Raw genomic sequence first — 69,505 nt, 5'->3', positions numbered from 1 at the left:
CAACATGTCATTCATTCTTTTTTTCTTAAGAAAAAAAACATGTGACTTATCGCCTTTTAGGGCAAACGATGCATCGCCTAGCTACTACTGCTCAGCTCATAATTAAGTCACCATTATGGTGGTCAAAAAATCATAGAGAAAGGATTTTTGGGTTGAAATTCATTTTTCAATCTATTTTCATCCAAATGTACTTAATAAACACAATAAAAGCCTTTTTGAACCATCTACTAATCTTTAAATACTCTAAAATCATCAAAGAACACCAAAATCAACTGAACCTAAAATCATCCAATAAAATTTATCGTGAATTTGAGGTGAGCCATGTACTTTACATTCTAGTCCTTTATCTTTTAATTTTGTATATCTACTATAATTTAAAATCTAATTTCATATAAATAGACTATAAAAGGGTTCATTTGAAAAATGAAAAGTCTAGAAATTTTTTAAAAAATTGGTAAGAGTTTCACTATTCTTATGAGCAATGGACGCCTCCTAGTTTTTTTAGTTTTTGTTATTATTGCCATCTTTCTTATACCTGCCCGAGGCCTAATTTGATCATTACATTAGATCATCAAATCATTAGCGAGATGATTAATTGATTCAATAATATTAATAATAAATACATCAATGGTCAAATTATATTGAAATTGTATCTATAATAAATTATCGTCAATGTAGGTGGAAAGGGAAAATGAAATGAGTTCGAATTCTACAAATTACCTAGTACGTACTTTAGTATAAAAATCAAATATGCTATCATAAATTTTGGTGCAACGTGTTGGCTAAGACTTTTGAGTTGATGAATGAACACTAAAACTTGAATCCTAATATAAGAAGAAAAAATTGTTAAAATTAAATTGAATCTAGTAGATTAATTTGATCGAGTTAATTCTTTAAATATTCCAGCATGACTCTATTGTTGGATGGATTTAATTAAGGATTAAAACGGATATTTTACTTTGAAAGCATGGAAAAATTTGTTTTTTTTTTTAAGAATTAACCAACTCGTTGAGCATAAAACCTCTAGCAAACAAGAGAAAGGTAAATATTATTGTTTAAATTAATTAACTCAATTAACCAACTCATTGAGCATAAAATCTGTAGTGAACAAGAGAAATTAAGGTATATCGCATGAATTAAAAATTATCACATTAGTTAGTGAATATATTTGACTAAACGAGACTTACACACACATAAATGGTTTATTACAGAGAGAACCCTTCAGTTCAATTATCGATTACATGCGATATGGTTGTTTATTGAGGGACAGTTTAGTGATTGGAAGCAAATTTAGGTTTTCCAAGAAATACATATATTTCAGCCACAGAGATATATACGGATGGAAGGCAAGACTTTTACGCCAGTGAGTGATCGCTGAATTCCTTCTGAGAGAAGATCGATCAAATGCGATCTTTGTTTCTACTGCTTCTCTTGTATCCTCTTTAACTTTTCCCTGTCGGGACCCCACCCCCCATGATCCGTAGCTTGACAGACTAGCCAGCTAATAGAGCACATTTATAGGCCTGAATGAATTTTAAGTACTTTGCAGCACACACTCTGCATGGTCCCCTTCCTCCTCCTCTTCCTTCTCCTCTCTTGCCCAGCTCTGCCTTCTACTCTCTCTTCCCATTCTGTGAATGATATTAGAAGTAGACCCAAAGAACCATGAATTCAGTGTCCACTGTATATCAGTAGCCCTCTCTCTATCTCTCTGCAAGCAAATACTATAAATTAAGCTTCTTGCAATATCGCAGGAAAACCCTAGCTAGAACCCCATTAAAAGAGAGAAACCCTAGTGCATGGATGTTGCCTTTCGTTTTAACCTTTAACCTGACACAAGGTAGCAATTATATCGACCAAGATTCGGACAGTTAAAAAGTTAGATACAGAGAGGGCTGATAAAAGGCATCGTGCAGTTGTGTAAGTGTAAAGCAATATTGTAAAATGAAATGCGTGTATGTGTGGGGGCCGGTGGGTTTTGAGGTATAGTCGTGATCAAGTGCATTGGGCTCAGATTCCTAAGAGTTACCCCCAAAAACCAGTAATCATTGCCCTTTTTTCCTTTTTTTTTCTTATCCTCATCTGCATGCATGGAAACCCTGTCTCTTTTCCCTCGCCTCGCTTAACAATCACTGTTAATATAGTGACACTTCTTCTAAACAGTACTGTAAATGACAAACTTTGTGTATCTATGGCTTTTTTTTTCCTTGATGAATGTATAAATGGATCTTGTGTTTTTACAGGAAAGTGTATACAGATTTAATACGGTAGGTTTCCTGATTAACTATCATAAAAAAAATGTTCAAACGGATCATGGATTCTGTCTGCAAAAGTTCTCGAATTATATCACAATTATCTGTCATTTTATGCGACTCTCTTTACAATTTTGCTTTTAAGATAACAAAAAGGATAGGACAACTCGATCATAAGTCCTACTCTTTCGAATTGGAATATATATATATATAATTGGAAACTCTACTTTTAATCATTGCCGAAATTAAGGTCACATGCATACTTCATAATCTAAAATTGATTGTAGATTTGTGAAAATAAATAAAGAGAGATGCAACGAATAAAGATTTAGTTGTGTAGCCCTTCTTATTATTATTTTTGGGTCCAAATAATACTCAAGATTTTAGAGGGAATTAGAAGATCTAAGCAAGGTGTGCTTTGCGGTTAAACCCACATGTATGTAGCCTGACTTAGGTTTTAATTGAGTTATAAAAGATTATTTTATTTTAATTTTTGAGCTTGGATTGGTCAATAAAGAATCTTATTTTCCATATCATGGGTTAATTAGTTTGATTAACTTCTTTAATTTTCTCCAAAACTGGCTTCTCGTAACCTGGACAGCTTTTACAGCTTCTTAAAACCAAAACTAGCAGGTGTAAATCTAGTTTATGGAGGATAATCAAAAGGATATTCTATCGGTTTAGTTCCTAATTACGATTATCTATATAAAGAGGGCTAACAAATAGTATTTCTAACTGGTTTTTTCTGCACTATTTTGGACAGAATATTTATAAGGATAAAATAACTAATTATTTGATGACCTGCAGGCATGCATCTCAAGAAATATGGTAAGATGGACACTCATTGGAGGACAGAGAGATCCTAATCAATGCTAACAAATATGAACATCAAAATAAGATACTAAACTTGCAAGCAGAGTACATAGACATCCAATTCTAACACATGTTAATCATGCCATGTCCGAGGGTCCGAGGGGTGCCCATGGTGGTCGGCAAGGGAATACTAACTGTCATGCAAAATTTACAGCTACTTTAACTTAACAGTAATGATGTAAATATATTTACAAACAGAATTCTCATTTGAAAGATCGGAGTAATTTAAGAGAAATTATTACCGAATTGATTAAAAAAATAAAGAAAAATAAAGGGAAAAAAAACAGATAATTATCCAGTAATAAATTGGGTTAATCTTGTTATTTTTATTTTATTTTTTTATATTCAGTTATTTTATTCACATTTTCAGTTCTGCTTGGTTTTTGTATTGAAAATATTTGATAACTAGGTTCTGATGGACTCAATTATGCCATGCCAGTTAACTTCGGCCCTTAAAGGATGGGCTGAACCAGCCCCTTTTGCAGTACGACTAAGTTTAGACTTTTGACTTCTGACAGGCCCAACTCAGCAACAGCCCTGTATTTGGTATTGAGTTTGTTTCGGAGTTAACTACGCCTTTGACTCGACTTCTTACACTCGAACATCACTTTGACGGGGATAACATTTTTTTCAAAACAAAATATTACTGCTACAATGATTACGTTTATTATTTGTATTTCCATCACAATTATTTTATTTTATTTTATTTTCATTTTCATTTTCATTTTGGTTACTCCATTCTCATTCCAAACCTTTCACCCATGATAATTAAATGACACCTTAAAGCTCACATGTATCTAGTTTTTTCTTTAATTGGATTCTTTTTTTATTTGAAATTTTACATTTGGATTTAATATACATAATTGAAAAAAGGATAGAGGACCTAAGTTAGCAACTGATACAAAATCATACCTGAAAGACTAAATAATTCATTTTGAGTAATTAAAGTCACTAATTTACAATTAACTCCAAGAAATAGTCCTAATTACATGCAATCAACCCATTTTGTTTTCTTATGGAAGTCTTGGCCTAATTACTAATATGATTTAATTTATACAAGGAACAATCACACAGTTCTGTCTTTCTCACGGATTAATGTTTAATGATTTTCTGCTTCTCTAGGAAATGTGTTGGTTTATTACAAAAACATAATCCTCCTTAGGAAATTATTGTGGTTTCCTTCTTTTTTTTGTCCTTTGATATTTTACATTTCCATCCTTCAATTTTCTTTTTCTTTAATTTGACCTTTTAGCATTGTAGTAATATGAGGTTGGGTTTTGCATGTTGTTTTATATGTTTACGTATGGGACCTCAAGTTCTCAAGAAAATATTTTGTTGTTTGGTTGGTGCTTGATTTTGTAAAATAAAATTTTATTTTATTAGTTTATAACAATAAAAGTTTTTGGAACTCAATTTAAGACTTTGACAAATATTAGATCTTTTTACTTTTTTTTTCCATACGGTTGCACGGTCAAGACAAATGTTTTCATAAATATTTTTTGTTTAAGTTTATATATATAAAATCTAATCATTCCATGTTTTTTATATTTTTGGAATTGATTTAATGATTTATTTTGGTTGTCTAGATATAAGTGTAATAAAATGTTGGGGAAAGATTTCTTGCTAGATTGATGCTTGTTTGTTGAAATATGTTTAAATTATGTTGACTTTTAACAATTAAGGCTATAGGGATCAAATCAATCTAGTTAACCGTCATAGTAAGGTTGGTTGGCGCGTGGTATGTACATGTCAGGAAGTGAAGGGAACCACATCAATCTTGGTGCATATGCGGCCTTATAATATAGCCAAATCTAGTCATTCACGGTGGCTATAGATGCGGCATGACATTATCTTCTACATGGGGCGCTGCATGTGGTCTTTTTCATGGTGGTATGTCAGCGAAGATGTTTTTTTTTTTACCTCTTTACCTCTCTCCTTTCATTGAAATACACATTGATCTATCAAAAACTTTGAATTGTCCTCTTATTTTATTGTTATTTTATAATTAGTTTTTATTTTTTTAATTGTTGTTTTTTATCCTTTTATTTAATTGATTTTTTTTTTTCAATTTCAACGTTGAATCAACAAATATAAGTTGTAATCTCATTTGTTTTTATTTCAAATTTGATCCTTATTCTTTTTGTTGTTATTTTTTGTTTTGGGTCCTTCAGTAAAATTGATTTTTTTTTTTTTTTGCTTTCATCCTATGGCTTGATGTTGGTTAGAAATCTGTTTATGTTTTTTGTCCTCGATGGGGTGATTTTGGTATTATAACCCAAGTCACGGGTTTGAAAACTTAACCAAGGTTAACATCAACTTTTTTTTTAGGGTTTGTTTTTTTACACTAACTTTGTTTTTCAATTTTATCCTTCCACGTTAGGATTTTTAAAATTAGGTTTTATGATTTTTTTTATTTTTTTATATTCAATTATCCTGATTTCGTCACCTTGATCGTGGGGTTAAAAGGTTAGTCTAGGTTGAGTTGGGTTTTTTAAGTTATTTTTTTAAAATTGAATACTTTTTTTGTTTTCTTCCCTTATTATTGAGTTATTTTATAATTGAGCTTCTTAATTCTTTCTCGTTTGTCTTCTATTAGATTATCTCATTCGCTTGATCCGGGTCACGAGATTTTGTTGGTTTGTCCTATTTGCTTGTGTTTTTTCTTGGATTTGTTTGTTAATTGATTTTTTTTGTTCTGATCTCATCATTCTACCTTAGATGTTTTTTGAAATTAAAATATTCTAATATTATCACTCAAGTTGTAGATTTAGCATATTTGCTTAAGTTGATTTGAATTTTTTTCTTTCAATTTTCTTCTTTTGCACTGGGTAAACATGGATTTGAGCTTCAACAACCTTTTCCTTTTCTTTGGCATTCTTTTTTCTTAGATTCTCATGGAAACATTTTTTTGGTGTAATTGTATCTATTTACTTTTCTTCTCAATTATTTTATTATCTAATTAAATTATACATGCTTATTTGGTTGAGTTGGGGCAATATCATAAGCTGTGATTTTTTTTACTTTTTTTAAACATGTTTATATTATCTGAACATTTTTTTTTAAAAAAAAAATTCATTGCATAGCGTAAGTACAGAAATCTAGTGCCAACTAAAAAAAGCTAGAAAAATACTTTTCTTTGTTAGAGTGTGTTTGTTTTTTAGATAGTTTTTGTGGTTGGGGTTTGATAAAAGTAAGTTTAAAAAAAGTACGGTTAGTTGGATTTAGATAAATATTTGGTAAAAAATATGATTAAATTTATGTGTAACAAAAAACATACATTAAATGTTTGGTTGCGGTTACTTTTCAAAGTACTTTTTACTTGAAAATGCATCAAAATAATATTTTTTTTATTTTTTAAAAAATATTTTTGATATTAGTGCATCAAATAATTTAAAAACACTAAAAAAATATTAATTTGAAGTAAAGAAAAAAATAAAAAAAAATCAATTTTTTTCAAGAGCGTTTTTGAAATGCAAAAACAAACAGGTTCAAAATTTTTACAAAACTCGATCAAAAAAGCATGTAAAAATTGCTATATAAAAACTATATTTCAAACTTAATTTTTAATGAATCCCATAGTATAAAACACAATTTTGTTTGTTATCAAATATATTACTGTGTTTGTTTCATTACTAACATAAAAACCAGCGGAAAACTAACGCAGGCATCTCTGGTAGTCTATTCTAGAATAAAATTCTTGCAAAAGAAAAGACTATGATAAGATGATTGAAAACTTGAGAGGGAAGTCGGGAATAAGATTCTTGCAAGCCTTAAAAAGGTCTTCCTTGGAGCAGTTACGATGAAGAACAACCTTTGCCATGCAAATCAATTACCTGTTTCGTAGAACTTCATAGGCTAAATATGAGAATTGCCCTTTAATTTAATTTTTCACTCGTATATTTTTAGACTTTGGTTTTGGTTGCTTTTGTTCCTATTCGGTTATATTCTATTTGGATTACTTTGGATTTTCTTTTTTCGAGTAGATGACCCAATATATTTTTTTAGATGCGTATTTGGATTTTTTTTCCCGAGAAGTTTAATTTGGTCCCTCCTGATTCATTATTTTTCATATTCGATCCTTCTTCTTTGGGCTTTTTACATTTCATTTCATAAGTTTATTTGTTTTACATTTTGGTCCTTCATTAGATGTCTAGAGGAGAGATAAAATTTTTGAAAAATAAAAAAAATGAAAGAGTTCTCGGATGGCCAAACTCCTATCACCCATAATTATGATTTTAGTATCTTTAAATTTTTGTAAAAAATAATAATCAGTGGAGGTGATTTTTACCTTTAATAATGCCTAACATGGTAAATTGGGGTTCGAAATTTCTTTTTTAATTTTGTGGTTAATAATATGGTTTTAGAGGTTATTGTTTTTCATGTTTCAGGGTAAAAAATATATATTAAAATTTAGGTTTTTAAAGTCTAAAAACTTCGACTCTAATTACAAGCGGGCTTATACGTTATAGTTTGAGGCTAGGCACACTGGCCAATCTCTTCAGCCCAGTTGCTCCTATTTTTTTTTTCTTAAATGATCTTATATTTTTTTTAACATTATATAGTAGGATTTACCTTCAATAAATGTATTCAAGTGATATTTAAATACTTATCCGATTATAACATTGTTTTTAAATAACATTCTAGCTTTTATGATAATATTAACAATTATTTTATAAAATAATTATATATGAATCTAATATGCTTAATTTAAAAAAAAAACTCTTCATGAAGATTTAATGTAGATAAAATATCTATTTAATTATTTTTATTGTTAATTGTTTTTTATATTTTTATATTTCATATAGAAATGATTTTTTTAATTTTTTATTCAAACTTTGTTTTAATATTATGATAAATTTTATTTTAAAAAACAATACTTCTTAAAAAAGACATGTCTTCTTAAAAAAAAAAACATATGAACAAGAAAAGAATATATATATCTATACACACACTCTCTGAATTTCCAATCAATAATTTTTTTTTCTAATTTCTATTTTCATTGCCTTTATCTTTTATACAATATGTCATACCGCTAACAAAAATAAATGTCTTTAAATAAAAACATTAATAGAAAAATAAAATTTTAATTAACTGTCGCTTGATATTGGATTTGATGCATTTAAAAAAATAAAAAATATTTTTGGATGTATGACTCCAAAACAATCGTACATACAAAAAGTATATATATCTAACTGTCGCTTGATATTGGATTTTTTATATAAAATATTTATATGATAGTTTGCATGTTAGATTTCTAATTTATATATAATATTTATTATATGACTAGAATGCATGTTAAGTTTTTGTGTAAGAGATTACAAGTTTTACTTATTTAGATACTTTTGCATGAAATTTATAATCTAAACAATTGTGATTCTTTTTGTTTAATCTATAAGTGAAAACAAAGATTTTACCAAATTTTTTTCAAGAATCATTGTTTAAAAAATGTATGTATTATATTTCATAAGATTTCAAGAATATTCTGATAGGTTTATGATTATATAAACCTTTATCTTATTAAAAAAATAAGATGTTTTCTAATTAGAAATCATACAAATTTATCAAAGATTTGTTATTAAATTATAATCCAAAGCCTCACTTCTTTGAAAAAGTTTTGAAAAAAATAATAATCAAGATTTACTCTTTTGTTTTTTTAAGGTACGGTTCCAAGGCAACAGTGTCAATTAGCATAAATTCCAAGCAAAGGAGATCCGTTTCGCAGCTTTATAGAGACTATATATACAGAGAGAGTTACAGCATTTTGTCAACATACTCTCTCTCTCAGTCTCTCACCGAGACACCACAAGCTAATGGCCGATATTGAACAAATCCTAGGAGACCTGAACAAGGACTCCTTTGTTTCCCTCTTGAAAAACATCATTGGGGAGTCCAAATATGTCCAGAACAACCCACCAGAGCTGATCCCTGAAGAAGACAGGGTTGTCACTCATGTATTGAATTCTCTTCTCCCCTACAGCACCACCACTAGAGGAGGTCCCTTGATTGTGAATCATGTCTCTTATTTCCCTAAAAGAGGCAATCTTATTGTGGAGTACCCTGGTACTGAACCAGGAAAGATCTTGTCTTTTGTTGGCATGCACATGGATGTTGTTACTGCTAATCCCAATGATTGGGTTTGTTCCTTCCTTTCTTTTTTCTTTTCTTGTTTATTGAAGTGGGGTTTGTTTGATTTTGAATTGGTTATGAGAGTTTCACTATTTCCTCATGAAGTTGTTGCTGAATTTTATTTGGGTTCTCATGTTTATGTGGTGTGGCTAAGGTTTCAGTTGCATTCAAACTCACATTTTTCAGTTTAAAGTTTACACCTTTTGAGTTATTAATTACAAAATTTGAACCGGGTTTGTTTTGGTTTGAAATATTGTAATTTTATCTCAGGAGAAGATTTCGATATTTTTGCTCAGTCATTCTTTAACACTGAATGCAAAATGATGGTGATTGTTATACATAGGAGTTTGATCCATTTTCGTTGAGCATTGATGGGGAAAAACTTCGTGGCCGTGGAACCACGGATTGTTTGGGACATGTTGCTCTTGTGACTGAACTGATGAAGAAGTTGGGGGAGACGAAGCTGAAATTGAAGTCAACAGTAGTTGCAGTCTTTATAGCCAATGAGGAGAATTCTTCCATAACAGGGGTCGGTGTGGATGCACTTGTGAAAGATGGTCTGCTCAATAAGCTGAAGGGAGGCCCTCTGTAAGGAACCTACAATTTTGCAGGAAAGAAAGGAACATGTTATTAAATAAATCATCTTTATGGTCTTGTAGATGTCTGTCTGAAGCTTCAGCGAAAATTTAGTTTAATATTCTTCGTTTTTTTCCAAGGTATAAATTTGATCTAATCGATGTGATTTCGTGTTTGTAGATTCTGGATTGACACAGCAGATAAACAACCTTGCATTGGTACTGGCGGTATGATTCCTTGGAAACTTCACTTCACCGGGAAACTTTTTCATAGTGGTTTACCACATAAGGTATACTATGGCAATCTCTATTGTCTTATTAATTCAACTTGGAACTTTTTTCATGCATTTATTTACACTGGGGAAACTATTGCCACCTTTCTGATATAAATATATGAAACCAAAAAAATTTATGAATGGTTTGCTGGTTCTGCTTTTCAAAGAGGACTATTATAATGTGATACGTAAACCAATGTGTGTAATTTGGATAGAAATCAAAAACTAATGAACAATACTAATGCATAAACTGATGGCTTTTTCTAGTGGAATAATAATAACAGAATTCACTGACTTTTGACCGATTTGCACAATGAAGACAATAAAATGCAACATGCAGAAATTTATATTGTATAAATGGATTGTGTGATTAGAAACTAGAAATAGTAAGTGATGGAGTGAAGACGATAATATGCAACATGCAGAAATTTATATTGTAAAAGTGGTTTGCTGACTATTTCTAGTAGAATAATAAGAACAGAGTTTTGCTGACTTTTGACTTTTGATTGGCTTGCACAATGAAGATGATAAAATGCAACATGCAGAAATTTGTATTGTAAAAGTGGTTTGTGTGATTGGAAACTAGGAGCAAGTGATGGAGTGAAGATGATAAATGCAACATGCAGAAATTTGTATTGTAAAAGTGGTTTGTGTGATTACAAATTTTAAAAGAGCAAGTGGATGGAGTAATTTTCTTTTCATTTCCCTTTTTTGCTTACGCAAATAATGATAATTTAATAAAAATTGAATTGACATAAAACTCGGTTCCATTCACCATACCTATCCTGGTTCGGTGGGGTCAACTTGTATGTTTCTAGTTTGCGCATTCTTTTGGGACGAAATCATCTGAGTTGCTGTGATTTTAAATCACTTTGTATCTGTGTGGCCATATGCCTATCGTGGAAAAACCAAGATGTTATAATGACCACAGTTTGGATTATTGGAACTGAAATAATTACATATTTGAAAGGAACTTACATGACATGAGTTATTACCTTTTCGGAAGCAAGTACTGTTTTTCCTTTTCCTTTTATAGCATGACCAATTTTAGAGTATGTTGCGTGCACATGCATGTCTATGCAAGCTGGTATTAATTTGTATAATACTGACATGCATGTGGAAAAATACCTTTTCCCCACTTTCAGCTTAGCTGTAGATGCTGCATGCATTGGTATAGATTATAGAAGTAGAAAGGAAGGTATCCAGTTTAAAGCATTTTGGATGATGAAGAGCGGATTTGAAAACAATTTCTGGAAATACATATAACCTCTTGACTGCTAATCCATTAATTTTAGAACCAGAAAATTAAGAATTTATTACTAAACTAGTTTCAATTTACAATTGACCCATTACATGTTAGTTTCCCAGTTTTGAGAGTTTGCTAAAAAGACACGATTTTATGGCCCTTTGATGAGTATCTTTAAAGCAGTAGATTGTGCAGACATATCTAGATTTGTTTTATATAGATGATGATTTGCTCACAAAATTAAGTCAAATAAGGGACTTTCTAGTTTCATATGTGATATAAATTGCTCGCTACTTATGTCATTATAACTTTCTGAAACAATTGTTATGTAGAATATAAGATGGAGTGACATTTCCAATTTCTGCTTATTTTCTAATTTCAAGGAGTGTATTATTTGCAGGCTATAAATCCTTTGGAGCTGGGGATGGAGGCACTTAAAGAGATACAGTCTCGATTTTACAAGGACTTCCCACCCCATAAGGAAGAGCAAGTATATGGATTTGCAACACCATCAACAATGAAGCCAACTCAATGGAGTTGTAAGTTTTGTATCAGTATGCAATGATTTATTGTGGAAAGAAAATGCTTTAATTTCTGAAATCCATCTTTATTGTCGCAGATCCAGGAGGTGGGATCAATCAAATTCCTGCTGAGTGTACAATTTCAGGAGATGTCAGGTTGATAACTTTTTACAGAGATTTTTATACAAGCAACTGATATGAAAATGAAGTCTCACCATCTGTTCCTTTTCTTCTGTTTCAGGTTAACACCCTTCTATAGGTAAGTTGCATGCCTTGTGTTACTCCCAGAGTCTTAGCACTTATAGAGCATGTCCTTGTAATTCTGATCTGGGTCTACTTTGTTCTGGATAGCTCCAACATTTCTTTTTCCCAATAATATATCAGGTTTCTGATTTCCAATATTCTGATTATTTACAGTGTCAAAGTTGTGATGGACAAACTACAAGAATATGTGGATGAAATAAATGAGAACATTGAGAAGCTTGACACAAGGGGCCCGGTTTCAAAATATGTCCTCCCAGAAGAAAACCTGAGGGGAAGGTGTGTCTTCTTTCTTGTTCTGTCACCTTGGATCTCCCCTGTTTCTGGGATGTAATTATTTTTGTTCTTAAGAATTATTTTTTTGTGTGCTATTCTCATTCATCATTTCAACCTCTTCCGGGAAGTTGTTATATATGTTTTTTTTTCCAACAGCCTTACCGTGACCTTCAATGAAGCGTCATCTGGAGTTGCCTGTGATCTTAAATCCCGTGGCTTTGAAGTGTTGTGTAAAGCAACTGAAAAAGTAGTTGGGCATGTAAAGCCTTACTCAATCACAGGGACTTTGCCACTAATTCGAGAGCTGAAAGTAAGACATATCTCCTTTTTTCCATTTTTCATGGTAACTTGCCTTTAAGTTTTCATCCGTTAGTTAATGTTTTTGGATTTTGTAGGATGAAGGTTTTGATGTTCAAACTACAGGCTACGGTATGATGCAATTGCTTCTTTTCATCCTTTATTTTTAATCTCACTGTATAAACTCAAGCCTTATTGATGCTAGGGTGTAATTAAGATTGTCGTTATCTGTCGAAGGAATTTGTGGGGCTAATTTACCCATATATACTTATTTCAGAATACATTAGAAACTTTGAATTAATCCACACTTTCCAGTCCGTAGTTTCATTTCATATCCTTCTTTCTTTGTTTTGTCCTTCTTGCCTTCAATCTCTTTAGAGCTCATTGGAAAAGCTTGAAAATTCACCATGAAAATGGTTAAGCATGTGGTGAATTCAGAAAGAACAAAAAAAAAGCAGTAGGATGGATGTACATTGACAAATTTTTGTGGCTGGTGTAATCATTAGGCAAATATGCAGGTGTAAATTTGGTTATCCATTAGGCAAGTACACATTATTCTGCATTATTAGTCTTGTAGTTGAAAGTCTAAAAGGTGCATTTTGGTATCATCTCAACTTTGACAGCTTTGATTTGATTTTTTTTATTTTGTTTTTCATGTTTGAAGCTGAAAGTAGCTTATTCTGAGAGTTTACTTGGTGCTTCCCTGAAGTTGTACTCTATGTTACAGGACAAACAAGATGCAAAATACAATAACAACTCACTATATAGGCTAGGGATTGAGCAACAAAGGAAACCTAGACCTACTGCATTCATTTTTTTGTCTAACTCGCACTCTTTTGGCTAATGATTTAGCCTTCACATGAGCATTTATTGAAATCTAGAGAAAGCTAGTCACCATTCCTTGAGAAAGGTCAGGTATCCAACATGAGGTGAAAATATCCCCTGGGAGATGGTGTTTCTAGAATCCATTGTGTAATATAAGAAGGCTACTTGCCAGGTTTCTATCCGAGTCTTTGAGTGGATGCTCAAAAAATTTATCTCTGAGCTTTTACCAGAAAGATGGTGTTGAAAGAGCTTTCTTGCACATGGACCTTAAAAACCCAACCAACCTATGGTATAATTCCATAAATATTACCTATGGAGACTCAGAAGTACTTGTAGTTGCCATTTTCTGAAACCTCTATTTAATTGTGGAGTTAAGGTTTTAAGTTCTTTTTTTTTCAATGATTATTCTACTATTTATCAGTTTGTCCTCAGCATCATGGTTAAGTGAATAGAAACTCGTTGAGTGGATGATCATTCATTCTACACCGAAACTCTTGCATCCCTGTGCAGGTTTAATGGCCACATATCATGCCAAGAATGAGTACTGCCTGCTTTCTGATATGTGCCAAGGCTACCAGATTTTTTCCAGCATCATCAGTCAATTAGAAGCTTGATTTGCAACGAAGTGGATGTCATAACAATACCACCAGATTCTAGATGAGAAGCGTGCTGTGTTAAAGAAATAAATGACTATCATGTAAACTCTGTTAATTTCTAGTTTTGAAGGGCTTCCAATATGCTTCTTTTTTCTCTTTTTTTTTTTTTTTTTGAGTTGCCCCAGCTTCCTGGAAATTGGAACGTGATGTTTCCAATATATATCTGGATTTTGTTCCATTTATAGTTTGTCCTTGGCTTGTAGTAGATTTGGCACTTGGACATTAAGCGATGATTCTCAAATCCAGCATTCCTCGCATTGAGCTCCCCTGGCAGGACTAGCTGCGTTGATGTGTTCGCTCACTAATTTGGGTGCATCTCGAAATGGGTAATCCTAAACTAGTTCATTTTTCGTTCTCTCTTTCTTCAGGTTCTGGACGAGGAAGCTCATTGCTTCTCTTGATTTTATCGTTATGTAATTTTCTAGGATTTTGTATACATATAAGCTCAAGTCACGACTAAATACTAAAATGTACATATCGCTAAATTATGTCATGATATTAGACAAGTAATTTTTAAAGTTTTTTAAATATATTGATTTTTTTAACGAGGCACCTGTATGTATATAAAATGCCATGCTCAAGAATTTCTATGATTCTTTAGCTTTGTCAAATAAGGCTGAAAATTAGCAATAGCGTGGAGTTCAAGATTCGAAAGATTAATCATAAGTTATTTATCTTTAGTTGCTTCATAGGTTCATCATAAATTACAAATTCTTTCCCCCCTACATTGTATTGTCTATAAGTTACAAAAAACACTCCATGCAAGCTCGGATACTTATCTAGCGTGTTAGTGAATCTTAAAAACTTTTCAATCTCGAAACAAAAAAACAGTAATTCGGCCCTTGAATTATTTATTACTACTTTATATTAATATATCCTTCCAACACGGTTGTTGAATTTTGTTTAAATGTGCGTGCTTTTTTATTAGATATAGAGACAAAAGCACAACTAGAGTGTGCTGAAATCATGGCTAAAATGGAGCTGGAAATCATGGTTATATTTCTACCATTGTTGATAGAAATCTTGGTTGAAAGTGAAATGTTTGTCCCCCGTTTTTAGTCATAATTAGAGGTAAGAAGAATCATAATAAATACAGCCAATTGAAACAGCGAGTGAGAGAGAGCTTCCATAGTAGAGGGTGAGAGAGATATGAGATAATTACAAAATGAGTGGGAGTTAAGTTGAGTAGAGTTCCTCCTCCTTTATTATTATAGATTTGTATTTTCTTTCCATATATTGATATTGGCTGCTCCGTGGATATAGATGAATTGTTGAATCATGTTAAAACTTTGTGTTTTGGGTCTAGATAATAATCAATCGATCCTAACAATTAGTATGAAAACATTGGATAAAGAAAATAGTAGATGTTTGATTTTTACCCAGTAATAAAATGATCCAAAATATGTTTTGAACATACCATTATAAAGAAAAGATTGGGATAAACACAACATAAAAGTTGCATGCATAATAGAATCCTAAAGAGACTATAAATGCCTTCATATATTGAGGAAAGGGTTAACCGCGTGCCTTTTTTACCTGGACAAAATATGAATACCAATTGACCCAACCTGGATACTAGAAGATGATGTCATTTATTATGTCATCCTGACATCAATATAGGTTTAGTCGGCATGCATGTTAGTGAGAGCGTTCTACCGACCATGTTATTGAGCCATAAGCCAGGCCGAAATGAGTTGAGGCAAGTCATGGGTGAGTTGAGCCGATCCATGAGATTATGGTAGAGATTGAGTACAATCAATCCTATATGCAACTAGATTTGTTATTTAATTTAGGCTATCCATTAAGCTAGATTCTTGTTGATCAAATCTAAGCTGTCTAAAATGCGATTTAGACGAGTTCTCAGCTAATTTAAGTCTAGATGCAATGATGCTGTCCAATTGTTGAGAATTGGACTAGAAATGGTGGCAAACTAAATTATGATGGATTGCCTTTATAAAAGTCATCTAAAGGTCATCTTAGTGGGCAATAATGTTGAAGAAGAAAAATCGCACATGTTAACCCAATACGTATGTTGAATTACTAAGTTGAGGAATTTATTAGAGATTTTAGCCTTGTTAAAGAGAATTTGGCATGCTTGATACCGTGAAGAAATGTGGAATTAGGTATTCTGGACACCTTAACATATGGAATGTGGAAAGGTCATGATGCATAGAGAAAAAGATGAAAAACCAATATTGACAAGTCTCTAGCATTAGTAGTCTCGCTAGGTGTAGAGAAATAAGATAAGTTGATTACTTAAGATGTTTAAATAATTTGCGATGGGATTAGAAAGGAAAAGTTTATGACCAAATATATGATGGAATAGCTGTTAAAGATAGGTAAAACACAACTAATAAGTTAAAATTATTTATATGATGCTATTCACATATACAAGATTGCTTAAATATACAAAAGTCAGTACGATGGATCGATATAGTTTAAAAAGTTCTATCTAATATGGAATTGCCAAAAAAAACTTTTACCAAATAGGATTGTTGATCATTGAATTAAATCTCATTCCTAACACCACATTTTATCTATAAAGAGAAAGGCAAGTGAAAGCCTTAGGATACGAAGTAGAACATCTATCTTTATAAAGTTAAACTTGTAGTTGGAGTTTTATGTTAGAGACAAGCGTGAACACTCTTCAGAAATGATGTGGCTAGCCATCTAATTGAGTGATCCTTTAGTGTGAATAGAAATGTGATTTGTTATCTCTAATGATAGAACTAATTTAATACTCAGATAGAGATACATAGATATACAAGTATTGGCATAGATAATGATAAAGTATTGACTAGAATGAATATGGAGATGATATTACCCCTGTGATAAAGTGCAGAGCTAAGTAGGTCTCTTGACAATGAGCAAAATACTCGTGAAGTAGTAAGACAAGCTCCTAGTTAGGAGCGAACCACATTTATAGAGTTTTATAAAAGTAGTGAGCTTTTAATGACATTATAATACTCGGAATATAAAAACAAGTGCAAATCAATTTTATAGATTGCCTCTTTAAGAAAAATGGAGAGCTAGTTAAACTATTGGATAAAGAGTAGATGACTTATAAAGTGGTAAGATATGATTCCTAGGTTGGAATAGAGTAAGGAAAAAAACTCATGATAAACAATATTTTGAAAGGATGGGGAGCTTTTAATAGCATTATAATATATAAATGATGTTTGTCGCTTTCTAGACTTGAGTTATTATTAGATTTATAGGTGAGGAAGAGATTCTACCATATTGTAAAGAAAGTTGTAGCCTAGATGAAGTGCAAGGATGCACAATAACATAGGCGAGATGGACTATTTTAATCAAGTGAAAGTTCATTAAGTGATGCTTATTCATATCAAATGGGAGTTTACCATATGAATATGATCGAGGGTAGAAGAAAATTTGATTCCTTTTATCTAAGTAGGAGATTGTTAGATATAAAGATAAAAGCATAGCTAAAGTGTGCTAAAATTATGATTGAAGTTGAGTTGAAAATCATTGATGTATGTCTACTAGGTGAAGCAGCCAGTGAGTGAGAGTTGAGTTAAGTAGAGTTATTCCTTCTTCTCCTTCATTATTGTATATATGTATTTTCTTTCTATATATTGATAGTGGATGCTCTGTAGACATAAATAAATTACCAAACCTTGTTTTATGTGTACGGGCAACAATCATCGAATTATAAACTTTTCAACGGAATGGGTGTGAAATTATTAATTGAAAATGCCAATGAAATAGACCTGTTCATCGGCAATTCCATTGGTGTTTCCACTTACAGAAACCTTACTTAGACATCATCCTTTTCAGTTAGCTTTTGTTTTCATTCTTCTGTACCAGTTAAGACTTCATTTCATTAAGATCTAGCATGTCCATCTTTCACTCTTAGCCTTTCTTCTTCTTCTTTGTATCTCGCGTTTAATATCTATTGTATTGGTTTTGATTCATTTTCATTTGTTATGGCTCCATCCTATGTTCATTTAATGTTCTTTGCTCTTGATATCTCTTCTTGATTTTCATCTTTGCTCTATTTCAGCCCCACACACACACACACGCGCACAAAACTCTATTTTTTCCTTTTTCTCGTTTCCGTTTCCATAATGTTCACTCATCGTTTACTTTTTTTCCCCTTTTGTATACACTTTTTCCTTTTCATTTCAATTATTGTTGTTGTTTTTATTCAGTTTTTGTTTCCTATCTTGGTTTTATTTCTGCCTGCCTTCATCAAGTTGCTACTCAAATATTTGGGATGAACCTCTTTCTTTGTTACTTCTTGTTGTTTTCTAAATACAGTCATGAGTTTGCCCTAAATAAAAACTACGCATCATATATATAAAAAAGGATTTTTCAGTAAAAAAATCATAACATGGGATAAAATATATATATATATATATATATATATATATATATATATATATATATATATAATTACGCTGTAATATATTAGAGTTAATTGAAAGTGAAAAAAAAACGTTTATATAAATATTAAATTTTATTATTGATCATACATGGTTAACTAAATATATATAAATAATTGAGAAATAGATTACAAAGAAACTTATTTTAAAAAACCAATTGTTTCAAAAAATATAAAAAGATATATGAAAGTAAGTATTTATATATAATTGGTTTCCTCGTAAGATAGGATATAAAAATTAAGATATACTCAAACACTACTCCTAGTATATTGCATGCATCTTGTGAGATCATTAATAGCCATTGTTGAGCATGAGAGCATCGGCTATAGGACTCAAATACAGATCAATTTGGGGTAAAACCTTTCGATATACGCTTGAATTTTAGAAGAGATTCTGCACAGTATGATTTCTGTTAAAAGGTCCTGGTTGCTGGCTACTGTTTCTACTGACCATCAAATTTACAATCTCTGTTTGGTGTTCCTCATTTCTACATTTTTCCTTTTTACTCTTCAATACACAAACAAACTCGTTCTATAATCTTAGTGATAAAACGTCACCTTAAATATATTAAATTTTAAATTCATAATTAAAATTTTCTTGCTATTAAAACCATGTTGACAACAATTACATATTTTTTACCAGTTGTAAAAAGAATTTCTCCGAACCCATGACATAGTGCGTCAATTAGCTAGTACATTTACAAATTTGATGTGTAAGTTTCGGTTTTGTATTATAATAGCGGTTGCTTTTTAAAATATTTTTTGTTTAAAAATGCATCAAAATATTTTTTTTATTTTTAAAATTTATTTTTAATATCAGCACAGCAAAACAATTTTAAAATATCAAAAAATTTATTTTAAAGCAATGAAAAAAATAATAAATAATAATTTTTTTCAAAAATACTTTTTAAACACAAAAATAAATATCACGTTAGTTAATAATTAAAGCGTGCCTCACTTACAACCAAATCGCAAGATAGTTAACCAATATACCTTTAATTTAGTGGTTGTGGACTCATGGTAATTAATTTAGTGGTTTTGGACTAATGGTAATTATCAAGAAGTCATGGTTTTAATTAATCTTAGCATTTGTTTAAAATTGAACTTATTTGCATTCCATATTTAGGGTTTGGATCGATATAAGAACCATTCAAAAAATAATTTATTATGAATACAATAGTTCAAATGAGGATGTTCTACTCAAGACTTGAAAAAAAAAATTGATGCACGAAGGTTATTTCTTAGATTAAAAAAAAAATAAAAAGATTTGAAAATCTGACAAACCAAACTATATATCTGAAATCTAATTATCTTTTCTTTTTATTTTCTTAACAAAAAATAGTCAAATGTACTCCACACTTTTTTTCTCGTCAACACCATTGTTTTTGTTTTTTAATGTTATTCAATTCATGGGGTTTTTTTGGCCCAATATCAACCCATAAAAATTAAAATAATATTTAAAATTTTAATATCATATGTAAAAAAGTTAGTAAACAATTTATATATATAGCAAATAATAAATTTTAAAATAATTTTTTAAAATAATTTTTTGTTCTACATTAAAAAAATATTATCTTCTTATTTTAAACTAAAATATTTAAATCAAAATATTTTTTTTTATTGTAAAAACACCGCTATCTTCAATTAAAAATTACTATTTTAATTGAAATACTTTTAGTTAAAAGTGTGTATTTGATATTGTGATATGATGTATTTTTTAATAGTGTTTTTAAATTTAAAATATTTTTTTTACATATCATAATATTAAAAACATTTTAAAAAATATTAATTTAATTTTTTTAGATAAAAAACAATTTTGAAAGCAATTTGAAAAGTGGGTTGAAACTAGGACTCCATTTGTTTTTATGGTTGGAAAGCTCTAGTGCAAAAAAAATTGAATTTTTTATTTTTAAATTAATTTTTTAATGTTTTTAGATCGTTTTGATGTGTTGACGTTAAAAATAATTTTTTTTAAAAAATTATCTCCATGCATTTCCAAGCGAAAAATAAACTTTAAAAAATAAATATTATCATAATAACAAACGGGTTTTAAATAACAATAATTCATGGGGTGTTTAATATTGTGGTGGTGATTGCTTTTGAACGTGTTTTTCATTCAGAAATACATCAAAATAATATATATTTTTTTAAAAAAAAATTATTTTATGGTATTAGCATATTAAAATAATAATAAAAAATAAAAAAAAAACTGAAATCTTAACCATCCTGCGCAATCCCAATAATTCATGCGATCACCTCTTAAGTCTTAACGACCTAATTTCAAGGGAAAGATACCTTCGTTCCCCCCAGCGTCGATCAATGAAAGGGAAACCTGCTTCCTTCTTTGCTTTAACCATCTTTTCTTTCTTTGCATTTTACGTGCTTGTCGCTGTCCCGTCCACCTGTCATTTTGAAATCTAGCTATTTGACGGGTCACGGAGCGAGTTATATAGTAAGTCCCTGACCTCGTCCAGCTGTGACCTCCCTACCCGCTCGTTTTGCATCACTGCCAATCAGTTGCATGTCCTTCGTTGTCACGCCGATACCAGGCAACGTTGTGTGACTTGCACCGTGTTTTTCATTTCCATCCAAATAAATACTGTTTATCAAAAAAAAAAATTTATTTTTTTATATTTTTTAATTGTTTGAATGTGATGATATAAAAATAATAATAAAATATTATTTTAATATATTAAAAAAACACAATTTTAAAACATAATCACAATTATAACATCAAATAAACCGTGATATGAGTCGAGTATTAAATTTAAAAATGAAAGCTCAAAATTATTCAGCGTATTTATTTTATTTTCAGTTTTAAAATTAATAATATTCCTATTATAGGGAAATATAAAGACAAATAATAATTTTTTTTCCCCTTCTGATCTCTGTTAATGGGCTAAGTCCTGATAGTTATTCTTAGATGTTAAGAAATTTAATTCTCCAAATTTATATTGGATTTCTACCATTTTTTCTCTCCAATACATGCAATCTGACTCTGTAGGTGTGGACCGTGTGGTTTTGCATTTATTCATGTATATGATTGAACTTGGATAAAAAAATAAATAAAAAAGTAGATTTATAAATCTTAGGTGATTGCTTTAGATAACTTAGAACCCGTTTAGTATTGTAATAACATTTATTTTTTAAAATATTTTTTATTTAAAAATACATTAAAAAAATATTTTTTATTTTTAAAATTTTATTTTTAATATTAGCACATTAAAACGATCTAAAAACACTGAAAAAATTAATTTTAAACAAATATTTTTTTAAAAAAAATATATACTTTTAAAACGCATAAATAAATGGTTTTTTAATGCTCTCAATCCATAATTTTAGAAAAAACCACTGGTATAACCCCTTGTTTATAAAAGTATGTTTTTAAAAACAAAATCCCGAATAAAAACATAAATAATAAATGAATTGACTTATTAATTCTAGATTCTTTTCCTTTTGTTACTATAAGATATATAACAATGCCAAACAATGATGTTTGATTTATTGAAGGAGAAAACCCTAAGTTCCCCTGTGGCCCTGTGTTATGATTAATGATACAATTCCCTCCTAGTAATGTAAAAACTTTGGTCAATTTTACTTTAAATTGTCAAGTTTTATTCAATTTTCTCTGATTATTTTTAAATAACTTTTATAGGCTATTACTGTCAAATGTGATGGCATAAACTCTTAAAATTCATATTTGGAAAATCAAGTAAGACATGTGAAGATAACACAAGGTAATTATGATTTTTGCCATTTATTTATTGAATGAATACTACAGAAAACAATATCTATAGAAAATAAATAAATAAAATGTACTAAGATTTTATTATTGGTAGTGCTTAGGATTTTTATTATTATTATTAATATAGATGTTCGAGTCAGCTTGTATGTATCTTAATTAATTTTATAAATTTTAAAATTAATAATAATATAAATTTTCAGTGAATATTATATTACGGTCAGCGCGGTTTATTAAGATTTCTAAATTTATTGCTCTTAACGTGTATTGTTTAATAAAGGGTTCAATTTAACTAAGAAAAGCAACCTCCATAAAAGGGATTTCATTTCTTCCGTGTTTATCCACCCATGAATATGATGGTTAAGAATTCAAAAACCGTTGGCACGTTTGACACGTGCAAGCATCCCAAGCAACAGCCCAACTTCTCTTCCATAATAACCGTCCACGTCTCTCAAATCATAACCATCCAGAAACTCTACTGGTCCCAATCCACAATCAGGCGGCTCAAAACCCCAAACATACATTTACGCCATCGTATGAGCTTGCAACACACCGACATTTCTCTCTATAATAATAAAAAAAAATAGAGATAATTGCCACCTCATACAAAAGAAAATCTCCCTAGTCCCCTTCTGTGAAAAGCAACCTAATAAATTAAAAAAACAAAATCTATAGAGAGAGAAAGAGAGTAAGATATATAAGGAAAGAAGAAAGCAGAGTAAGTTTGGTGTCATGTTTTGGATTATCTCGTTGTGTCTTGCTGGTTTCCTTCTTGAGTTTTAAGGTAAGTTGTATAAAGGGTTAGATTTGTTGTTGTTGTTGTTGTTGTTTTTGTTGTTGTTGTTTGTGTGTTTGGTTCTTGAGAGATGAGGAAAGTCAGGTTTAAGAGTATGAAGGAGGTTTATGAGAATAGTAGTGAGGTTATTGAGTACAAGGTAGAATTGTTGTTCACGGGTTTCTTTTCTTATTTTGAAGCCCCCCTTTTCTTTTTTCTTTGGTTGGGGTGCTAATGGTTCATTTTTTTTTAGAGAAGGTTTGAGCTTGTGGGTTGATTCAATTTCGAAAGATCATAATCTAAGTTCTTTTCATTTCATTTCATTTTTTTTCAGTTTGCTAATAAAACTGGTTTTCTTTTATATTGGTTTCTTTGTTTTTAAGGGATTAGAGGTGGTGTTGTTGACTATGTTCTTTTGACCTGTTTTTGGTCTTTTCTTTTGTGTGAAGGAAGCTGAGTTTGTCCATTTTGTTTGCTTAATGTACTGGGTTTCGTTTCTTTATGATAAAGCTCAAATCTTTTTTATTATATAAAATTATAACTGCGGATTAATTCATTTAGCCTGTGCACTGGTAGGAGAAGACATGATATATCATATATGTGATCATTAACCTCAACTTTTATTATTGTTTTGGTTGTTCTTGTACCCTCAGTTTTATTTTATTACTGTGACCACTGCCGTACTGCAATGGAAATGTGTGATATAAGCAACTATTGTTTTGTAAGTGTTTACGCAGTTTCTGAGTAATTAAACAGCAGGAATACGAAATAAGCCTTTCATTTTATCACTGTGATCTGAATTAATCATGCAAACCTGTTCATTTTGAGAACATAGTTTAGAAAGAGAAAAACGTTTGTGTTTTGTTTTGAGCTGTGAGAATTTTATTGGTAAGGTGATTTACAGTGGACATTAATTAGCTGAATGGTTTGTTATTGTTTTATAGATCGCGCCGACATTTAAAGTCGGTTATCCGGTAGAAGGGCCTTCAGATGGAAAGAACCACACTGTTGGGTTGAATATGGTAAGAGTGATCTAACCATAGTTGATTTTGTTTGATGCTTTTGATATGTTGATTGTTTCGTTGCTTATTTGATCATCAATGAATCTTGTTGCCACGATAGTAAAGCAACGTGCCGATCAGTCGTTTTATCCAGTAGTTTCCAATAATTACTTAATTTATGACAAGTTTTGTTGGGGAGCTTCGTTTCAAATGAGCCCAATTATATTCAGCATCACCAGGACATATATCACAGTCTGTGATGGACTTTAGATTCTTAGTTATATGTTCCAAAATTAAATAGGAAAATCTGGATTTGATTCATTGCACAATCAATTCCAAATGGAGAAAGTTTCATTTTTCTACATGTATTGAACACTAATGCTTTTATGGCTTCATTTATGATACCAAACTAATTTTCTTGCCATGTAGCATTAGTTATATTGCACTTTATTCTTTTAATTTTCTAAAATAGAATTTTAGTGAATAAATTAACTACCTACTCATTCAGTATTGTTTGCTATAATCTGTCAGTTTTGCCAACAATGGGTTTAACTATCCATGCTACCACTTTATTTTTGTGCATTCAAGTTTGTGAATCTTGGAATTTCATTATTGAGTTATATTGTTTCCTTATTACTGCATTTCCATCTTAGGTGTAATTATTAAAGTTTGCAATTGTAGGGATCCTCTGTCACAGAAAATATGTTCGGTAGCAAACAGTATTCAAGTGATAAACTTCACATCAAAGAAGAATCTGGGACGTGTAATGAGTGCACAAGCTCATGCTCATGTTGTATGGCGGCGTCACTGCTGAGAATGAAGGCCGATGTTGGGTTTTCATATGAAACCTCCAAGGGAAAAGTAGACGCTCAATACTCTCGCAGTGGTGCTGATATGCTATCCCCTGTAGATAGTTCATGCAATAGTAGAAATCGTTCCACCAGCGAGATTAGCAACCTTCTAAGTGCATGCTCAAGTCATGATTCATTCTCTGAAAATGAAGAAAGTAAAGACACTTTGAGAGCATCTGGTAATTCTGAACACTCTGAGATGCTAGTAGAAGAAAATGATCAGCAGACTGCTCGGAAAAATCCTGGTTTATCCAGAACAATACTATTTCATGATAGTAATATTTTGTTTAAAAATCATCAGAAGCCAAAAGAATTGGAATGCATTGGTGATGATGCCTCTTGCATTAGTGGTTCAGAGTACACAGACAAGATTGCTGGTGATCATCATTGCTATACTGATAGGAAGAATGTATCGTCTAGTTCAACCTCAATTGACAGTTTTCCTGCAATTGAGAATGCTGCTAATGTTCGACCTACTCTCTGTTCTTTAGCTAAAGGTCAATTTGATACAATAGACAATAATCAGCCTAGAACCTTAATTAAGTTTACCAAAGAATCTTCACCGACAATTGCAGTTTTTTCAAATAAATCTAACCAAATAGATATTTCTTCAGCTAGAGATTTCTATATTGGGGCCAACTCATCAAAGGTGAGTGATTGACATTCTCCCCTAAGCAGATAAATACACCTTTTGCAATTTAATTTTCCTAGATACGTATTATATTCCTCTCTTTCAGGGAAAACCATCGGAGTGCTCCGAAGAGCAAATAGAATCACCACTGATGAGAGCAGCAACCTTTTGGGTTGATGCTCAGATACATGAAGAAGAGAACCACACAGAACCTGTGAAATCTGAGATTGGAAGGAAAGATGGAGAAGCTGCGGTTGCAAAATGTTCAGATCAGAAGGAAAATGAACCTGCTAAATGGCAACCCCCTCCAAAGGCTCAGCCCATGGACCATGATGGTGAACTGGACCACATACAAGATGAGGTATGTATTGTTTTCTTATGTATTTTGGCATATTTTGAGCTTTATATACTGCGCTTATAATGTTTATTAATATGAAACTAGTAAAGCTGGCAAAATAGTAATTTCAACTTCCGAAAGCTCTGAACAATAATATTTTTTTTGTAAGAAATATTTAAAAAATTCTAAACTTAATATATATATATATATATATATATATATATATATATATATATTCTAGGTTCTATTGAAATCCTGCTTACCAACACAAACTTAAACTAGAAACTTTTCTGGCAAAGGCCAGTCCTCTGAGGTGTTGTGATAGATAAGCTATGCTGAAGAAAATATATGAACTAAGGAAGTGGTCTTATGGTGTGTGCTATAATTTAGAAGATGTAATCTAAAAGTAAAGATGTGCCCGTGGTGAAGATTGATGGTGGAGGAAAATGCCAAAGTGAACATGCATGACCATAAGAATAAGCTCAAGGATTGAAATGGAAGTGCTGTTAATGGAAGAAATAAAATTGATAGGTAATCTATGTTTAGTGCAGATTACTAGAGGGGGAAAGAAGCTAATATTTATTAAATACATTGCGGAAACTGGGTGCTAATAGCATGTCTAAGTTTTAGAAGAAACTTGAGAATAAGGAATGAATACAACACGACAAGTTAGATGCAGAGTACCGAAGAAATTGAGAGAGGTTGTCTAAGATGGACTGCTCATATGCAGTATAAATGAAAAAACTCAAGGTAAAGATGACCGAGAGAATGTTAATTAGTGTGGCAGGCTTGGAGATAATTGTTTATAAAATGACATGGAAAGGAAGTTGCTTGCTTGGCCTCAAACAATTGTGTCACAGGTTTATTGAGTTGAAAGGAGTGAACCCATGATTCTTGGTCTCCATTGTAATCAACAATATGGAGTCCTGATTTTTTTTTATTGTGGTACTAGAATGATATAAAGTATTGCTAGTTAACATACCACATCCATCCTTAAGTACTCCACGGTTGAACAAGTTCTTATTCTTGTTTTACAAGACTCATTAAAGAGATTTCATTTGATGTGGAAAATGATAACTTTTTAATTAGACTTCTCATTTTGATTGCATGATGCAACCATTATGACCTATGCCTATTTACCGTTCAACCTAGCTTGTGCAGTTGACCTACCTTGATTCACTAAAGTGATGTGTGAATCCAGCAAAATGAGTTCTGCTGAAAAAGTTTGTTTTCCCTTCATTTCTATCTAAGCTTTTGTTCTCCATCCTATGGTTAGAGATCCTTGCGCATTCCTCTCTCTTTTGCTGTTTGAGAGAGAGAACCATATATTCTTGGTAATTTACTACATTAATTTTATTGCCAAATTCTTTCCTGAATTTGGCTCATTGTATATTATTTGAGATGTTTTTTCTAGTGTTTGTACCTTGTTAGTTATTGGATAATTATGTAACGGATACATCATATCAAACTTTTCAAGTCTTATTGTTTATTAGTTTAAGGGTTCTTGTCTTAACAATTTGCCATTAGAAACATGAACTTCGCTTCACCATGTTGCATTTAATGAATGTTTCTATTTCTGTAGAGTCTCCTGATATACACCTTGTTCTAATTTCATTTCCTAAACGTCTTTACATTTTCTGCTATCATTTTGCTTAAACTTTAAAATACTTTCAGGATTGACATGGGCTGGTTATTTTCTGATGTCATTGCAAAGCAGGTAAAAGTCTGTGATATCTGTGGGGATGTGGGTCAGGAGGAGAAGCTTGCTACATGTAGCAAGTGCAGTGATGGAGCAGAACACATGTAAGTACATAACTAATCTTCTGGATCCTTATCTTTTCATTTAATCATTCTGTTGAAAATATGTGCTACTCATGTGGGTGCCATTTAAGCTATTCCCATTGACTTCTGTCAACCAGATATTGCATGCGTGAAAAGCTGGAGAAAGTTCCTGAAGGAAATTGGATGTGTGAAGAGTGCATGCTTGGGGATGAAAATAAAAGACAAAAGAAAAATAACTTCGAAAAAGAAGAGGCAGCTCAATTAGAGAAATCATCCCTGAATGAGATAATAAAGAACTCCAAAAATTCAGGTGCTTTCAGCTGTAAGATTAGTTTGGAATCAAATACTAAAGGGATGGGTGATGATAAGAACAGAAGAAATGATAGTGCTTCCTGTCACTTCCCTGCTAAGAGACCAGCGGATGATTCAGAAACCTTCACTGCAAAAAGAATGGCCCTTGAAGAAGATCACAACTCATCTATGCTATCCAAAGAATCCTATCCTTGCTGCAAAGTGGAAATTTGCCAGGGTTCTTCCCTCAAGAACATTGATACGAGGAAAATGAAACCAGCCTATGAAGGTATTTCTTCTGGAAATAATTCTTATTTTTCTCTGGAATTCTTAGTAGCCACAGTTAAGCTAATAAATCACTTCATGTTAAGCTTTTACTGTAACTTGAGGAAGAAGTTGTGTTAAGTCTCATTTGATTTCTTCTTTTAATTGTTTGGTTAAATTTTAACCCTTGGTTACAGGTTCTCTTTCAAAATCAAAATCACCTCTTGATATAAGTTCAAAAGCTGAACTCCAACAGTCAGAGGGTGGTGTCAACAAGCAAAATTTGGGGAGAGTAACTGCTACCTGTGGCAATAAGGAGGGGGTTGGCAGGATACCATGCAAATCTACATCATTCAAGAAAGCTAGCTCTGACCATGTAAATGCTGCTGACTCCAAGGTTAAAAAGATCTCTTCTAATTTGGCCCATGTAGAAGAAATGAAAAGACTAAGACATGTAAAAGGGCAAAATTTGGCTGTATCAGAAACTACATTCCATAAATCATTGAAGAAATCACCAGTTGCCGATAATCATGCCTCTGCATCAATGAGGGATAAAAGAACCCCGCAAGGAGGGGAAGCTAGCGTACTGCCTTTGTCTACGCCCGGACATCATGATATGACAGCTGTCCAAGGTGATGGAAAATCAAGTAGCTCATTAACATCCATCAGGGATGTTGCTCTTAGAAACTTTCCAAATGAAGAACAAAAAAGGCTTCTCAATGATGCATCAAATGATGAAGCATTTTCCGCCAGATCAAATCAAAATAATTTGATCACCATCCACCATTCTAATGAACCATCTTATCTGAAAGGATTGACCTGGTTACCTTCTGCAGTGGATATTCCTTCTTGGGTTTCTGTTGCCCCACAGCTTGAGTGCATATGGCAGTATGTCATTTTTCTCTTTTTACTGTTACATTTTGTATTTTGTTGAAGACATATGTTGTAAATTGGCACTGCTCTTCCTGGAATAGTCTCATCTATGGATTTTGGTCTGTTGTGCAGAGGTGGATTTGGAATTCAGAGAAGTGGAGTGTTTATTAGTTCTTGCGATGGCATTCAAGCACATGCATCAAGTTGTGCTTCACCTAAAGTTCATGAAATAGTGCGTAAATTTCCCCAGAAAATTCTAGCAGAGCAAGCATCCTGCTTGGTTATGTGGCCAACTCAGCCCCCAGAAAGCGAGGCCAAAGAAGAAAACATTGCACTCTACTTTTTTGCCAAGGATTTGGAGAGGTTTAAAGTTTTACTTTATGGAGATTATAATGCTTACTTGCATGGTGGCTTACTTTTTTGTACACTTCTCATGCAGCTATGAAAGTAACTACAAGATCCTGATGGAATACATGACTAAGAACAACTTGGGTCTAAAAGCAAACATTGATGGACTTGATCTGCTAATATTCTCATCTAAGCTGCTTCCAAAAAGATCCCAGCGTAAGCAATGACTTTTGAAAGCTGGCTTTACTTGTCCAGATGAAATGAGGATTTGTTTATTGTACTTCAGTTAAATTTTTAACTTGTTCCAGGTTGGAATCAAATGCTGTTTTTATGGGGTGTATTTAGAGGGAGGAAGATAAATTACTCACAGGAAACTCCAAATCCTCAAAGGACTTGTTTTTCCGGGTTGAATGTGGCACATTCTGGTTTGCAGAACCTGCATTCCTCTGCTCATGCGAGTGGAATTATGTCTCCCTCAAATATTTTTAACAATATTCAACAAACATCAGACTCTGTTACCTCATTCGAAGTGCCTACTCTTGCTAGAACGGGCGAGAGCTGCGAAAACAAGGTTTCTTCTCCACTGCAGAAGCTTTTAGGTTTTCAAACTTTTGACAAATGGCTGAGTTCTGATGGCACTTCAATGAAGAGTGAATGGTTGTCTAGGAATGTGAAAAACAATGACCCTTCTCAGGTAATGTGGTCTATCCCTAGTTGCTAGTCTGGTTATTTTTATCTTTCATTTTGTACATGAAATGCATCATGTTAAGTAAATGAGTTGCTGAACAAAGGAAACACACACAACCTCACCTTAGTTTGCTTACCCGGAAAAAGCAAAAGAATGAAAAAGCACTAACAGAGCATAAATTCTGCTTGCTGTTTCCATCTTGGAAGCTTTGCTATTCATAAATCAGACTGCAAGTTTTTCTTTCTTTGGTCTGATGGGTTAGACTGATGTTCTTTTAGATTATTTTAGTACTCGGTCAGCATGTTTTTATTTATACTGTTCCTCATAGTTTATTTCCAAAAGATGCTGTTTATAAGGCGTACCTTTTTCAGGGTACCTTTTTCAGGATAACTTGATGCAGAACTGATTATAACTCAACTTGAATTTCCTTTTTTCTTTTTCAGTTTTCCTAAAAGAATAGATTCTTTATGACTTTCCTTCGTTGATGCAACTCTAACAGAAATGCAATCCTCTCACGAGACCACAATAATTTTCAAGCTTTCTCTTCATGTTTCTAAAGGGTTTTCCAGTTATTAATCTCATTGAACTTGAGATATGCCTACATAATGCTTTTTTGAGATATGCTCACAAGTTTAAATCTTAATGTTACTATCTTCGCCTAGTTATGACCCCTTTGCTGTAGTTTTACGGAGTTCACCATCTTAATCATACGAAACTGACAAAAGAACATGAATTCAAATATTTGCTGTTTATTGTACAGGGGCAAGAAAAGGAAAAGGAGAAAGGAAAACAAATTGATCCAAATAGAGAGAGTGATATAGAAATGGTAACAGTCGATGAAGAATGCGAGGGCAAAAGGATAAAAAATTTCAATGGAATGTTGGAACATAGTACTTCTGGTGACTTCCAGTTTTTGGGTGATAGATTGCCATCTGGGGTAATTGATCTTAGTCCTGTTTATATTAAGTCCGGGCAGTGTCAAGAAGGTCCCATGAATGGTGAGAATCCTTTGGAATCTGGAAATCTAAACCTTGAACTTTCCTTGGGATTTGGGAAATCACGCGATCATGGGGCTGTTTCCCTGCTTCCAAATGTCGGGCATAATAGAAGCAAAGACACTAGGGATTCCAATGAACTAACGAGCAACAAAAATAACGAATGCTCGACGTCTCTCACTCTTTCTCTGGCCTCGGCTACCTCCATTGAAGAGAAGGAAGCGAAGCAGGTTATGGAACCAAAGCTGTTGTTTCCTACCATGGATGCTTCACTGTTTCTTTCACTGTAAATAATGTTTAGGTTTTCATAATGGATCGACAGAATCAGTTCATGCTCCAGCAGTATACTTTTTTGCACATTTAGTGATGCTCTGCATGCAAGTCTCCCTTGCAAATGTAGAAGGAAAGATTAGGGGAATTAGTGTAGGATGTGTCCTTGTGGTTGCGAACGACATCTTTGTACTTGCAGCCAAAATGTCTTCTCTATATGAAAGCGTACTCTTTACAGCTCTTGCCATTAAAGTTTTTATTTTTATTCAAACTAAAGGGTTTGACATATGATTTGCACGACTTGTAGAATTTTTATTTTTATTTTCAAAAATGTCCTTTTACCTATTGATATTCTATCGAGCAAAATAATTATTATTTAGACTAAAAAATAAATTAATTACCTTAAAATATTTATAAAAAGCTAAGTTAATCTTTTTTAGGTCATTTGATTATTCCACGAGTTTTTAGTTTGCTTTTTATATATAAAAAAATTATATTTGAGAGATAATCTAGAATTGTAGAAATAATAGCTAGAGTTAAGATTATTAATATCAAATTTAACATCTAACTTTAAAATTCAAATTTCTTCCACGAGATAGGCATAAAAAACACTCTAAAACAATTATCCAAATTCAACTAACATAATATCCATGAGTACTTGTTTAGCTTATAGGAACACCCAATATTTATAAACCCATATCTAGTTAAAAATTTACGAGCATGGATAAGTATTGCATATTGATCGTTAATACCATTTCAAAGGTCCTTCTAGATTTATTTATTTATTTATTTATTTTAAGGATACAAAATGTCAAACATTATGTTATGGGTTTACCAATAGCTTACATATTGTGTATATGTAGATCAACTCTGTATTTATAATGAGAAGGCTCGTCGTATTAATATCTACTAAACAAATAAACCTATCCAATTTAAGTGTCGCGTCCCACTATTGACTTTCTCCATTTTGAGACTCTCATTGCTCTCGTCAAATCATTATACATTTACTATCATATACTAAAATTAATAAGACAAGTGATGGAGTTTGGGCCAGAAAAAAAGAAGGCCAGGCCCGAGTGTGTGTTGGACCTAACAAGGTCCACAGTTGTGTAAATAACTGATTACCTTAAGCATGCAAGGTAATGGAGCAAAGCAATTTTAGTCATCCATCTTTGAAGCAAGGAAGAAATGAAGAAGATGAGTGGTTACCATGTGGTTACTCCTAAAATTGTTACAAATTTGGGATTAAAAGTCTAGATTTGTAAGGACAATCCAGATTTTACATCTAGAATTTAGACACGGGATTATAATATTTTTCATTTACATCAAACTTAGCACTCGATATTCAAATTTAAAGTCCTCTTAGTTAAGGCAAACATAAAAAAACTTTAAAGCATATACCATAATTTATCTAATAAAAAAAATAGATATCCATACTTTATTATTTAGATTTTGGTATCTAAAAATATTTATTGGATAATTATTATTTATTATTAACATAAGATAAAGTAAAAATAATAAATAATCAAGATACATACACGTATATTATATTAAATGATGAAATTACAAATATTATACAAATATATAATATTAATGTTGGAGTATGTAACTATGTATATATTATATTAAATTTAAAAAATATAAATGTAGAACATTTATATTTTTATGTACACAGTACTAACATGAATTTTGGATAGGGTTAAAATTGAGTTCAAATTAAATTTACCAATATTTTCAAACTTAATTAATTATATATTTAGATCAATTTAGATTAACATCCACTAACTTCGGATTAGCATCCATTAACTTGAGGTTAAATTTTCATCCCAAACATGATGAACAATAACCGTAAGCATCTCACTCTCAAATAAAATCCACCTACGGATTTAAAGAATCAGCATTCCATTTTCTTCTGCCACCTCAAGGCGTACGTACCCATAAGCAGCAAATCACCACGCCAGACTTCAATTTAAAGTTTTCCCATCACCTTTTTATCAAGCAGAAACAGCAACAATAACATTTCACTTCATCCAGGGAGGAGGAAGAAGAAGAAGAAGAAGAATATCACTCTTATCACACTGGCATTAAAACCTCAAACCGAGCATGTAACGTTGACATTATTCCCGCCGATATTGTGCGCGCCGATGCGCACGTGTAAGCCAGCAGAAAGAGCATAGGCGGTAGAATCCCACTCAATCCATTTAAAGACATCTGTTATATTCATAACTTTTACAACTGAAGTAATACAGTAAAGTAACATAACTAGACAGCACGCTCAACTAAGACGTTCCTAAGGCAGCCATGGCTTGTTTAGATCAGATGACCGGGAAGGAATTAATTAAAACTAGTGAAGAAAAAAAATCTGAACTACACTAGAGAGGAGTTCATTCGTGCTTTGGATTCAATCACGGTGTTAAGATTAGTGTCGACTTCAATATACTATGGAAGGAGTGCCATGTCAATGGTCCAAAGCGCGGTAGTGTTGAGTGGGAAGCATTTTCACCGTGGATTTTGGTCAGCCCATAGTTGTTGGTACATCTGCATATTATGAATGGATTGATTGGGGTTGCCATAAATTCCAGGATTCCGATTAACAGGACTGCCACCATTCTCGTCAGAAGAATCGCTTGAGCCCCCTTGAGAGGGGGGGCTTGCTGTGGTTAATGGTGCGCTAAAATTCAACATCTGGGGTGGGGGTGTTGAGGAAGGTCCAGATTTTGAAGCACTTGAATTCGATTTCTTTCCATCTGCAATGAAGCTGCCCACGATTACCTAGCAAGAAACAAGGAATACATGTGAATTATAGATCAAACAAACGATATTTCTGTCAGGCTTTTGCATATCAAAGATCCCCTGATGCTCCAATACCATCATAGTATTATAGCAACAAATAAAAGACAAGTGACGGCAGCATGAATAAAGACAGCTTTTTGCAGCATGAATACCTGTACAGGAGAAGCTGCTGTTAGCATCCCAGCAACTCCCCCACCCAAAACTCGACCATCTGACCCTGCCAGCGATACACTCAAACCACCAGATCTGCTCCGACTGCCATTACTTTCAGAGAGCAAGAAGGAACCTGATAGAGAAATGATTTCGAATCGACCCTGAAAAGAAAATGGTGTAAAGGAACAGAAAAGCCAGCATTACCACATGAGGGAAACATTAAATCCTGAAAAGTAAGTAGAGGGGATGGACCTGCTGGTTAAAAGTTTAACACCCACCACCACCACCACCACCATCACATTCAGACAAAAATAAATCTTGAAAGAAGATGATTTTACTGAAGATAACAGGAAAAAGACCAATAGTGAGGAAGGTACTAAGCAGTCAATTAAATGTAAGACCTAAAAACTCTAAACCTGTTGACTTGGTAATAGCTTTAATTTTGACACGGCATATGGCGTGGATAAAGCTAGGGTTCTCAGATCTTAAGATTACAGACTTGAACTGCAAAGAAATTTAGGAAAAACTCTCTAGTGTTTTATTGAAAGTCTTAATAATAGTCTTTTTTCTCAAAATAAACCAGACATCCCTATTTATATTAGTTCTAAAACCTTTTATAGGAAATAATTTCTAATTAAAACTTATTTAATAGAATCCATCTAGCATTAAAATTTCTAAATAATAAAATATTAATTAAATTAAAGTCCTAAGCTAAATAGAAAAAAGAACTCAAATACAACAAGGTAAATCAAAACAATATAGCACAGTAACTTTTAAGCATTATTTGAAGGTCTTCTTGATCTCCGATCATCATGAAATTTAAACCCAATAGAAAACATGGCCTTTAGAGTCTTCTGTCAAAATTTCAACTTGATCCAATGGTTGAATTAAAATTTATGTTTGATTTACAAAACTGCATCTTAAACTCTTCTTAAAATCCTCAAAACCTACAAATCTTAACCATTAATGAAATAATGCAATAAACATTATTGTGCCAAGAATATGGAAGAAATCCCCCCCAGTTAAACCCCTCTACTTCCAAAAATATCATCATCGAGTTATCTATCAAGAATTGAACTTTTCCACTCCAAATGAACAAATATTTCAAATATAGTGTAGCCAACATATTCATGAAGTAGCATGTCCTTGACCAATGAACTTTAAAATTTAATTTATAAAGTGTGAATGCTAAAAAAAACTTCATAGTTAATATTATATTTTTTGTTCCTATGAAGTCCACCTGTAGTTCCTTCACACATTCTTTTTCTTCAAGTGTGACCTCATCATCATCTATGACTTCAAATACTTCAACCTTTGGATATAAAAAAACTTCAAGATAATCTTTGAAAAACTTTTAGGAGACTTTTCAGAACTTCCCATGTCCTTCATGTCCTTGTTTGCAATATCTTCATCCATGATTGAAAGATTATTGTTTACCATTGGCTTCTCCAACTTAAGGTCAAAAGACTGAAACTGCTTGTCAGCACCCTCTTTGATCACATTATCTTCAACATGATTAGATAACTTTGAAATTTTGCTTTCATCAAACTCCACATTTTTCTCTTTGCCTTTTGAGATGGTTGAATACAAGACAAATAATAATAATCTATTTGTTTATCTACCCAAAATAAAATCTCTTCATAATTATCTTATATAAGCTCCAAAATTAATGGTTGTCTCAAATCTTGCCACGATGAAATTAAAAGCATACCGATACGAGTTTTAAAGTGTAGAAATTCAAACCACTATTTTCTAGCATTATAATAAACTTTGTGTACAATAAGTCCTACTTTTTTATGAAAATAAGCCTTGTTGAAATAAAAGTAAGCTTCCAACTTTACCAACCACATAATAAATCTTTTCTTCGAAAATCTCCCATCATAGAATAGAATCTCATCAAATTCAAGAATAGATCTAGGGTTTGGCTTGCCTCGACATAAATCTTCAGGCAAGTTCCTCTTCTCTTCACAATCCTTGTTTGCGTTACCCATTAATAGAGCTAGATCTTCTATGATTTGCTTCAAACGATCAAACATTTGTTCCCGAGAGTATGGAAGTATTTTCCTCATTGTCAAATTTCTACCTAATTTCCATGAAGAATGCAATTATGTGGTTTAAATTCAATAGATATTGAAAGAAGCTCATCAATATTTTGTATATCAATTAGCAACTAAGCAAAGTTCATCTAACCTAAGAAATGACATTCCACATACACAACCACCAATACCAGGGATGTAACTTACTCAATGATTTGGATCAACATCATCTTTCTGCTTCTTGATTTCAAATGACAGCAAGCAGAATTCTAACTATCAGCTTAACAGCACTAAAGGTGCAAATAAGTACATATACATGTTGTAACTGCCTCAGCTTCCCTAGGCTAAATTTTGATTTATTTTGAGGTTGACTTTATCTGCTGTGAGCCACACTCTCCAAGCATTCCAAGAGGAGAATGATAAATCACCATCGAGTAAATGATATGCAATTCAATGTAGCATAAAAAGTGCACAATTAGTGCACTTCTAGAAAGTGCAGCATTAGCCTAATGCACATTTTTGGTATATATCCCTATCACAATCAACAGTAAGCTTAATACCAGTAGCATTTTGTGAGAAAAACTCAATTTAAGAGTCAAGTTACAGATTTTCCTAGTTCTCATTCTACTCCTTTATGCTAGTAAATGAGAAAATACTTTGTTCAACCAATATGTGGTAGGAATGGGACATATGCTCTCGAATCTACAGAAGCAATGTCAATCTTTGAAAATTTCTCGGGGAAGCTCAAGTTCAATAATATGGTCATCATCCACTACTGCTCTTGGCAAAAATGAACCTCAGGAGGGTGACCTAGGAAAGGCAATAACCTTGACATATTTCACAAAATGACCCATGCCAAAGCAGAACATTTACACAAGTTCCTTGCATACACTATTTTTTGTGCGGAAAGAATTTGTGTTACCCATAAAACAAGAAGCCCACCATTCATAGCCCAAGTGCAACAATCCCATTCTTGGAAGATTTCTTGGGGAAGCTCAATTTCAATAAAATGTCATCCACTACTGCTCTTGGCAAAAGTGGACCCAGAAAAGGCGACCTAGAAATGGCCATAACCTTGACATATTTCACAAAATGACCATGCCAAGATATGAAGCAGAACATTTACACAAGTTCAATACACACACTGTTTTGCAAGAGAGTTTTGTTTATATATTTCCAATAAATCAAGAACACTACTATTTATAGTCCAAGTTCAACTTCACTAAGACCATACTTATTAAATATTTTGCAAATAAATTAGCAAATGAGGAGCCCCGGAAAACTTCAACCAATAGACTGACCAGACCTTGGTTTCCAGCTTCACAGCATGCTATATATTTAGGAAAAACACCCCCAATAGCCACACACAATGCATCTTATTTGCTCTTACCAAGCTAAAATGCAGGTCCAGAATGAATGATGTGTGTTGATGTGCAAGGCTGACAAGGGCATCTAAAATATAAATTCACAGAACATCACACATCTGGTTCTAATAAGGAATGAAGATCCTACGGGCATTTGAGATTAAATTATAGCAATGGAAAAGGGTACTTGAAGGCCATTGTACCTGAATTATCTATAATGCAAGAAACAAAAGCTTCCCAAGATTAATGGTGATTTATAGACATCACAAGTACCTCATATGTCACGGAACCACCAGACATTGCTGGTTGGCGAAGTGTAACATTGCAGATGGCACCATTTGCAGAGAGAATACAAACTGTCCGTGGCCCTTGCTGTGAAAAAGCCATAATCTTTGATGCTATGTCCTGTAAAATGAAGGGTATATTGTTAGAAGACTTCACATGCTTTCATAGTTCCTATTTAAAGAGAGATAACAGAACTTCATAGCCACCTCTCCACCACCATATCCTCACCTTTAATTTCAGAAAATTGAAAGGTAGAGAAAACAACTATTCATTGAGATCTATGGAGCATATCTACAATTGGGAAAAAAAAAATAATGTGGTGCTAATTTAAACAATATTTCGTTAAGCATCAGGAAGTGTGAATGCAAATCATCAAATTGCACTAAGATGCACTTATTTTCAGAAAATGACTCAGAAGGACAGTGCTAATTTGAGGAATGGAAATAATGAAATTTGAGCGACTCCCATGTGGAATAAATCAATGTCAGTGCTTTATCCGGCTTGCAAGTAATTTGGAGTATGCTGTCAGAAGCTCTCCCTTCAGCAGAAGCAATTAAGTGCAAATACTTTGAGTGTGATGTGATGTGATGCTTTTAGAGAAAGAGCAATAAAACAACCTTATCTTCTGATTAATAATTTCAAACAAAAGTCTTGAACCCTTCCCCAAACTAAAATGTTTTGTTCATGACCCATAAAATAAAATACTTTATCTTCCCCTTTTTTCAAAAAAAAAACAGGAATCAACTAAAATTCTTTCTTTGATACAGCAAGAGAGAAGAAATCCTTGCAAAACATCATATCAGAGAATAAATGCTTTTGACTTTTGTAAATCCAGTAAAAACTCCAGATCTGAAGCATGGCATCACTGCTCCAATATTTTTCCTTTTCTGCCTCCATCCCATTCTATATAAACCTTCACACATTAAAAGACAGAAACTTTATTTTGCATGACATATATTTTAATGGTAAAGCAAATAATTCCCCTCCTCCAGTAAATTACAAGAGACTTAACCAGTAGAAGACTCTTTGGCACAATTACATCTGAGTTCCAAACTGCTTGGAGCAGGCTGCATGTTCTACCTCCTTGATCATTTGTTATGGGCTACGTGGTTTGCAAGCTATCACTCGACAGATTGTCACTTAAGCCAAATAAATGTTTCGTTTCTCTCTGCTCCCCATCTCTTCCAATACTTCAGTTTGAATTTGAACACTAAACATTAGATATAACAAAACAAGCTTAATGACATTAACTTTTCATCGAAAATTGTCAGCTCCACATTACAATGGTTGTAGTCATTTCTTACTCGGTCCTTTCTGGTATATATACAATCTATGCTAAAAACTGCTTCTAATTTGCGCTCATGATACGAGCATGCTACTTCTTCCTCATCCAACACATTGCCACAAAGCATGGCCAGTTTAATAGCAATTGTACAAAACTTATGATCATCGTTATTTATCAAACATTAAGCTTTGCCAACAATCTCTCAAAATCATTACAAAAAAGCATTGAAAGTTACCACATAATTTGATCACACACAGATATTCCAAATTGTTGAATTTGCAAACTTGCTGAAATGCAGCACAACCACGTATGTTACATGCAAGTACCAACCCAAGAGTCTAGGCTACCCCTAATTTGTTTTGGCAACATGAACTTGTTTCATTAAAAAAATGCAACCTTAGATTTATTATTGAAATGGACATACCTTGAAAAACAGGGTAAAGTTCAAAGGCTTAGGCATCCAAGTAATAAATAATTAAGAAAATGTATCAACTTCAAAATGAGCTAAAATCAAATATTGAAAAATAAGTCTCTCGTCACACTATAAACATATACGAATAACCAACAACCATCCCAAGGAAAGACCTCTCACTTTCCCAAGAACTTCAACTATTTGGGTCTTTTGGGTATTGCCTTGTGCATCTAAAAGATTGGTGAAAGAAACACTGCTGAAATCAAAATGAAAACTTCATTTGCAAAAAATTAAATATTAATATTCTACTATCTCCGATATATCATCTAACTAATCAACAAAAATACTCAAAAAGACTATATTATTCGCACTTCCAGCATTTTTAATCTAACAAACAAAATAAAAATGCATTACATACAAAGCACAAACTTCAAAAACTGCACAAATACATACCTCTCCAGCTTTCACCGTGATCACATGTGGTGTAAACCCTACGCCTCCAACCCCACCTGTCCAGAAAAATGCATTCATCAAAACACAAGAATACATTTCAAGAAAAAATTTAACAAATTTGCAAACAATTACCCAAGGCATCAAGCTGCTTCTTCCCAGAACCTGGCGGCCTTCCTCTGTTCTTTTTAGAAGGATGTTCAGATGCCGCATCATGCGTGACACCGCCGCCACCCGAATCCGCATGCCCAGCCGAAATTCCTGAAGGGACGGGGGTGGGTGACAAACCCAAGGCAATGTTACCGTCGGGTGTGTACTTCCTGGGCCTCCCCCGTTTCTTCTTGGCGGGCTCTATACTAAACCTCATCCCTGAAGAAGAAGTGGGCGACGATCCATCAAAAGCACCTTCAGGCTTGGATTGCAGCCGATTTCCTGACATCGTATTGAAGGGGAAACCACCGCCAAGAGCAGCATTTTGAGGAGAGATATTGGGGTTGTTGATCAGGTGAGAAGTGGTTGAGGGGTAGGAGGAGGTGGGGACCAGAATCATGCTTGGCTGTGATTGTAATTGCGGTGGCGGTGCATGCGGTGACTGTAGCTGCTGTGGTTGTGGTGATGGCTGTGGCGGTTCTCTCGAGTCCATCTGTTTTCGTTTCCCTTAAAAAAAAAGAAAAAAAAAAAGGTAATCTCTTTCTTTTAGGGGAGTGGGAAAATGTGAAGAGAAAATTGGGAAAAGGGAGAAAGAGAGGTGTGGTGTGGTGTAGTTGGAGAATGGAACCTAACACTTCGTTCACATTTAGGGGAAGTTCGAAGTGTACAGATGGAAACGAAAAACTTAAGCGACGCTGAAAAGTAGGGTTTTGGATTTTAGGGCTTTAAAAGGTGCTCTCTCTCTCTCTCCTCCCACTTTATGCCCCAATGTTTTCCAATTTTTAATTGCAAATAAAATAAGTACATACCAAGGATAGTGAGGGCTTAAATTAACGCCCAAATACTTTTATAAGTGGCTTTTCAAAACGTTTTAAAGGTTTGATTTTTATTTTATTTTATTTTCTTGGTGTATTTGTATAGTTTTATATGACTATGTCAATTTAATTCTTAGAATACACTAATTTTGATTTGAATGACTTGTTTAAAATTTAATTGTGAAATTTAATCTTAATAAATAAAAATTAATCCAAATATGCACTTATATTACTATATAGAAGTAAAAGACATTTATGACAATTGGTAACATCAAACCATGACCATTATTACTTGGATATAAATCTTGTAGGTGTATGATTATGAATATCCAACTTTTACCTCCAACTAGGTTACAAATTGCATAATTTCATGTTTTTATTTTTCTAATCATAGCAAGAAAAATGAATTATTTATAATATTTATGCATGATATTCATGACACCCTATATAACTAAAATTCTTAAAACAAATTGATCTAAAATGTCATTTAAATATGGTTTCAGAAAGCAAAATTTAACTAGAATAATATGAAAATTGATAGCATATAAATTTTCATTGTATAAGAAAATCACATTTACCATATTCGGGCTCAACCTAAATGACGTGGTGGCCACCTCATACCATGCATGGTCACCCGTTTATGGCCATCAATCATGCAACTCCATTTGAGCAAAGGCCTAATTAGCCAAAGTTTCTTCTTTTTATTTTTATGTTATTCTCTCACACATTCTTTATTGTACATCTTTTGTTTCTCTCTTTTTTTTCGCTATATAGATTGTCCATTACACACAAATGAATATTTTTCTAGTCTCTAAGGAGTCAGAACATAGCATCGTTCATCGTCTATACACACAATATTTTTTTTATTCCCTGACATATTCTCTACAAGTATACACTTTTATATAAGGTTGACATCAACTTTTATAGCCAATAATTAACAGTACAAGTATGCATCACGTTCCATGAAAATCAAGAACCTTCTTTCTTGACCAATTATTATTTCTAATCAATATGTCACTAACATTCACCAACCACTTCACTAATGATGTGCCAAATATTATATTCATTGGTGGGCACCAATATTTTCACTAATTAATTTTCATGCAATTCTTGAGATGAACTGATGTGACTAAGGTTTATAAATGTGATATCCCACATCGGAAGCGAACGTCCAGAGCTAGAGCCTTATTAGTGATGCTGGTTACTAACATGATGTACGTGTTTTGGGGCGTCAAGCTTAGAAGTGGGCTCGCGTCACCATGAACAAAACCGTGAGGGCGGTAAGGCCCAAAGCGGACAATATACAACATGTTGGGGCGGGCTGTTACAATAAATATTTTTAGACACCAAATAAACACAAAAGTCATAATTTTCTCGCACTCAACAATTTCATTATTCGATGATTCCTGCTAACATTTTCTCTCAATTCTCTCATATACCTACTCACTTAAGCATTAAAAACCCTTCATTCTATGAGAAATTTGTTTTTTTAAGTAAATTTTCAAGTCAAGTCCAACAACTAGTAAGCTTAACCACAAGGCTCATTTTATGCTTGCATGTCTTGGCTTAGGATCACAACCCATGGATTTTCACATTGCTTTATATTTTTTTCTTTTTCATTCTTTTTTCTTTGGTTATTGATTTTTTAAAAATTTTATCCTTTTAATGTTATGTTGATTAGGATTTAAGGTTAATAATTTATTTTGATTTACTTTTTATATATTTAGCGAGATCTTGAAAAATTAACTTGACTTTCAGTTGGTGCACAGTTTCACTAGAACAAACTTAATTTTATAGCTTGTAAGAGATTGAAAATGAGAGAATCAATTTTTTTATATATAAAAAATGTTGAACCTTTTGTTTATAGAAATAAAGTGGTGTCAACTTTTGTTATCTTTCTCTCTTTTTTTCCCCCTTCAAATAATCAAATTCTTTTTTCTTTTCAAATTGATTTTTCATTGTTGTATTTATTGGGATTTGAGGTAGATGATTTGTTTTAATCTAATTTTATGGAGTTATCTCAATCTAAATAAAAAAATTGCATTATTAGTTTGGTACTCAATATCATGAAAAAATAATAATATTATTTTGTTATTTGAGGAAAAATAAAAATAAAAAGAACAAAATTGAAACAGAAAAAGAATGGGAAGTCTTTTAAAAGAATTGTGTTAATGCCTTTGTGCCTTGGGTTTTTATTAAATTTTCTTTCTGGTCCTTTTAGTTTTGAAATTAAAAGATTTAGTCCAAAACTTTATTTTGATTTATGGAGTTCATGACTCAAATCACGGATTTAGTAGGTTAATTTTGGTTAATTATAAATTGAGTTTCATAATTTATTTTGTTTTACTTTCTATGAGATTATTATGGTCTCAAACAAACATATCGATATTGAATTAATACTAAATTTTACGAGCATCTATTTTTTATCATATAATTAAATAAAATTAGTTTTTTAAAAAATTATTAAATTCAGAGGAGTCCATATCTTGAGTTGTTGGTTTGATGTATTACCTTAAATTAATTCAGAATTAAATTTTTTAATTTGTTTCGATTTTTTTTTATAAAGTTATTACAATCTTAAATAAACTTTCTAATTTTGAGTTGATATTTGATTTTACAAGCAATTATTTTTATTATCATATAATTAAATAAAAAATAATTATATTTTTAAACTTCTTCCTAAAAATCCTCCTCGTGCCGCTCAACAAATTTGACGAACATTCAGTTTGGTATTGTCTCATTTCTTAATCCTATCTCCAGTAACGAACCATAGATTATTATACTTGTCTGCCAATACTCCTGCAAAACTATGTTCTAAATAATTAAAAAATATATTTGTGGTCCAACTACTACTTTCTTAAATACATAATCCATTCCTCTTTCCATAGTTCAAATACTTCCGCGTCACTTTTGTCTCATTCGTTAATTGGTTGGAATGGAACTTTTCCAAGTTCTAACCAAATGCATGGCTATCACCACAACTTCAAGAATAATAATTCTTTTTTTCCTTGGAAACTGTACTTCTTCTTCTATATTCATAATCTCTTGCATCTATAAAATCTCTACCTAGATGATGGTTCTGTGCAATCTTCAGTTTTTTGGGCCTTTGAAAAATTCTACCAGTTGAGCTTTGTTTTTCAAGCTCCTCCCCACTTCAATGATTCTCTCTCTTCTTCAAACACTTGCTCTATTATCTTTAGATAGATCATTTTGCAAACTTGTATCATACCCAGTAGATATTTAACGTCCGTTATGTAGTCCCATTGCTATGAACGGGATCTAAACCAGCTTAACGCCGAGGTTCCGTTCTTGTAATTTCCATGGGGCTGTAGGCAAGGCAAATCCATCTTCCAAAACCACTAGATTCTCAAGAGCAAAAGGAGCTTATCCTTAAGATGGCATGGGCATTGGCAGACAATCGTGCCACCCTATCTGAACGACGTAGCTCGTTTCACAGAGGCACCGCAGGTAAGGTGGAAGCTATAAACCATGTGTTCTTGCACTCGCTTTGATGGAAGAACTCGGAACAAAATAGCCAACACCACTCGATAGAGAACTTGAAATTACCACAATCTGGGGTCACTAATGATTACATCAAATTACAAACAGAAACTTTGGCAATAGTGCAACAAACAGTTGAGCGTGATTGGAAAAACTGTCTTTCAGTTCTGCCAAAAGGACGAGCCTTTACAGTACAACCACTAAGCACTCCAAATAATAATATATTGACAACAAAAAAATGAATCAAGAGGCCGAGAAACCCAGTAGCTGCATTTCGGAAGGAAAGGGAGGCTCTAATCATTGTTGCCAACAAGGTTAATGAAGAAGCAATGGTTTCATTTCAACCTGGCTAGAATAACTAGCAAATGATTCAATCTCCCCGCAATGTCCTCTGCATACAAGTCTCAGAACAGCATTCAATCGCTTCTAGCACCTAATCTCATACGAGCCTGCTTTGGTAATATAACGAACCCATTCAACTGTGTTGTACCCACTTTTCTCCCATACCTGCATAAAATCATTCATGGTCATAGCTGCTTCTTTACACAAAAAAGGTAAAAAGGTATCCGTAACTTTTAACTTCAGATCTATACCTTCAGAAAACGAACGCGTAAACCAGATGCTGTAAACATCGGAACCTGGAACTCCATCTGAATCGGAGGCCTCGTCCAAGACTTCTTTTCTGCCATGGTAGAAATCAGCTCGACTTCTGCGCTCATGGTTGGCTCGGTTTGTCCAGGAAATTTTCTTATCCTAAACAGATCAAAAAACATGCCATTGAGCAATAGCATTTGGAGTGCAATATAAAGATAACAAGACATTTACAATATGACATAATTATACAATAAAGCCAACAAGCACAAATTAGTAAATGCAATAGAGTCTGAGTTGATCAATCAAGACATGCCCAAAGTAGCATGACATCATAGAATGATTTTCCTTTTCAGGCAAAAAGCATGACAGCAGGACATCTTGTAAACCATCTATACCATGGGAAATCAAATCTGGGCTCAATAACAATATCCACCAAAACGTTATATTAATTACAAAAAATAATTGACGAAGCCATTAATTAAAGTTTTTCCATCTTTTGGAATACACATCAAAACTTCCAAGTTAGTATTGACAAAACCTTTATGAAGTAGAAAAAATGGCAGTGTCACTGGATAGCAAATGCTTCCTTGCTGCAATTCAGATCTGATTACTTTGCAATAAAATCTTCTTTTTAACCAACAAAAAAAGGAGATTCCAAATAATTTATCACATTAGTTATAGATGGCAGTTAAAACCCCAAATATAAGCCAACTTTTAGAATTTGGAAAACAAAAAATTTAACAGAAATTTTAACTGCTTGTAAGTTATGTAGTATTTATAGTTGAATAATAGTTTTGCTCAATTTCTCACATACAGTGACTAGTTAAGATTACATGTGTTCACACTTGTGCCATCTTTCCAAATGATAATTATAGAACCTCAACAGGCTTTCCATGCAAGCATTGCTGGTTATAGTCCTGATGTGCGGTGTAAGAGACATTGACTAAATGTTGAATGTTCATTAAAAAATAATTAATGAAGGCTGCGATCAGTATCTATTTTCATTTTCAAGTAAATGTAAACCTTCATGTTAATTAACACTGCAGGCATTACAGGCACACAGACTGTCATTTCAGTATAATCCTCAGAAAGGCATCGGACGAATCTATCTGTACTGCCTGAGCTCAATAGCCTTGAACAAATTAAACAATCTGAATCTTCCAATGATTTGTATCCAAGTCAGATTTCACTAGAAGTTAATTTGTATACAAATATTCATAAAAGGTCATCCAACCTCAAGAATGGCCTCTGCCAGTTGGCATTATTTTCTGTGTAATTGAACTTCAGAGGCTATGAAAGAATCGGTGGTATTATAATTATTGAACTTGAAGAAATAAACTAAACCAGTATGAAGGATCATTATTGGATCAGAAAGTCACCATAAACTAAGGCCATTTCCATGCACCTTCACATTTGAAATAAATATAAGACTAACACGTGATATTGAAAGGGATGCATACAACAATGCAGTTCTTATATTTAGAAAATCTATCTACGGAACCCAAAAAACAAATAAAATTTACACATTTAACAAGCTAAACAAACTTACTTCCAAACTATGCAATCAATTGCAGCATTGTACTTTGCTCGACCAGATGTAACTTGGAAACTGGTTTTAGCAGTTTGTTTTGGAACAGGAATTTTGATGACAACCCCAAGTGCAAACATTTTTGCACCAAAGACACTCTTAACCTGAAGATTAGTCTACATAAGATAACTGGACAACTGCAAACATCCACATAGAGCATGATAACTGAACCAAAAAACAAACCTTGACATTCACTTCCATGCGTGTTCGACCAAGTTCCTTGATTGTTGGCAATACCCGAAATGGAAGATTAACCCCTTCAGTGATACGATACCTGTGAAAAATAAAACACTGAGCAAATAAATACATCAAACCTTAAAAGATCATCAAACAATGACACAATTAAATCAGCACCAGCCACTTTAATTTTTGAAGAAATTAATTGCACTTCTTATGGTATAAAAAAAATGCTGACAGGCCTTCAGTAGCAAGCCTCAAATAATTGAAGAATTTATCCAAAGTGCATGATCGTTAATGAGGGGAAGAGAAGTTCAAGCTAGTCTAGATTTGATGGATTAAAATAGAACAGTCTATGGAAATAAAGGGTCCAGATAGGCTGTCGAGAAGCAAAAAATCAAAACACAATCAACTGTCAAGCATACAAGGTAGTAAACTCACCATGGTTAATGCAATTAAAATCCTTTGAAAAGTATGCGATACACCAGACTATTATCAGACCAAAAGTGAACAAAATAATATCTAATTTTTATTTTTATCCTTTTTATGGACAAACTACCAATTCATTTGGAAGACTCTGACGGGCACCCCGGCAGGTATATATTTTTATCGTCAAATTCCAAAATTCACATGGAAAACTTGAGAATTCAAACATAAACTTCAGGCATATAACAAATCACGAGAGAGATTTCTTCAACTTACTTCATCAATTCAAATTCACCATCTGGAGGGACAAAACTTACAGTCTTCTCTGAGTTAAACCTCGTCAAATTTACACATTGATGGAAAGTAACATCATCAAGCTCAATTGTTTTGCCACTGCATAACAGCATATTCAAAGACCAAGTTATTGAAACAAACATAAAGATAGCAACTTGCAGCCTAAAACCAACAAGGCACAATTTATTTGTGTGTTTAAATAGAATTGATTTCTAAGAAACGCTAAATGAATAGATCAATTTTTAGACAAAAGTTGATGTAAAAAACAAAAAGAAATCACAAAACCAAGCAGCAAAAATAGCTGAGGCTATTCCATCCCAGCAATGAATTATAAGCAGAAGAGGAAATGAAATACTGTTGCAATTCATAATTGATTAGTTTCAAGACCCAGCAAGCAAAAACCTTTCCAATACTGTGATGACGATGATGAAAGAGAGAGAGAGAGAGATCAGCATAAAGATGATTTCACAAAGAAAACTGCTTAGTATTTATTCATCCCAGGTTAGATATATGCATATGTTATGACTGCATTAGGGTGAGTAAACCAGCAGAGGCAAAGCCTTCTATTATGGGTTTTTTTTCAAATGGATTGCAGAATCAAGCTGAGGCCAAAGTTCAGTTAGAGAAGAAAAATCACATCCGAGGAAAGCACTTCTCAGCCTAACCAGTCAGAAAAGATGGAAAAAAGGAAAATGAAAAAGAAAATAGAATGATGCATTATGCTTAAAAAAAAAGGAAGGTCATAATGAAATACAAGAATAACAAAAGGAAAAGGATGAAATTGTCAAGCAAAATACTTTTTTGACAGTAGGGAGGGAAGGGATGATATTTATGTTCCATTAAAAAACTACCTTTTAGCAGGACGAGATTTCAGTTGTGACTCTTTCTCAAGACCAATTTTATCATTTAAACCCAACTTCAAATCAGGCATTCCAGAGAGGAAGCACTTCATAAGAACCTTCCCAGTTACATCACAGCGCAGGACATTACCTATAATCACCAAGTTGTTTATGATCAACCGAGTCAGTGATTCTATTATATCCAAAAGAACAGATATAGAAAAGTTACAAGAGAAATTTTTTATAAAAAAAAATTCATAACCCACCTTTTGAAGACATAAGAAGGTTAACACTCTCCACAATATCCAAAAAAACCTGTACGCAAATAATGTGAAAATCCAGCACAATGGCCAAATTCCAGTGAAGTGAGAAGCAGGAAAAATTGAATCACCTCATTCTTTTTATAAACAAGGCCTTCTCTGCGCCAACCGACAGCACCCGTAACTTGTAAAGTTGCATTGGGGACAGGTTTATCTGTAGGCTATTTTTATTTTTCCCATTGGTGAAAACACAAGAAGAGAAAAGGTCAATGGCTATTTAACACAACATTTCTATTGAAGAGCCAATCCTGGCAAATAAAAAAGCTATAGCAAATCAAGGTTCCATGTCATAGTTCTTCTGAACAGCATCTATTAAAACAAACAACTAACCTTGGACGAAAACGGTGAGCGGACTCCTTCTTGTGTGATGTAAAGCTTTAAAATCTCAGGAGAAAGATTTTGTGGGTAACCAAAGTCCATGATCTCTGCAATTTCAATGTAAATACCAATCAATTACTAATCTGCATAATATTACAGTTCTGAAATGCAAATTTGATCTAATTTTTCATTTTCTGGATAATGACAAGCAAAATCACCCCACAACACAAACAGTAGTAAAGTGGATTTCATAAAATTTCCAAAAAAAAGGTGTGTGTGTGTGTGTGGGGGGGGGGGGGGGGGGGTGGTTAAAAGCAAGCAATCCTAAGAGTCTAGTAGCTTTCAATTGCTTACCATCTAGCAGCTCATAAATCAGAACAAAATTATTTCTGATGGCATCTTCATCAAAAGCCCCACCAAAGTATGATTTGAACAATGCAACAGCCTGCATACAGCACGGAAAATAGCAGTATCAGCTGCAGAAGAAAAAATTTACTTTCGGTTTCCTACAAATAAAATATCCAACAGATATGCTTTTTGATCATTGGGTTTGTGATGGCTAAGGACTTCATTTGGCACTGAAAGTACAATAAAATTTGGTGTGTGTACTAGCAAGAATCATAACAGAACAATGCAATCATGCTAGTAAAAGAATCATACTACAAACAGAAAAATAATTAGATAATGATGGATGCTCATCGTTTCGTAGGCAGCACCCTTTTGTTTTTTTCAAATCCATTAACGCCAGAAGGCAATTTCCAGGTGCCTTCTGTAAGACCATCTAGGCCAATCCTTATACGTATTTAAAGCTAAACCTGAAAAAAAAAGTAAAAAGAAGTTGACTACCTCAACAACAAACTTGAATGCACAAGCTACATTAGCATTGCTGCTGACAACAATCACAATGTAGACATTGCTAATTCTCATGTAAAAGAAAGAGCAACCTCCAATCTGCCGCACTGGACATGTTCCCAGTTCTTTCGTTTGCATTATATGTGTCCGGAAGGCATCCACCATATTTCCACTGAAAAAATTTGTAAATTTAGTACCAATTGAAGATTACAAACTGCAAAGCCGCCACAATTATTGCATCTCAAACACAAACAAGAGGATCAGAACAGAAAATGCAAAAAATGGGGAAATGGGAAGAATGGGCTAAAATAAATCATAAAAAATGGAGGCATTGCTAAAAAAGCATATCGATTCCATAATAAGTTTTTCACAAATCAAGGGGGAATGATACAACATTGATAGAGAAGTTATAGCAGGAGGCATTGCTTCTCAATAAAAAAAGCACATGGATTCCATAGTAGGTTTTTCACGAATCAAGGGGGGAATGATATAGCATTGATAAAGAAGCTACAGCGTCCAGTGTTCATCTGCCAACACCGTGTGTGGCTCCACTCATGCAGTTCCTCACCTTCCCGTGAAAAGGAAAAGATTTCAAGAGCCCATGCTTAACAAGCATTACCTGCTGCAATGCTTTAATTACAAAACAGGTGTGGCCTGTACCATACACGGAACACCGCATTCTGTCTTCTTTGCAAAAGTAAAGGAGGAATATTGTTCACTCTCAATATTCCTCGGAGGGAAAGGGGTAGATTTGTGAAATTAAATCCTTGAGCTAGCTAGAGATTTGAGGTTTAATTCTTCTTCAAGACAACAAAAAATGAGAATGGCCATGCCTCATTGAATATGTCAAAAGCAAAGTAGCAGGGTGAAGTTGCGAGCTGCATGAACCATTTCACTCACGTTTGCCAAGTTTTAGACTGTCAGCAGGACTTCTTTTATGGAATTGAAATACTATTTCGAAGAAATTGATGTGTGCAAGTATCGTGTGTCCTCGTGACGATTATTCCTTCCTTTATGGTAAAAAAATCATTCCAGTATCCAACAACATTATTAACTCGTTGTTCGAGTGAATTTATTTTCGAAATCTAGTAGAGTTAATCTAAGATAAAATAAAGATGATTTTACTTGCTTCACATTTAACAGAGCCAAACATTCAATTCCACAAAAAAAAATTCACACAACAAGTTTAGGTTCCTAAAAATTCATAAAGCAACATATATAAAAGGGAAAATTAAGAGATTACCCGACATCGTCACGATAGAGGCGATTGATGAGGACATCGCCGCGAAGATTCAAGAAGTAGACGGCGGAAGCAGCCACCGGCATCTCTGATCCAGTGGATCGCGCTTAAAATATTACTCAAACAACCACTATTCTCCGGTAAAAGAAGGCGGTGGAGGTTGGAAATGCAGATCTAAGGAGTCTTGAGGCTGATGGACGGTGTCGATTAGGTAATCGGTGATGTGGAAAATTTTGAGATTTTTTTAAAGAAAGAATGAGGTTTTGCTTTGTTTCATTTCATTTGTTTTGAGATGTTGAAGAGATGGTTTTGTTTGAAGTCAAAGAGCAATTAACTCGTTGGTCTTCCTTTGTTTCGCACGCGCCTTCTTACTTTTCTTTTTATTTTTGGGAAAACATAAAATATATCCCCAAATTATTAAGTAGTGACAATTTTGCATCCAAACTATTTTTTATATTGATTTTATCCTTAAATTATTTTAATTTCTTGATTATAACTTATATCTGAATCACTTAACTAAAACCATTAATTTTATATCTCACTACCACCACCATTTTATCACCATTATTTTACTTTTTTATTTTTTTAATTATTATCATCGTCTCACAATCAACACTATCATTATTTTTTTTCCATAATCATTAAAAAATATTTTTTAAAACTAAACATTAAAAAATATATTACATATAAAATAATTAGGTAATTTGCATGAAAAAAATTTCATGCAAAATAAAAGAAATAAAAGAAATGGACAAAAATCTCAATAATAAAAAAAACATAACAAGACAAAACGAACACTTTAATTAAAAGAGTTTGTTTGGTATTAAGATAATAATTATTTTTTAAAATATATTTTGTTTATAAATATATTAAAATAATATTTTTTTTATTTTTAAAATTTATTTTTAATATTAATATATTAAAATAATAATAAAAATTAAAACAATTAACTTTTTTCAAAAATATTTGTTTTTAAAAATTAAACGTTATCGAAATCCTTCATTTCCAGACCAACAACAAAACAAAAGCAAAACAGATTTGCAAGCAAACAGATCATTTCTCTCCCTGTCATCTCTTCTGCGACAATTAAGTCTCTAATCTAAACCTCACTTTCACCCCACCCCCCCTCTCTCTAAATCCCAACTCTCTCCCTCTCCATAAAATCCACAAACAATCCCATCTTCTCCTTGTCTAGTTCTCGATTAAGTTCGACTCGTAGTTGGGGATGCGATGCGATTCTTTAAGAGGTTAGCGGGTTTTCTTGGATTTGCTAAAGATGATGGAGGCCACGAAGTGAAAGACCAACAAGAACAAGAAGAAGACGAAGAAGATCATCATCAACACCCCAACCAGGCCCCTTTTCGCTCCAATTTCCAAGAAACTGGGCTTCCCCGTAAAGGTTTTAGCGTTCCTCTCCAAGTCGCCGTCGAACGCCCCCAGCTTGGACCCGTAATCGTCTCCTGCAACTCCGGCGACGGCGGCGTTCAGGTCTGTTCTTTCTTTAGACTTCACATTTTTGTTTGCTTTGTTAGTTTTCGATTTTAGTGATTGTTTGGGGTTTTGAAATGACAAGTGTTGGGTTGTTTTGGTATTGTTGAATTGTCATTAAACAATGTAGCTGCGGAAGATATATGATTGCTGGTGTTTACTAAGGAGTAAGTTTCGATATCAATTTGCTGTGTTTCAGTTAGATTATTGTCAATCCCAATAAAGGTCAGTAGGATCTTTGTTTCTTTCCTTCGAAAAGAGGGAATGGATGATGAGAATCTGACTCTTCTTTTCCTTGGTTAACGTGTTCAGAATGATTGAAGATGGAGTTTGGACCTTTTACATTTGGAGTTTTGTTGAGGTTCTCATAATGCAGCTCCAAATTTTTGAGTTTGATTGTAAAGTTTTTAACATATGATTGTTATTTCTAGCTTTCTTCCACGAGGAATCTTGCATTATAAATGCAGTTATAAATGGAAAGCAATGTTCATCCTCCAAATTTTATTGATGCACCGTAGTAGTCTTATTTGCAAGTTAAAATGCCAATCTTGTAACCTAATGAGTTGGTTCGCCCTTACCTCCATTAACCTATTGAGTTTTTGTAGTGTCTCATAAAATAACTTCTGCAACCTTTTTTCTTATCAGAGTTATGGAATGTGGCCTGTTGTTTTCTATTAGTTTTCTGCATTCTAATGATTTCTTGTGTCATGACATGCTGTCACGTTGGCAACATTTTACTGTGCCTGCCTCACATTGGTGTTAATCTTTGTGAATGTCTGCAACATATGATGCTACTGCAGAGTGTTTTCTGGTGAGATGACCCTATAGCAGTAACTTCAAATCACCATTAATGTGCGGTGAAGCTCAACTTTGAACCTTCTGACTGGCATTTTGATTGGCCTTTTGCTTTGGTTTGGTGTGTAGTTCTTGTGCCGCTGAAGTTATTAGTTATTTCATGGTCGCCTCTGTAAATTTTTCTAAGGTAGGGTGTCTGCTATTTTCAAATGATTTGACAAAAAAATGTGAACATTAGTTCATTGTGTTTATTGCTCTTAGATTATTTTGCCTTTAGATCATTTAAAATAATCTTTAGGCTCATTGGACATTAGCAAATTTTTTGGTCTCAAATATCAGCTGGTAATAATCAAGTAGGAGTAAGATCTATAAGTTTTAAGGAGCAATGTTGAGTGATAACCCATTGTCTTGAATGTTGCAATGTGTGATACCCACAAAAAATAAACGAGCCACTGTATTTATGCAATTGACGGAGGTGGGTTTTCGGAGGTATGGATACAAAGTAATGGAATGCATTAACCTTTGCTGATACTATGTTTAACTAAGAGGCATCTATTTGAAGAAACAAGAGAAAGAGTGTACTGCAATAGCATAGGCATCACAATACAATGCTTGAGAGGGGCAGAATATGCTTTCCATTTTGTGAATTAGTTGACAAATGGAGAGATAACCGTTCTATTACCCCTAGCCATTTCTGCACATTTACAAAGAGGTAGCTGGATTTTAACTAAAATTTAGAAGAGTACTTTAGGTGTCTGCATGGTAATTTCGAGATGTTTTCCCCTTGAGGAGTTTGCTCTGGGTCTCCTTCTTAGCTATCTTTTTTACATGGACAGCAGCCAAAAATCATACTCTTTCAAGTTCATATTCTATGAATGAGAGAAGGATGAAGTGTATTCCATTTTCTGCAGCACTGTCTAGTTGTTAGTTGCTTATGGTCTTTTGGTTCTTTCTTTATTTCATGTACAATGACTACATCCAAATGGGTACCAGAGATAATGGCATGTTTGAGATGTATTGGTTGCTGTTGGAAGCACAAATTCTTGAGAGAGATTATAATTATGAAGCATGCATATTAGGTGATTTTGAGGTAAAATACTTGGCAGCTTCAATTTCCTTTGGCAAGCAGAGGATGGGCCACCTGGCTGTATAGACCAAAAGGGCATGAGGAAACATTACTTCTTCTTTAATCAACTTGACAATGAATAAGGGTTATACTCTGCTGGTTTGTTTTAGGTAAATTACAGGAGGCAGAGATAATAGCATCTGTAGAAGTAGGTAGGTTGGAGAAGCCCGAACTAGGAGGTCCTGTGTGTACATGGGGAAGGATAGAAATAGTTGAACTTTTGTAGGTGCTGATAAACCTAGCTAGTTAAATTGGGCTTTTCATGTTTGTGACCTCATAAAAATCAACATTTCCTCCATATGCAATGTCGCTGTTTCTTGAGCATAGTAATCTTTACACTTTGATCTTTCTCTTCATTCATTCCTTTGGATAAATTTTTTGTTCGTGAAAATTTAAATTCACGAAATGTATATATGGGATGCTTCACACATGTGATCAATTGAATCGCAGAATTACACTAGTTATTCATGGATTTAATTGGTAGGCTCCTTGAAATCTTGAGCAGCAATGGTAAAACAGAGCAAAGTTAGCAAGTCAATTTATCCTGCTTAATTTTATTTTATGTATTTTGTCTTGTAGTTCCAAGCTCCAAATGTTATGAAGACAGTATACAGTTGATCCGTGTCTTAGCTGACATTTTTATTGATCTGATATCTTAAAGTATGTTGATGGTCTGTTTATCTTTTCCTATTTAGGGTCTGAGATGGTATGCAAAACGCCTCAGAATAGATGAAGATGGAGACGTGGCAGATGAGTTCTTTGACGAGGTTTTACCAGATACATCTTCCAGTGTTGATGAACAACACAAGCCTCTGCCGAGGTTTGAAGTGAAGTACAGTACCCGGCCAGCTAAAATCAAGATGCAGATGATGTCACATGATGGAAAAATTCAACAGCGTGTGGAACATCAAGGGAGACTGCAGTGGGTATAATGGTCTTCATGTTCAGGGCTCAGGGGTGGCTGGGTTTCATCTGTAAGGTCTATAGGGTAGGTTTGCTGCTGGGTTATTCTTTTAGAATAGATTCACGCTTTGTTTTTGTGGTGTGAAGACCCTAGACCCAACTGTATTGTTGTTTATGTTACAAGGCTTTGTCCAACTGGTATGCGATAAGATTTTAATTTAGACCATCTAATCAGATAAATGTCACAGATGCTCTAGAAAACTGACTCTGTTGGAGTTGAATGCATGCTCCAATTGATCCATGTTGTTCCCTGTACTTGCTCGTATATATATTTTCTCATCCTTCCCTTTGAAGAGGCCTTCATATCCGGTCTTCTTGCACACCTGGTTTGATTGTTCACATTTTCTTATTCTCGGATTTGCTATATTTTGTTTGTTTGCACACAAAGTTAAATACAGGAAAGATCCAATGACTTGCATGCCGTGCAGTTGACTGTTTTCATGTATCTGTCCATCAACTATTTCCGTATATCCTTGCAGGAAATGAGTTATATGGGCAAACCAAACGAAAATTTTCTTACTGAAACCAGACCAGCTCGACTCTCGAAACACCTGCTTCATACTTGTATGTCCGATGACTTGCAGCGTGGTAAAGAGGGATGCTTGATCGAATCTATTTTTCCATTCATAACAGAGAGTTTCCAACAGAAGACTGAAACTCGAGACAGACAAGTCTACACTCTACACTCGTACATACACCCATGGAGTCCCACCTTCCAACACACTGCATGATTAATTGTCTAAACATAGTTCTGTCCAGAAGGGTGCCCTCCTAGGGGGTATGTAGGAACTGTGCTTCCAGGCACGGTACCTGCAGTCCCAACTGGTTGGTTTGCACGGGTTCCAACCATGGGCCGAGTTCCCACCACTGGCTGAGTGCCCACCGCAGGACGTTGGTGGTGGCGGTGGTTGGGACTCAATTTCTCAGCTGCATGCTTGGTGATGCAACCCCATCTTTGCCTGTGCTTCCTTTACTTTTCCACGCTCCTTGGCCAGCTCTTTCTCTTCTTCTGTCCTGGCTATCGCCTACTGTGCCTGCAAGTTTTCACCAAGTAAGCTTTACAAAACAACGGTACACTGTAACGGATAAAACACTTGAATATCCAAATAGATGTTTTCCTTTTCTCCTCTCTATTTGAGTTGTTCAAGAAATATAACCTGCTCTTCAACTTTAGCTTTGCAAATGGTCATGCGCTCCTTAGCAACGCTAGCAAGATATCTTGCTGATTTTCTCCTTAGCAGCTTGCATCCTTCTCCTTTTGCGTTCACAACAGAAACACGTTACAGTTTTTGATTTATGTTTTGCTGAAATAGAAACAGCTTTTTTCCGCGCGTGAAGTTCCAGTCTAGAAATGAAAGGAATTGCTAGGACGCCACGGTGATTGCCGAGTGCCGTTCATGCAGCTGCATGCCTGCGAATAAGTGCCAGGTTGAACAAATGCACCCTCCAGGGACGTGGGTTTTTTGCGCTTAACATGAGGGCAAAAGAAAGAAGGAAAACGGCAGCAACAAGGACATTTAGTTTTTTTAATGGCGTGCGACTGTGCATCATAGAGTGAGATCAAACAGCGATCATGAATTGCACAAGAGAGACAAAATTCTTAAGGAGTAGATGAGCGGCAGCTTCAATGATCCGTCCTCCTTTTTTTTTTTTTAGTTTATTGTAGGTGTTCGGGCATGTTTGTGTGCACCTCGACTAATCCCACGAAGCCTGAAGTTAACGACCATGTAAGCCTCCAATTGTCATCATATGAGTAACCATAGGGATCAAACCTGAGATCACAGAAAAAACAAACATCTTGATCTCAAACTCTTATTATTGGACCACCATCTAGATGGTTACCATTCATATTTTTAGTAGATTGTTGTTGAACAAAATATATAATGAAAAAAAAAAAGAGAGTATGACCTAGGTTCGCCTTTAAGCCTTCCAAAATAAAATTACACCTATTTTTTTATATTTGAAAAAAGATTAAAATGGATAAACACAGTGCATTTATAATTTTTTAATTTAAAATATTAATTTAAGACTGAGTGGTGGAAATGTGAAATGTGTTTGAGAATCTATTAGTGAGTATCACTTTGTGTGTGTGTATAAATTCATTCATAAAATGAATGTACGATAGGCACCAATACCATACATGAAATTTTATACATTTTTATATTTATATAAATTTAAAGAAATTTCGTCACACTTATATCATAGTAGAGCGTTTGAAAGTCTACTAATTACTAGTATTAATTATATGAATCGGACATGGATGCCTCGTTTATAAGAAAATCAACTATATTACTTAAATTTGAAAATTCAAGCTAAATCATTTTCAATTTCTTTAAACATACTATTTATATCATTTGTAGGTCTATGACCAACATTTATTATCAATTCAATTTTTTTTATACTAGTAAGTTTTTTCCCTACAACTTATACTGTATTTGTTTTTTTAAATTATAATAAACCTTGTTTCTATATCATATGATGCACCCCTTTTTCTCCTTTCTATTCAAAGCAGCCCATTGGACCCCAATAAAAAGAAAGTTAGTATTCCATAGAACGAGTCAATCCCAGTATTTCTAAAAAAAAAGAAAAACAGATGTGCAAAACAATCAAGTGGTGTGACATCCAACGATTCCCTACAAAGGCAAGTAGCAAATCTCCACCCTTACATAACATAAAATAACCGCCAATAAGAAGAGGAGAGGAGGGGAGAGGAGGGGAGAAACGACGAAAAGAATCCATGGACCTTATCATTTCAAGCCACTCCTGCAACTCGCTCTGCAGGAAACCGGCATTTTACCGGCGAATTTCGTCTCCAAACCCCACGACTCAACACTCCACTTCTCTTAAGTGCCGCGTTGTTAAAACGACATCGGAGCTTCAATCTTCAGTAGGAGTGAGCGATCGAACCGGCAACAGCTACTCTCCCTCGATTCCAACTCACAAGGTCACTGTTCACGACCGGCAACGGGGCGTTGTTCACGAGTTCCTTGTTCCAGAGGTGAATTATTAATTTAGACTCTGTTTGTTGAATTTAATTGACAGTAATTGAGTTGCTTGTATAAATTTTGTTTATTTATTTTTTTAAATCGAAATGCAGGACCAGTACATATTGCACACAGCGGAGTCACAGAACATCACACTTCCATTTGCTTGCAGGCACGGTAATACGGTTCTCAAATGCCACTCTATCAATTTAAATTAAATTAATTTTTTATTTATTTTAAAAGACTCATGGTTAAATAGTATTTGGGAGTTTAGAGGTTTTCGGTCGGATATGGTGCATTGGGTCTTTCATTTTAGCTTATTATGAAAAGGAGTGGGAGTGGGGAGGGAAGACAAGAAAAGGAAACCCAACAAATAATTCCTCTTTCGCTCTCTTTTGTTTATTTGTTAATCTATCAATTCTTCCACCGCTTGAGTAGCTTCCTTTTAATGTATTATGTAACTTATAGCTCACTGCAGTCATAACTTTTTTAGCGCGCATTAAACCCAGAACTTAACTTTATAAGAAAGGAAGTGCTAGTTTTATTAGATCTCTTGCATCTGCGTTATTGACAGTACCAAATCAATAGAAAAAATTACTCCACTGTTCTCTGATAGGCCATTTGATGATAATTTCTGTATGATTTTTTTTTCTTCTGAGAATAAGATTTCCTGAGTATTACTCTGCTGTCTATGGCCCTTTCTATTTTTCTGGTTAGAATTGATCTAGATGAAATGCTATGTACTTGCAGGTTGTTGCACCAGCTGTGCTGTACGTGTTAAATCAGGGCAACTTAGACAGCCAGAAGCTTTAGGGATCTCTGCTGAGTTGAAGTCGAAGGTCTGTGCCCTTTATTTCAGATTTTTTTCTTAATTTTTTTTATCGCAGTGACATAGCTTCTGAATATTACCTATAATTTAGGCTTATGGAGATTGTGCTCTAGGGACCTTGTAGAAGGGGCAGAGTTCTGAAGCTTCACTTTATACCAACTATGCACAGTTGTCTAGAGGCAACAACTTAAATCCTGTTTAGCGGACGAGTTCAGGAAGAAAAATAGACAATGATAATTGAATTGGATATCCCATGCCTCTCAATAAAGCACGACATGGTTTCTTAGAATAAATATAAAACATAACATGGAATTGAAGGTCTAGTTTATTCTTCTTCTTCTTTTCTTTTTTTTTCAGAAGTAAGAGGTGAATGAAGGGCTTATATTTTATTTCATATTTATTAGTATTCAGATATTAGCACCATGATTGAAAGTTCTGTATTTTGTGCTCTTTAGTTTGTAATGGCTTTATGCTGTTAGGACATCTTTGGCAAATCATTTTGGTCAAGCTTGTCTTTTAATGAACTTTTCCATATTTTTCCCTCATGGATGCCAGAGATGTAAGCTTATGTGAAATTAAAAGGATTGCATAACACCCATGGTGATCCTCAATTGCAGAAACAGTAAAATCAAATTTAGTCAATATGAAAGACCTCTAATTTAAGTGTATTTTGAAAAAATCCTTCAGATGTGGAATTTAAAAGTGGTGGTTGCATCCAAGATCTAGCTTTTCTTATGCTTAACATCGCAAATTTTAAATAACATCAGAAAGAAAATTCATTGATGAAAGTAGTTTCTTCTTCTTGGGAAACATTTCTGTTCTTGCTCAACTTTCTCTTGTTGTCTAAGCTAGTATTTCCAAATCAGATAATTTAGCTGGCTGTGTTTGAATTTGCAATTTTGTGATGATAATTTACCATGTTCTTTGAAAATGTATGAATGATAAGTATTTTGACATGCAATCTGCAGGGATATGCACTTCTTTGTGTGGGCTTCCCGTCTTCTGATCTTGAAGTAGAAACACAAGATGAGGATGAGGTGACTTGCAAACTCAATTTTTCACTTTTGAAAAACATCATTTATGTTTATCTGATCCTCACAAGAAATAGAAAAAATAAGACTGCAGTGTCATGAAATTATTCAGGCGTTGAATCTTTGTTTGCTTGTAGCTCTGAAAACTGGCTTGTGCAGGTGTATTGGCTTCAGTTTGGAAGATATTTTGCCCGAGGACCAATTGTAAGTTCCAAATTCTTGAAACATGCTGTGAATGAAGAATTATGGTAACTAGTACACATGTTTCTTGTTTTGTTTCTGTCGACACTGTCTACTATAACATCATACGAGGACATTATAAATAAAAGATAAGAAATTAATGCGGTTCCACTAACTTAATTATGATCAGCACGTACAAATTAGTGAACTGAATCCAGCTAGAAACATAGATAAGAAAAGAAAGAAAAAATCGAGGGAGAAAAGGGAAGACGTACATATGCACATAGTCCAGCTTAATATAGCAGGAGTCATATAAATCTAGCTAGATTTTTATACATTAGAAATAAGCAAGATTTTGAAGACCCCACTTGAAACTAGTTTCAGAATAGCATTAATTTGGAGGCTTGCAAGACCTAGGATCATGCACAGAGAAGAGAGTGCACGGATTAGGTCCAGAAGGTGCCACATGATGATTACCATGTGGAAAATAGTCCTTGTATGCTAGTGGCTTCAAGCCTCGCAACTACTGGATCGGTAATTCCAGCAGTAAAGACCAGGAACAGAAGGATTGCAGATTTTGCTCCAAGAAGGAGAGTTTTCATAATGCACACATTCATGGTTTGATTTTTGGAGAAACAATATGGGTGATTGATTTTTGTAAAAACTTACACAGACTAGGTAATTGGTGAATCATGGGAATGTGGGATTGGTTGATAGATGTAGTTGATGCTTATACACAGAGACCTATAATTAAGCATGAAAAAAAAAGTACGTTAGTATTCTGGAATCAAATCCAAGGAGACAAAATAAGCTAAAATACAAATAATATAACAGTCTAACGGCCTCAGGTCAGTGTGTTATACGGACATGGCACTGTATCATGGTCCATTTTATTAAGACCTAAGTTTAAAGTAAATACATCTATATAAAAGGAAGGCCACTTTTTTTTAAAAAAAAATAAGCGAGAAAAATAAAGGAGACAGGTAAAGACCAAGTTGCATTTTTTGGAGGGGTTATCTTACTCTTAAATGCTTCAATTCCACAGGAAAGGGATGACTATGCGTTGGAGTTGGCCATGGCTGATGAATAGGTAATTTAGTATACTTGATCAAAAGTGAGAATCCATCTAGTCTAGCAAGCGGATTGCTTTTTCCCTTCCTGTAATTTTCATTATGCCCTCCTAAATCTTTTTTAACCATTGTATGCTATATATGGTTTACAGGTTGATTGGATGTTTTTCATGATATATTGAAACTTCAAACGTGATTCATTGCATGAATGAAGTTGTGATGATGCTCTTGACTTGTAGATATGCATTAATTTCCATCTTGTGGTTTTCTAATATTAACACATAAAAATTATATATGAGCTTTGCTGGGAGCCTTATAAGCTGTGGGGCTTTTAGTGCTTGTTATGACTGCTATATTTGAAATTGCAGTTACGGAGAAGAGAGAATTCAGCAGAGATGCTCTCTATTTGGAATGGGTACAATAAAGCCTGTTGGCTCCTATAGTAATATAGATGTATAGGTGAACCTAAAGGCTACAAGCAAAAGGTCCTCATAAAAAGAAAAAAAGAAAAAAGGAAGACTAAGCAGACGTTCATGCATGCTAAAGTTTTGTTATGGTGATAAGAATTAGGAGTCCCCCCAATTGAAAAACAAACAAAAAGCCCGGGTCTCCTAATTGGCTTTTCCCGTATATGAAGACTGCCTATTGACCAAATGAACTTCCTAAAGGTTTCTTTCTTGCAGGCTAAGTTATTTTGGCGATAGAGAACATACCCTTTGCAGTCCTCGCACAACACACCGCCTCTGATTTCTGAATTTAGGGTACGTCTTACTATGATAGTGAAAGGACGTGTAATTCTATAAAGGTCTAAAGTAGTTTGTGTTCTGAAAGTTGAGAAAACAGCTGAAGCTAGAAAAGCAGATTATATAAATAGTTCTAGATTAATAATTCGAGGAACCTACATATATAGGGTGCAATGAAAATGAAGAAGCAGCTCCTGCAAGATAGAACTGATCTTGTTGTCGATCCATTTCCTATATCAATTTATTCTAGCGTCTGTATTAATGGGTTATTATTGAATGTGTTCTCCGTTTTCACCTGTATTAACACACTGATGAGCCCTTTGCACAGGCGTAGGAGCAATATTGACGTTAGGCTCTTTCCAATAAATCCAAGACATGTTGGGCAGATTCCATTTCCATTTACAGAACAATCGTCTAGGCTGTGTATATAGCCGAGGATGACCCTTTAGAATTATTAATCTATCCTAACCAATAGCAAGCTCACCGAACAAAGATCTGGCCAATCTTTATGTGCTTCACATCCGTTGTTGGCCTCTTCAGCTTATTGAAGTTCAAAAGTCTGGGAATCTCCTTTCTTTCTTTTAGTTTCGCTTCAATTGAAACTTTCTGGTCTTTCGTTAACTTGCATATGAATCTAAGCTGAATTGAATTATTTATTTGTTTATATATAAATGCGTTTTATCCAGATCATAGTGACTTGACTTGAAAGATGACCAGAACCGGTCGTATGGCATACAACAACACTACGTTAGCTTGCTGTCAGCATTATTGTCACTGTTTGTTGCACACAGTATAGCATCATAAGCATTGCTATCCATCTTCACGGGCCTGCTTTCTGATAGAAATGTTGATGGGTTTTTGCTTTCTTAGCGAATGACTCCTACGTAACAAGGAACAGAGATTGGATCTATCAGATCACGCTCGATGGACCACCAAAATCAGCCTTTTAGTTTCAACTAGATTCATAGCGTGGCTGGTGGTTCTTGATTTATCTTCTTCCTATAATCTCGAGCGATAGGGATACACATGCAGGACATCTCTGGCTGCGTCTGGCATTGTTTTGAATCTTATCTCGTTTAGATTGGAGTATCTTCGGGCTGAAAGATGACGACAACTGAGTGACCCTAATCAAGGTACTCTGTGGGACTGAAAGGGCGCAGGCTATGATATTTGTGCTCATGGATGTCAAATCAAAACATGATATATCGAGATCTTGAAGTTAACAAACACGTAGATTATAATGATTTTGAGGTTTGTAACACTTTAGGTTAGGTTAGCTACACCTTTCATGTAAGCCTCTCTAGTGTAGCTCTTTTTTAAACTGCATGCATCTCTCAACTCGCACCATCATAATGCAATGCACTCAATTTCATTAAAATCACCTTTTCCCCAGTAATTACCGGAGCCCAAAATGGGTAACTTTCTGAATTAAATTGCAGTTACAAAAGAAAAGCAATTACAGCAAGCCTTATCACTGAACCGGGCTCTAAGGTCTCCTTATTCAAGGCCCCAATAGCGACCCTTGATTTGTGATGGCAGACTTGTGTAGATATGAGAAGTTTAGCGATGAACATCCATGGACAAAATTGGGGTCCATGGACAGCAGTTGGTCTATCACATTCCCGTGAGTGTAGAGACGAATATACCTCTTTTCATATTATTTTTTGATAAATGCATCCCCTGAAAATAGTGGCAGTTTAGGATTCGTTTCAAACGGGTTTTTTAAAAAAAAAACTTGATTTTTTTATTTAAAAATAGTTTTTTTTAATGTTTTTAAATCATTTTAATATCAAAAATAATTTTAAAAAAATACAAAATATATTATTTTAATATACCTTTAAGTTAAAAATACTTAAAAAAACAACATTACCACTCCCTCGAATAAACACAATTTACTTCTAACAGAATGAGAGGGCAGAAATAGTTTCCGCATAATTACACAACCTTCAACTTTGGATCAAACTAAACTTAACTCCTGAATTGTTATTTTTTTAATTTGAATACCTCAAACTATTTTTTTTATTAAAATAAGCTCTTTCATTAATTATTAATTATGACTGCAAATGATAGCCTAAAAACGTATCATAAGAAAATGTGATTTGAAAAGTAAAAAAAAAAAAAAAAAGTAATGTAGAGACTGGAATCTGGATGGAGGGGGCTATTTTAGTTGTATTATTGTTTTTTAGTTTTAATTACTTGTAAAATAGTTTTTAGTCTTTATAAAAAAATCTTAAAATAATTTATTTTAATTTATGATATTTTTATTTATTAAAAATAACCTTATCTTAGAGTGTAGCTTAAAAAAAACCCACGTTAGAAAATAAAAAATTAACTGAAGTATTTGATTGGAATAATAAAAAAAAGTAGTCGATTGACATAAAATAAAAGTTGAAGTACGAATAATGATTTAAGGAAAAACGACACATCATCCAAATAACAGAAAACTTAACGGAAGATGGACAGAAGTACTTAATTGAAATGATTGAACTTGTTCTTGCTGCTCCTTCCTCTGTAAACTTCAGGAAAAACCTGAACTCAGTGCTGTGATTGCACGTTAGACAAGAGAGCTGATATTTCTTCTGTGAATGGTGATATGAGATATGGTCAGATGTGGAAGAGTTTCAATGGCATTTATTATCTTCTAAGCTATTAAAGAAATGAGATATGCCTGTGGTCTGAGCACAAATTTTAGGTTTCAGTATACATGTGCAATCAACAGTGAAGTTGAAGCTGAGATGGGTAAAATCTTGTAAAGGAGTGAGCCACATGGTTTGCCTAAGTGGTGTTGGAATCTTCATTATTTTTCTTTGAAATTCTTGGATCATCTACGAAAGGAACCCAAGGAAGTTGATTGGATGACTCGTACTGTATTGCAGAGGACTAATTACTGTATCCCAGCTGAAGAGAGAACAAGATCCCCATGGTGAAAAAAAGAAGAAGAGGAAGATGGGTGAGTTCAAACCACGAGGAAAACGTTTCTGGTAGGGAGTTGATTGAAGACATGACCATTTTTCATTTTTGTTGCTCGAGAAAGAATTCTGAAGATAGAAACTCTTCCTTGAAGGGGAGGTGTGGTCACCGATTAAGTTATAAATACTTCTTAAAATATCTCTTTGGTACCCTATGTGATCTCTAATCCAAGCAAGAAGTTATCTGGTCTAGGAAAATGACCTTGTAGAAACTGTTTGCATTGAGACCATTTTTTCAGAGAATTCCAAAGCAGAGATAGAGTATGTGAAATGAATCTTTCCGGTGCACCTGATGCTACTTGTGCAGTCACATATTGTTAAAGTAGAAGAAAATAAAGTTCATCTTATCCCAGGATTTCCAAATGCACTCAGAGTCAGAGTCTAAAGTCTTTCCATAGAATCTTAACACTTCACACACATTCGTTCATTCATTCAAAACTGCTTATTCATATTAAGTAGGTAGGTCACGCAAACGGGAGATAAAACATTACTCTATACTTGTGGCTGGAGGGATTTTCCTCTGCTTCACCAGGAGATGCTATCGTCGGAGGAGATATTGTAATATGCAAAAACATACTTGTAGAATCTGTAATGACCAACTTAGTACAGCTGTGTAACTATTCAGGCAATGAACTTCTCTTCAGTGGCGCTTGTTGAGACCTGCATCATCCAACAAACAAAGGAAAAAAATCAACAGAAAGATGTAGAGGTTTTGAGTGTTCATCAGAAGAAAAAAGACCCTTGATTACTTAAATATTGGTATTAACTTCTCTTTAAGATCATTATATCTACAGATGTAATTTCATGTTCTAATTAGCCTCTACGCGCGGGGTGCTTTAAGGTTTTTGTTGGCTTGAGGTCTTGAGCACCTATGAATGCCATCTATAACTTAGCCTTCAACTGCTATTTCAGGAATGGACCCTGTCAATTACTTTAGGGGCTTCTGAACTAACAAAATATATTAAAAAAAAAAGAGGAAAAAAGTTATATACTGACCCCAATAGGTGTCACAAAATTGCAAACAGCACATTTCACAGACCGTGCTCCATATTGGTACATCAGCAGCATCCTGCAGTTCCCGCAATTGACATGTGCCACTTGATTTGCTGTCATATTATGGATGTGATGTTTATTTCCCAGCTTAATCTTAAGCAAAAAGTCTTTCGGCAGGTAATACATTACATACTAGAGTGGTTGAAAAGCAATAGGTTCTCAAGTTCCTTACCCTCCAAGGCTAGATTGACTGTGTGACAACAAGAACACTGCACACTGGTTGCTCCACGGATGTACATGAGTAAGGTGTGGCAACCTCCACAAACCAACTGGGCCATTTCCGTGCCTAATTCATATATTGTTGAACAGACAAATTACTATGTTCAGATATTTCTCTGGATGTCATAAACAATTTATATCTGAAATTGTTGTTTTTGCATCGCAGGAGTTCATCGAATGGTGACTGCATCTGTTGAACATTTCCATAACATAATAGCAAAGGGCCAAGGGCTGATGGGAGGGGAAAAAATTATATTTCTGGTTTAAGTTATAACAACGATGGAAAAGATAAATGTCTTGACTATTTCTCATGTATCAAGGAAGATGATAGAAAATTGGATCCTATTGCTATTGATGGATATGAAACAAGAGAACTCTTTAGTCTAAACTGGATTTAACAGATTCAGTTTTTGATTAATAAATATATGAAGATTGTTTAGTCAAATGATAGATTTACTCGTACCAGGAGGTGGCACGGCTGTGACTGCATTGCAAACAGCACAGCATACAGAGGTTGCTCCAACTGGATAGAGTAACAGGTTTCGACATCCAGAACACACAAGCTGGCTCTGTGCACCTGAAAATCATCATCAAATTAAAATATTTACAGAGCTAGCACCTGATAACGAGAAATTTAAATTATAGATTGCATTTGCAGTATCAAGTAATTAATAACAGCAGAGAATCTGTACTCGTGCTGAATCACATGATGCATAGTTTTATTCAAAGAAAAAGAAAAGAAAGACTAGCATCAAAAAGTAGATGCAAGATTCCAAGGGCTCTTGGCCATTCCCTTTAATTCCTCGTCTTCTTTTTCTTTGAGATTGGAACGCAAAGGAAATCCAAAATAGTTTTGACTTTTGAAGCTAAAACAAGTGCGCAAGAAACTAACATACCATTGGCTGCTGAAGGAGGAGGAGGAGGAGGGGTAGCAGCATATGGGGCTGGAGGTGTTGGATAAGGTGCAAGAGGAACTGGCATTGCAATATCTCACAAAAGTTGTAGCTTTCTTTTCCAATTTCCAACAAACTTACAGAGTCTTTAACACACAAATCACAGCCCTTTCTCCCATTTCAGCAATGCCTGGAAACAAGGACAGCACATGAAAACAAAGATGTACAATCAGTGCTAATGTTATAGCATTACAGATGGATGTACGAGTAGCTTGTGCAGAACACAAGGAAGTTGCAAATCTAAATTGTAGCACTATTTAGCCTTGGCAAAGGGAAACAGTATCAGAGAAAAGGTAATTAAATACATGATTATTAACAGAAATGACCAGCACCCAGTTGCCTAAAATTATGCCTGGAAACCATACAAGAATGTTTGCTGGATATCATTTAGAGAAACAAACAAGCCTGGAGAGATTAAGAAACAAAGAAATCCAGTTCAAGTGTGGCAAGCACGCACCTTTAACGACTTGCAGACGCAGTTGAGTGAGGAGGGGGAGGGAGAGAGAATAAAAGGGACAATTTAACTAAGTTGGTTTATTAGATTGTCTATCCACACTACTACAATTTAACTATGAAACTATGACAAAGTTGTAATCAACATTATAGAATAAATGTGAGAGCTTGATTTTGGATTAGAGGAGCGAAAGTGAGTCATCCTACAACCGATCCTAGTAATTAGATTAACTTGATTTTTCGATGTTTAAAGCATAAATACAAGGACCATATTAGTAAAATTAATAGATGAAGTACTGCATTAAGAAAACTTAGAAAATAGAGGGAGTTTTGAACTGGTTAATCCGCCTTCTTTTGTTTTTGTGTGTATATAAAACTCAGCGGCTTTTAAACGCTGCTGTTCGAGAAAGAAATTCAACCTACTTTTTATTAAAATTATATATATATAAAAATTATTTTTAATTATTTTAATGTACTAATATTAAAAATATTTTTTAAATACTTTCAAAAACAATTATTATTATTCTCTTTAAATACCCTCGTGTAATAAAAGATGAGGACCACCGGTCCACTATCTAAATTTTCATTTCTTCTAACATTATTTTGTCCCCTGGATTATCAGAATCATAGATTATCAGAAAAATATTGGACCCCACCCATCCCCCCTACCCGCACCTAACTTTTGGATAGGGATCAAAGTAAAGCATGGGCATTTTCTTATTAAATAAAATAAAAAATAACTATATGTTTTTTCACGATAAAAAAAATTTAATAAAGAAAGGGTAGATACAATGGAGTTCTTATCTGGGTTACAGATTTTAATAATTAAAAATATTTTTAAATCAAAATATAGAACTTGAGATAAAAACCACAGAAATGGCCAGTCAACTCAGACTTGAAATTAAAAACTATAAAATTGCTTAAATTCTTTGCAATTTAATTTTTTACAGAGGCATATTAAAATTTAAAATTTTTTGAAGGAATTTATAATATTTCCTATGGAATTATTGGCGTAAATTATTAAAATGTAATTTTTATCTATGAAATTAATAAATACATTTCAGTATTTTTAAAATAAATCTGAAAAAAATAATAACATGAATTATTTTTTTTAATTAGCAACGGAAACAATAATAAAATCATGTTATGTGGGAGAAAATAATTTCATCATTAATTGGACCGACAGAATTATTTCCATCAATAATTTTACCTTTTTGGTAACGAAATGGTTCCAAACAAAAAGAAAAGACAATCAAACCTAGTTACTTAGCAACATAGACGAGGAACTAAGGTTGGTAGAGTGAAAGTTACGGTTCAACAT

General features: G+C 33.6%; 7 protein-coding genes across 20 annotated transcripts; 4 read left to right on the top strand and 3 right to left on the bottom strand.

The window, feature by feature from the left end:
- Window positions 1–8,863: 8,863 nt before the first annotated feature.
- On the top strand, window positions 8,864–14,361 carry LOC133702167 (acetylornithine deacetylase-like). The gene is made up of 10 exons (XM_062126419.1): window positions 8,864–9,259; window positions 9,595–9,839; window positions 10,008–10,116; window positions 11,748–11,886; window positions 11,967–12,024; window positions 12,110–12,127; window positions 12,286–12,408; window positions 12,562–12,715; window positions 12,801–12,834; window positions 14,038–14,361. The coding sequence occupies exons 1-10, from the start codon at window positions 8,936–8,938 to the stop codon at window positions 14,139–14,141; spliced, it is 1,308 nt and encodes a 435-aa protein (XP_061982403.1). The 5' UTR covers window positions 8,864–8,935; the 3' UTR covers window positions 14,142–14,361.
- An 8,591-nt stretch (window positions 14,362–22,952) lies between these two features.
- Window positions 22,953–31,722, top strand: LOC133700507 (protein PARALOG OF AIPP2-like). 3 transcript variants are annotated; one of them, XM_062124059.1, is made up of 11 exons: window positions 22,953–23,114; window positions 24,050–24,127; window positions 24,788–25,606; window positions 25,695–25,949; window positions 27,643–27,728; window positions 27,845–28,287; window positions 28,460–29,150; window positions 29,268–29,498; window positions 29,575–29,699; window positions 29,792–30,177; window positions 30,932–31,722. In XM_062124059.1, exons 2-11 carry the CDS (start codon window positions 24,125–24,127, stop codon window positions 31,454–31,456), a joined length of 3,564 nt encoding a protein of 1,187 aa, XP_061980043.1. In that variant the 5' UTR covers window positions 22,953–23,114; window positions 24,050–24,124; the 3' UTR covers window positions 31,457–31,722. The 3 variants fall into 3 exon arrangements, with proteins under 3 accessions (XP_061980043.1, XP_061980044.1, XP_061980042.1); XM_062124060.1 differs by having other exon boundaries at window positions 22,967–23,048; XM_062124058.1 differs by lacking the exon at window positions 22,953–23,114 and adding an exon at window positions 23,682–23,826.
- Window positions 31,723–33,490: 1,768 nt separating this feature from the next.
- Window positions 33,491–41,098, bottom strand: LOC133702126 (AT-hook motif nuclear-localized protein 13-like). The gene is made up of 5 exons (XM_062126351.1): window positions 40,350–41,098; window positions 40,218–40,273; window positions 38,056–38,187; window positions 34,382–34,543; window positions 33,491–34,208 (listed from the first exon to the last, which is right to left on the bottom strand). Exons 1-5 carry the CDS (start codon window positions 40,855–40,857, stop codon window positions 33,936–33,938), a joined length of 1,131 nt encoding a protein of 376 aa, XP_061982335.1. The 5' UTR covers window positions 40,858–41,098; the 3' UTR covers window positions 33,491–33,935.
- Window positions 41,099–44,711: 3,613 nt separating this feature from the next.
- Window positions 44,712–51,667, bottom strand: LOC133701165 (AP-2 complex subunit mu). The gene is made up of 12 exons (XM_062124992.1): window positions 51,332–51,667; window positions 50,083–50,260; window positions 49,591–49,681; window positions 49,249–49,343; window positions 48,990–49,079; window positions 48,865–48,913; window positions 48,611–48,749; window positions 47,742–47,858; window positions 47,046–47,136; window positions 46,824–46,966; window positions 45,274–45,433; window positions 44,712–45,187 (listed from the first exon to the last, which is right to left on the bottom strand). Exons 1-12 carry the CDS (start codon window positions 51,412–51,414, stop codon window positions 45,107–45,109), a joined length of 1,317 nt encoding a protein of 438 aa, XP_061980976.1. The 5' UTR covers window positions 51,415–51,667; the 3' UTR covers window positions 44,712–45,106.
- Window positions 51,668–52,342: 675 nt separating this feature from the next.
- On the top strand, window positions 52,343–56,003 carry LOC133701166 (uncharacterized). Of its 2 annotated transcripts, XM_062124994.1 has the most exons (3): window positions 52,997–53,627; window positions 53,741–53,798; window positions 55,433–56,003. In XM_062124994.1, exons 1-3 carry the CDS (start codon window positions 53,509–53,511, stop codon window positions 55,667–55,669), a joined length of 414 nt encoding a protein of 137 aa, XP_061980978.1. In that variant the 5' UTR covers window positions 52,997–53,508; the 3' UTR covers window positions 55,670–56,003. The 2 variants fall into 2 exon arrangements, with proteins under 2 accessions (XP_061980977.1, XP_061980978.1); XM_062124993.1 differs by lacking the exons at window positions 52,997–53,627; window positions 53,741–53,798 and adding an exon at window positions 52,343–52,816.
- A 2,367-nt stretch (window positions 56,004–58,370) lies between these two features.
- Window positions 58,371–63,867, top strand: LOC133702408 (ferredoxin C 2, chloroplastic). Of its 9 annotated transcripts, XR_009843715.1 has the most exons (8): window positions 58,372–58,698; window positions 58,798–58,861; window positions 59,435–59,523; window positions 60,482–60,550; window positions 60,704–60,748; window positions 61,770–61,814; window positions 62,478–62,555; window positions 62,866–63,222. XR_009843715.1 is itself a non-coding variant. In XM_062126757.1 (7 exons), exons 1-6 carry the CDS (start codon window positions 58,438–58,440, stop codon window positions 61,812–61,814), a joined length of 573 nt encoding a protein of 190 aa, XP_061982741.1. In that variant the 5' UTR covers window positions 58,372–58,437; the 3' UTR covers window positions 63,408–63,867. The 9 variants fall into 9 exon arrangements, 5 of the variants coding, with proteins under 5 accessions (XP_061982741.1, XP_061982740.1, XP_061982738.1 ...); XR_009843717.1 differs by lacking the exons at window positions 62,478–62,555; window positions 62,866–63,222 and adding an exon at window positions 62,163–62,448 and having other exon boundaries at window positions 58,371–58,698; window positions 60,682–60,748; XR_009843718.1 differs by lacking the exons at window positions 62,478–62,555; window positions 62,866–63,222 and adding an exon at window positions 61,947–62,032 and having other exon boundaries at window positions 58,371–58,698; window positions 60,682–60,748.
- A 1,953-nt stretch (window positions 63,868–65,820) lies between these two features.
- Window positions 65,821–68,446, bottom strand: LOC133701077 (protein LOL1). 3 transcript variants are annotated; one of them, XM_062124857.1, is made up of 6 exons: window positions 68,189–68,446; window positions 67,675–67,861; window positions 67,242–67,355; window positions 66,732–66,845; window positions 66,503–66,612; window positions 65,821–66,166 (listed from the first exon to the last, which is right to left on the bottom strand). In XM_062124857.1, the coding sequence occupies exons 2-6, from the start codon at window positions 67,757–67,759 to the stop codon at window positions 66,128–66,130; spliced, it is 462 nt and encodes a 153-aa protein (XP_061980841.1). In that variant the 5' UTR covers window positions 67,760–67,861; window positions 68,189–68,446; the 3' UTR covers window positions 65,821–66,127. The 3 variants fall into 3 exon arrangements, with proteins under 3 accessions (XP_061980841.1, XP_061980842.1, XP_061980843.1); XM_062124858.1 differs by lacking the exon at window positions 68,189–68,446 and adding an exon at window positions 68,037–68,173; XM_062124859.1 differs by lacking the exon at window positions 68,189–68,446 and adding an exon at window positions 68,097–68,149.
- Between the last annotated feature and the right edge of the window lie 1,059 nt (window positions 68,447–69,505).

This window comes from Populus nigra, chromosome 8 (genome assembly GCF_951802175.1).
Source record: "Populus nigra chromosome 8, ddPopNigr1.1, whole genome shotgun sequence".
In the NCBI taxonomy this organism is placed as follows: domain Eukaryota; kingdom Viridiplantae; phylum Streptophyta; class Magnoliopsida; order Malpighiales; family Salicaceae; genus Populus; species Populus nigra.
This window is presented reverse-complemented; position numbering and strand designations above follow the sequence as displayed.

Excerpts from the sequence above, each read along its gene's own strand:
- LOC133701166 (XM_062124993.1), top strand. The coding sequence starts at position 52,559 with ATGCGATTCTTTAAGAGGTTAGCGGGTTTTCTTGGATTTGCTAAAGAT. Across the intron at positions 52,817-55,432 it reads CCGGCGACGGCGGCGTTCAG|GGTCTGAGATGGTATGCAAA; the intron begins GTCTGTTCTTTC and ends TTTCCTATTTAG.
- LOC133701165 (XM_062124992.1), bottom strand. The coding sequence starts at position 51,414 with ATGCCGGTGGCTGCTTCCGCCGTCTACTTCTTGAATCTTCGCGGCGAT. Across the intron at positions 49,080-49,248 it reads GCTCACCGTTTTCGTCCAAG|CCTACAGATAAACCTGTCCC; the intron begins GTTAGTTGTTTG and ends AAATAAAAATAG. Across the intron at positions 47,137-47,741 it reads GGTGAATTTGAATTGATGAA|GTATCGTATCACTGAAGGGG; the intron begins GTAAGTTGAAGA and ends TATTTTTCACAG.
- LOC133700507 (XM_062124058.1), top strand. The coding sequence starts at position 23,794 with ATGGAAATGTGTGATATAAGCAACTATTGTTTT. Across the intron at positions 25,607-25,694 it reads TTGGGGCCAACTCATCAAAG|GGAAAACCATCGGAGTGCTC; the intron begins GTGAGTGATTGA and ends CCTCTCTTTCAG. Across the intron at positions 28,288-28,459 it reads AATGAAACCAGCCTATGAAG|GTTCTCTTTCAAAATCAAAA; the intron begins GTATTTCTTCTG and ends CCTTGGTTACAG.
- LOC133702167 (XM_062126419.1), top strand. The coding sequence starts at position 8,936 with ATGGCCGATATTGAACAAATCCTAGGAGACCTGAACAAGGACTCCTTT. Across the intron at positions 9,840-10,007 it reads AAGCTGAAGGGAGGCCCTCT|ATTCTGGATTGACACAGCAG; the intron begins GTAAGGAACCTA and ends TCGTGTTTGTAG. Across the intron at positions 12,409-12,561 it reads GAAGAAAACCTGAGGGGAAG|CCTTACCGTGACCTTCAATG; the intron begins GTGTGTCTTCTT and ends TTTTTCCAACAG.
- LOC133702408 (XM_062126757.1), top strand. The coding sequence starts at position 58,438 with ATGGACCTTATCATTTCAAGCCACTCCTGCAACTCGCTCTGCAGGAAA. Across the intron at positions 58,862-59,434 it reads TCCATTTGCTTGCAGGCACG|GTTGTTGCACCAGCTGTGCT; the intron begins GTAATACGGTTC and ends ATGTACTTGCAG. Across the intron at positions 60,551-60,703 it reads AAACACAAGATGAGGATGAG|GTGTATTGGCTTCAGTTTGG; the intron begins GTGACTTGCAAA and ends TGGCTTGTGCAG.
- LOC133701077 (XM_062124857.1), bottom strand. The coding sequence starts at position 67,759 with ATGCCAGTTCCTCTTGCACCTTATCCAACACCTCCAGCCCCATATGCT. Across the intron at positions 67,356-67,674 it reads TCCTCCTTCAGCAGCCAATG|GTGCACAGAGCCAGCTTGTG; the intron begins GTATGTTAGTTT and ends GATGATTTTCAG. Across the intron at positions 66,613-66,731 it reads AGTCAATCTAGCCTTGGAGG|CAAATCAAGTGGCACATGTC; the intron begins GTAAGGAACTTG and ends ATAATATGACAG.
- LOC133702126 (XM_062126351.1), bottom strand. The coding sequence starts at position 40,857 with ATGGACTCGAGAGAACCGCCACAGCCATCACCACAACCACAGCAGCTA. Across the intron at positions 38,188-40,217 it reads TCACGGTGAAAGCTGGAGAG|GACATAGCATCAAAGATTAT; the intron begins GTATGTATTTGT and ends TTCATTTTACAG. Across the intron at positions 34,544-38,055 it reads GTGGTTCCGTGACATATGAG|GGTCGATTCGAAATCATTTC; the intron begins GTACTTGTGATG and ends TTTTCTTTTCAG.